The sequence below is a fragment of the Heteronotia binoei genome, chromosome 6, assembly GCF_032191835.1.
Source record: "Heteronotia binoei isolate CCM8104 ecotype False Entrance Well chromosome 6, APGP_CSIRO_Hbin_v1, whole genome shotgun sequence".
In the NCBI taxonomy this organism is placed as follows: Eukaryota; Metazoa; Chordata; class Lepidosauria; order Squamata; family Gekkonidae; genus Heteronotia; species Heteronotia binoei.
The window spans coordinates 895,705-956,652 of record NC_083228.1 but is presented as its reverse complement, the minus strand read 5'-3'; the positions used below and the strand labels follow the sequence as shown (position 1 = coordinate 956,652).

Here is a 60,948-nt window from a genome sequence, read left to right as displayed (position 1 = left end):
ACCAAAACTGTAAAATCTTATGGTAGAACCTAGAAATCTGGCATCCCGGAATGTTCAATCCATGCATCCCAGCACCAGCAAGGGGCTTGGAAGACAACCACATGGCTTCCACAAAGTATACTTTGAGCCCGCATGATCTCATCCCCTAGATCTTTCCTGCTGAGGGGTGCTAAGGATGTAAAGATTGGCTTTGGAATCTCAAATCATGAAGATCTTTTTACGTATTGGGTTTCTCTAAGTACCAATGGCATTCAGCTTTGGTTTGGCTCGTGTTTCTCTGCTCTATTCTAAGACAGAAGAGAAAGAAACACTGCAGAGGAAACCAACCAGGAAGTAGGCAGACTCCAAGGAGGGGGTCCAGATTTAAGAAATGGCAGGGGAGAAGTCCAGCTTTTGCAGTGATGCTCCATCCTCTTTGAACGTGTTGTGTGCCTCCAGGGTCCGAACCACATGAAGTGTCCCCAGTCCTATGAAAATGTGGAGGCAGATTATAGCTCAGCCTCACCCAAATTTGAACTATCACCAAGAACTCTTGCCAGAAGCTGTTGTCTCAGTGAGAAGCAGGTGTTTTATTCATAAATGAATAAGCCAGGCAGTTTTGGGTTGTCAACTAGGGACCTCTACTGGTGTACTGTGAGAAATCTGCAAAAACCTTAACGTGGGATACATAAAGGATGATGTTAGCGTTCAAGGCCCAGAGTGGAGACTATTATAAAGTGCTTCCTTGGGACAGCCCCCCGTTTGATGCACACAGGCATCGTCAAAGCGTCTTGCTTCTTGGCACAAGTGCATGCAGGTTTTCCACACAGTCATGGACCTCTGGTGCCTTCTGGGGGGGGGGGGGATATTATCCTTGCCACATGCGGAATCTCCAGGTGGGGGCTGAGACATTTCAAGCACTCAGTTTGCATCTTTTTAAATCTGCGCATTGGCTTGGCTCTAAGTCAGAAGAGAAACCACCCAGGGCTGTGCGCATGCGGTTCCCTGAAAAAGACTTCACTCCTTTCCAGTAACGTTGTGTCTTAAAGCCAAAACAACAGGACAGGAATCCAAGGCCGAGCAGGAAGCACTAACCAAAGGATGGGATCGCACAAGAAAAGTCACAAAAGAATAGGACAGCCACAATCATTGCACATGACACGGAGCACGGCATACAAAGCAGGTCTAATCTACCCACCAAGCAACTCTGTGATGCCACCTGCTGCGTCCAAGGCATGACTTGAGTGGGGCTGCACTGATCCAAGTCAGAATAAATCTACACTAAATGCACAAAGGCACTTTTTAAATCTCATGATGGTGATGTACCCAGCAGCTCTCCTCCTCTTGTGTAAAGGATTAGACAGGAACTATGGGGGGATCAGAGGCACCCGGGAAATCCCACTGCTGGTAACAGCTATGAATCCAGCCTGGACGGGGCGGGGGGGGGGGGGCATGGCTCCTGCGCATACTGCACTGGGCTATGTTTGGAGACAATTATGAACACAACACAGAACATTCCAGATTACAGACTGCTGCTTCTGTTAGTCTTCTGGGCACTCCAAACCTGAGCCTAGAGAAAAGATGGGGGAAGAAACTCTTTCCACACACTCACGTTCAAGTCCTCCTCCTTCTAATGGCTTGGAACAATCCTCAGGTTGTGAATAACAATTGAGAAGGAGCTCAAAAGTGGAAAGAAAATGGCATTTTGGAGAATGTGCCTAAAAGCACAGAAGAGGTCTAGTCCAGGGAAGTAAATTTGGATTCATACGCAAGCGGAAAAAATGAGGTGCTTTTTCTCCAGAAATTCAGCACATCTTTTGGAAGGAGTCAAACATGTGACATGGAGAGCTCCACGAACACAGCCCCCAGAAACTATTTTTCACTGAAAATCAGGCAAGGTGGGGGGGGGGGGGATTTGGAGAAAGGGGAGAAAGGGTTATGCACCCCGCCCCCCCCCCCCCCGCATCATTTTCTGAATCTGAAATGACCCTGAGGAGCTGGTATTTGATCCCCTGGGCAAACATACACACGCTGATATTTTAAATAGTTGATTTTAGGTACTGATCCATCTTTCTGTATTAAACTTAAGAGGTCAATATGTTCTTGGGGAGGGGGACATTTTTTTTAATGCCACATCTATCTCAAAGGCTGAACAAGAAGGACGTTGTGTGCATAGCAGGCCTGGGTTGTCTCGGAGGCAGGAGATATCTTCCCACTCCATCTTCCTGAACAAAAGCAGCTTCCATTGAGGAAAATAATACTGTGCAGAGGCAATTCCAAATGGCAGATTTCCCAGAGACTTTAGATGTGGCCAGGATTGGGGTCATTTTGAAACATACAACAGCCAGCCATAAACTACAGATCCAGATCTGAGATCCCCCCCCCCCCCCCCCCCGCAATGCCCAGAGATGGTGTTTATTGGCCCTGTCTCTTGATTGCACGGACACAGACACGTAAGCTCAGTTATGGTGCTCGGCGATTTGTCTTCTCTGGCAAGCGGAGCAGAAGAGAAACAGTATCGTGGTGAAGTGATCCAGAAATGCACTAGAAGTTCATGTTGGGTTGTAGCGGGATGTTCTTGGCCATCTGAGAGCCTGGCAGCTCCGTCTTGGGCAGGGCGGGGTAGATGGTGCTGCTGGTATTCAGCAAGTTCAGGTTGGCCTTCTCCACTTTGTGCAGCACCTCCCTTTCTTCTCCTTCATCAAGGACCCACTCAAGGTTCTGACGGATCAGATCATCATGGCTGAGCTCTCCCTGCAAACAAAGAGAAGGGGAAAAGGCCTGCTCATTCGGAGGCTGACTGAAGACAGGACTGGCCTTGTAAGCAGAGTGATCAATTGGGCTCTTTCTTCCAAAAGGATATAGGGGGGGAGGGAGGGGCAGACATTCCAAGCTGAAACCAGGCCCTGGGCACACGTGTGAAAGGGCACCATGGCACAGTGATGGCACGCAGGCCTGGCGCATGGGAGTAGGACATGTTGGCAGATACCTTGGGCACCACATGCCCTACAGGTGCTGCAAGGCGCCCCCTCCCCACACGCCAGCTGGTGCAGCTTGGCCTCTTTCCCCCGCCCGAAACTGGGGCAGAGGAAAAAGGCAGCTTGGCCTTGCTTCCAGGCTGCCTCTCCTGCAGGGAAGACAGCCCGAGAGCGAGGATGAGCCCCTGCACCAGCTCCTTCCCCCACATGAGACTCGGGTGGAGGGAAGAGGTGTGGGAAGGTTGAGGAGGGAGCATTTGCATAGAGGGCTCCTCCCTGAAAACGATGCTGGGGGCCCTCTCTCACTGGAGCCTGCTGCCCTTCCAGACTTTGCTGGGGTCTCCTGAGGCTGGGGAGTCCTCGGCAGAGTGGGGGGGGGGGGTGAGAGTGACGGGTGCAGGATCACAGTTTGGCCTACAGGCGCAGGCCCCCCCAGCACCGGGCCTGGTGGCGCGTCTGCAACCCTGATGGTGTCCTATCAGGAGCAGCGAGCACAACATCTTCCCTTCTAGTGCTAACGGAGGAATTTTGGCATGGAGGAGATGATTCTTGCGACCGAGAGGCCGGCCTTATTTTGCACTCGTTCATGTTACTGTTGGTCGGGGCCAGCTGCCCTAAGCACACCTGCTGCCCCGCACAGCAAAGCAGGGCAGGGAGGGCACCCAGGAAGGGAGGCAAAGGCATGCAAGCCGGCCAGCTGGCGAGTTTCACTTCACCCCCTTCGAAGCCAGGCAGCCCCTGTGCAACCAGGGCATTTGCCTAAGGCACCGGGGGGCGGGGGAGTGCCCAATTCAACGGCCCCCAGCGCGGTGCCCTAGGCAAATGTCTAATTTGCCTAATGGAAGAGCCGGCCCTGCTGGTGGTCACTGTGCTTTCCAGAAGCCACCTCTGTGCCACATGAAAAACATATTTCATATAGAATGGAAGTCTCCGGCCCTTTCCACAAGGCAGAGGGCACAACTTGTGTAAATAAGGTTGCCACCCTCCAAACGGGACCTGGAGATCTCCTGGGATTACAACTGATCCCCAGACTACAAAGATCTGTTTCCCTGGAGGAAATGGCTGCTTGGCAGGGTGGACTCCATGGCAACGTACCCTGCTGAGGCCCCTCCCTCCCTCCCGTCCGCTCCCCTCCCCAGACGTTGCCATCCCTGGGCTCCACTCCCAAACCTCCAGGAATTTCCCCGATCTGGAACTGACAACCCTAAAGGACAGGCCACAGCCCCGGGGCGGGTGGGAGGCAAGGAGACCTGCTTTGTTCCTTGCTGGGGGGGGGGGTCCTTCTCCTTTACCTTGCTTCTTTCCAGGTTCTCCATCTGGAGGCCCATGGCTTCAATCTTGGAGACGAGGCTGCCGATGGAGTGTTCCAGCTGTAGCACCCGCCTCAGGAGTCTGTGGAGGAGAGGAAGGGCTGGCCTGGGGCTGGCAATGGACAAGGAGGGGCAGCTCCCCTGCTGCGGGGCTCCAGTGAAGGTGGCCAGAATGGGGACGGAGGTTCTCACTAGAGAACAGGTGAGCAGTCAGGTGCACCCCTGAGAGCAATTAAGCACTGGAGTGGACATTTAAAGTTTATCTTGATCTGCTTATTATTTATTTGTCCTGTTTTCCTCTTGAATTGGGGCCCAAAGCGGCTGATCACAGCTTTCTGCCCTCCTCCACCTTTCCCTCCCAACAGCAGCCTTGAGGCAGGTTGCCCCAGGTGTCCCCAATGTGTTACTCGTGGGCACCACAGAGGCTGCTGATGCCTTTCCTGAAACTGATGCTCAGCCGGTGGTTTTAGAAAGCAGGCCAGCCCAGGTGGGAGTTTTTCCTAATAGACAACTTCTGACTGGCCACTGGAGAGCTGCTTGGCTGTGCACATTTTTTAAAAAGCTGCTCCAGCAGCCGCATCTGCCACCGCAGCTCAAGGATCAACAGACATTCTGGGAGACCTCCAGGCTCCAGCTGGATCTCCCCCTCCCAGGTTCTGCCCCTCGTGACTCAGGAGACCTGGCAGCCCTCCTGACCCCAAGTGCTCCCCTGCAACTGCCTGCCTGAGGCCCTGCAGGAGGGAAGCCATGTCCCTTTGCCCTCTGCACTGTGAATACCCACGTGTGGAACTCTTCCTCAGATCCTGGGCTGGGCTTGTTTGCTCGATTGTGCTTTGCAAGGGTATCCTCCAAGTTGCTGTCCCTGAAAGATTTCCCCAAGTTCTCAATTTCTGCATTCAGCGCAACCTGGAAAGGAGATGAGAAGAGACATCTCGTCCTGGACAGACTACAGATACTTTTACTGCTGCTACTGATTGAAGAATCTACCACCATCCCCAAAGTCAAAGGGCCTCCTAAAGGGAGTCCCTGGAATCTGCTTCCTTAAATTTATTTATTCCCTTCATTTCTCCCCCCGCTTTTCTCCCCAAGGGGGACCCAAAAGCGGCTGATGTCGTTCTCCTCTCCTCCATTTTATCCTCACAGCAACGACCCTGCGAGGGAGGTCAGTTATGCTGGGATTGTGTGACTGGCCCAAGGTCACCCAGCAAGCTTTCATGGTAGGAGTGGGGATTTGAACCTCAGTCTCCTGGCCTGATCCTAGTCAGGCACTCTGACCACTCCCCACTCTGGCTCTCCTTTCAGCCAGCCTGACCTCATCACCTCTTGGGAGCGAAGCAGGGGCGGCCCCAGTCAGTCCTTGTGGCAGTCCCGGGTTGCTACACAGAGGCAGGCAAGAGCAAACCACCTTTGGGGTGTCTCTTGCCTTGGAAACTCCAAGAGGGGGGCGTCGTAAGTCAGCTGCAACTTAACCTAACTTTCTGCCATGCTCTCTTTGCCCCAGGACACCAGGCAAGAGCTCTCTCCCTCCACTCCTGGCCACCTGGGCTGGCCTCCGCTTTGGCCTCACCCTCTTCTCCTCTAAGTCATGCCTCATTCTCTTCTGCTCCTCTTCATCAAGAATCTGGTTGCCATCTTGATCAAACTTTGCAAAGGCTGCAGTGATCTCGTGCTCGGCGTGGCCAAGCCTGGGGAGACAGGAGGAGAGAGAAGTCAATACCGGCCCACACAATGTAGGGTTGCCAACTCTGGGTTGGGAAATACCTGGAGAACTGGGGGGGGGAGGGATTGAGGAGGCGATGACCTCAGTGGAGTACAATGTCCTGGAGCCCCCCCTCCAAAGCAGCCCTTTCCCCCAGGATAACCGACCTCTGCAGTCTGGAAATCAGCTGTAATCCCAAGAGATCTCCAAGCCCCACCTGGAGGCTTTGCAAATTTATACCCCAAAGGAAGATCTTGGCAAAACAGTTTTGGAATCCTTTTCATAAAGCAGCATACAATAAAATTGACTGCAGTCTTCCAAGCTGGAGTGGAGACTCCTGGCACACTTACTCTCTCAGGCTGTTTTTAAAATCCTCAAATTCGAGTTCTGTGGTCCCTTTCTGCAGGGCTTTCTGCACATCAGAGATCCGGTCCTTTTTCAGCTTCAGCCTCATGAGGGTCTTGTTGTAGCCCTGGAATCAAGGGAGGCAGGCAAACATTAGGCCTTGCTGCCATTTTGTATGTCATGCACAAAAGATTGCAGCAGCTGCAGCAGCAGCACACTGGAATGACACGCTGTGATGACAAAATCTAAGCCAGACATACAGCCCTTCGTTCCCACTGCTGCTGCTTTCACAGGTGAGTCAGGTGATGACTAGAGACAGAGCACTTTCAGGGGTGGCCCCTTGCATATGTACATCAGTTGCTCACTGGCAGTCTTTAAGCAATGGCTGGACAAACACTTGCTGGGGATGCTTTAGGCTGATCCTGCATGGAGCAAGGGTGTGGATTAGATGGCCTGCATGGCCCCTTCCAGCCCTTTGATTCTATGATTCCCCTTCCCTTTGAAGCTGTCTTGGCAGCCACTTGTCTTTTAGACACCAAGACAAAGCAAGTCTTTTTGCCCAAGCTTTCAACTAAGGGGCTGTATCTTTTCAGCCATGTTATGGGCTGCTTCTGTCTGTTTTGTGGATGTCTTTATGCTGCTTTTCTGTCTCTGGCTTAATGTTTTGTTTTCTGTGGAGATAAACTGATAGTGACTTTGTGTTTTTATGGTATTTTTACACGTTACAGGACTCAGGAGAGGCAACATAAGGAAGTTATAAATAAATAAAAGAACTGGCCAGGAAAAGGAGTTCACAAGATTTCCTATGCTGGAGCCCCAGCATGCTCCTAAGCATGTCTTAAAAGCACAGCATGATTGTGGATGCTCTGAGTCAACTGCAAAGAGAGTCCTCGCTTGCTGAAAGCGGTGATCAGGGAGGCAGATTTCATACAATTTTACTTGCTTGCTTGGCCCACCCACTGTTTTGTTTTGCACAGCTCACTCCTCAGATTGTGAGTGAACCATCAACTTGTCCGTTGACCCCCACAAGGAGCTGCAAGCTACAGTGTAATGGCTCTCTCTGCTTTTCTCAGGCACCTTTCATAAGACTTCCACAAAAGTCTCAGCTCCTTGGTAACCATCAGTGTCTGCAAGGGTGAAGGCATGTATGTTCACTCGATAAGCAAGCCCTGCCAAATTTAATTCAAGGTACAGGAAATGTCTCAGATGCCCTGGCTGGATGGCCCAGGCTAGCCCAATTTTGTCAGCTCTCTGGGAGCTAAGCAGGTTCAGACTTAGTACTTGGATGGGAGACCACCAGGGAATTCCAGTGCTGCTACACAGAGGCAGGCAATAGCAAACCACCTCTCTATGTCTTTTGTCCTGACGTGGGTGGCCCGGGCTAGCCCAATCTCGCTAGGTCTTGGGAGCTAAGCAGGGCCGGTCCTGAGGAGTCCTTGGATAGGAGGCCAGCATGGAATTCCAGGGCTGCTCCACAGAGCAGGCAACAGCAAACCACTTCTGCTTGTCTCTTGCCTTGAAAGGCTTTCGCTGCCATTAACAAACCTGCTTCAGTATGTCTGAGAGCTGCAATTCATTCTTCTGGTTTGAAAGCTCCTCCTTGACTTCTGAGTAGGTGTCATTGATTATAGCCAAGAACATGTTCTGTAAAGAGGGAAAGGTGTGATCACACCGACTTCATCCCAGCAGCTTGAGCAAACAAAGATAAAGGAGGGCCATTTGGTGAGCTCACTATACTTTCTTCATCTCAGGTTGGCTCCCCCTGCCCCTGCATCATGCCAAAGCCCCTCTTCTTCAGCAGTCCATCCCCAAGAGTAGCTGCCCAGAGAGCATCAGCACACCCAGCAAGTGGGGTTCAGGACAGACTGTCTCTGGAGACTCCATTTGACCATCATGGCTAACAGCTGCTGACAGACCGTCTTTAATGGATTTGTCTGGTTCTGTTTTAAAGCCATTTGTGGCATCTGAGTCCCCTGCTGATTATGCACTGTTGAAGTAGGTGTTTCTTTTTGTGTGTTCTGCACCTACAATCAAAGTCCAATCTCCTTTCCCTTCCTCTCCCCACAAGGGACACCCTGTGAAGTACCCCAATTTTGAGTACTTATGAGAAAGAGATAAATTATTTCTGTCTACACTATCCAGTGGTTAAAGAGCCTCGCTTGGAAGCAATTTGTAATCCTGTGATCTGTTTACAGCACACTGAAGGACAACAAAGCCCCAGTGAGTAGACTCTATGAGCCCTCTTCAAGAACCAACAAGAAAAAAAGAAAGACTCCTTACCAGCAGTACAAAGAAGACAAAGAAGACATAGGTGACAAAATATATTGGCCCCAAGATCCTGTTGGCATTGTCAATGGCGTTGTAGTCAAAGTCGCCAAGAATGATTCGAAACTGGGTAAAGCTGGACAATGGAAAGGAGGGTGGTCAGAAGGGCAGCTGAGGCTCTGCTCTTGTCAAGCCTCCCCCCCACCCCATTTAAAGTAAAACACCATTCCATAGAGAGAGCTGAAGTTCCAGGGCCCCTCCACAAAATTCTGCTCCTACCAATCTTGCCTATTTTTGTTACGCCCCCCCCACATGGTCCTGGTAAAGATCTGGGGTCCCACACATGGTGCCTGTGAGTGCCATGGCACCCCCCAGCACCTCTCCTGGCACCTTCTAAGTGCTTTCAAAAAGCCAGGTGGAACTCTTGCCCAGCAGGGCTTCTGAGTGCCCATGGGAGATCCGACTGGATGTGCAGCTGCCATCTTGGTGTCACACAAAATCTCACTCCTCTTTCCCAGGGTATTCTTACATTCCTCACCACCACCCTTGCACTTGGACTTCCTCTGGGGGGGTGTGGCTCTCCCTTTCATGGCAACCATTTTGTGGCTGACTCCGCCTTCCACAGCAGTCATTTTGTGGTTCTGTCCACCACCCTCTGTCAGGATTCCAAACTCACCCACAGGCTCAAACAGTTTGGGGACCCTGGTATAGACAAAGTATCAAGAACTCTAATATTTCATGGCTTCACACTCCTATAAGACGTAATATTGTCTAGGCAGTGGAGCATCACTAGCGCCCCTTGGGACAAGATCACAGGCCAGCAAGCCACTGAGGCAGAGCAAAGGACTGAGAACTTGGCTTTTTAAACTGTCATTGCTAATCAAGCTCTCTGCAGAAGGTTCAGCACCAGTTTACATGTTCGAGTTTGAAGAAAGGGAGCCACGGCAAGGCAGACGAAGAAGAAAAAAAATGGTGCAAAGGGAAAAGAATCTTTAATAATTATTCAGCCCCTTCTTAGGGTTGCCAAACTCCAGGTGGTAAAAACTAGGGAAGCCAAAGACTACATGCTAAAGCAGTCTCAAACTCACAATTGCAAAATGGATACAAAATGGGTACAAAATTCAGAACTATACATCTAAGTGCAATAAAGATTCAAACTCAATTTTTCTTCCACAACAGGTATACACAAATATAACGTAACCAGAGAATCCACACACATCCAACAGGTGAACCCAACCACTTCTTGTCTGTGCAGTTGGGAAATCTCAATTCACCTCAATGCAATAATAATTTCAATAATTATCCATTTTCAATTATCTGCTTCAGCTCCAACAAATAGCTAATGAGCAAAACTAGTCTACACAATCTTGTTTCACTGTTTTATCTAAGCTGTATAAAAATTATAATGAACAATTAGTATCATAGAATCATAGAGTTGGAAGGGACCTCTAGGGTCATCTAGTCCAACCCCCTGAACAATGCAGTAAACTCACAAACACCTCCACCTAAATTCACAGGATCTTCATCGCTGGCAGATGGCCATCTAGCCTCTGTTGAAAAACCTCCACGGAAGGAGAGCCCACCACCTCTCGAGGAAGCCTGTTCCACTGAGGAATCGCTCTAACGGTCAGGAAGTTCTTAATGTTGAGCTGGAAACTCTTTTAATTTCGACCCATTGGTTCTGGTCCTACCTTCCGGGACCACAGAAAACAATTCCACACCATCCTCTATAGGACAGCCCTTCAAGTACTTGAAGATGGTGATCATATCACCTCTCAGCTGCCTCCTCTCCAGGCTAAAACCCCCCAGCTCCTTCAAGCTTTCCTCATAGAACTTGGTCTCCAGACCCCTAACCATCTTTGTCGCCCTCCTCTGGACCTGTTCCAGCTTGTCTAGATCCTTCTTAAAATGTGGTGCCCAAAACTGAACACAAGACTCCAGGTGCGGTTTAACCAAAGCAGTTAACCTTTTCGCAAATACTACTGCTAAGACAAGTCTCCCCATCCTATAACCATGCATTGGATTTTTCCTACCTAAATGCAGAACTTTACATTTATCCCCGTTAAAATTCATTTTATTGATTTTAGCCGAGTTTTCCAGCCTGTCAAGGTCATCCTGTTTTTGTCATCTTCTGTGTTTGCAACCTGTCATGGGTGCTGGGGGCCCTGCAGAAGAAGCCGAGCCTGCAGAAGAAACTGTGCCCCTGCCACCTGCACCAGTGCCCCTGCTGGAGAAGATCCAAGGCCCCCTGCCTCGCCCTCTCGGGTGGCACGTGTGCGTGACCGCCTTCGTCAGGACCTCAGGGATCGGAGGAGGGCGGCACACTCACGAGCAAGACGCTCCCTGAGTCCTGAAAGGATTCTGGCCCTTCTAGGAGTGAGGGTGCTTGAGTCTCAGCAGGATCCTGGCTGCCCTCTGAGTCAGCAATTAGCCCAAATGGGCAACAGACAGCAGAGGGCTATATAGCCATGGGCTTTGAGAGAAGGCTTTGTGGAAGCAACTAGTCACTTACCTGACGTTTTAGCATCCACTTTGGCTTTGGACTTCAGCTTCTGGACCCCCTGACTTCGGCTTCTGAACCTCTGACCTACGATACCTGGACTGTGATTCGGTTTTGGCGCTTTGGACCCTCCTTGCTACCCAGCTACAGACCGTGGACTGCCCCTGGACTTCGCCTGGCCTGGCCCCAGCCCGTGACAGATTGCTTCCACCCCCACAAACACCCATTCCACAGGATGGATGCTGAAGCAAGTGGAACTGCAGGACTACTGGCTGCTCTCCAAGCCCAGGTACAGCAGCTGACACAGGCAGTAGTGCACTTGCAGCAACAGCCTGCGGCCAGTGCTCCAGCCAAGTGCCCAGTTCCCCCACCTGACAGATTTGGGGGTGCTGTGGAAGAATGTCCTGCTTTCCTGGCGCAGTGTCGGCTGTACTTCGAGCTAAGAGCACGGGACTTTCCCAATGACAAAACAAAGGTGTGTTTCATCATTAGTCTGTTAAAGGGGCAGGCGGCCAAGTGGGCCACACCCCTACTGGTTGAGTCCTCTCCCCTGCTGACTGATTACCAGGGGTTTGAGGCCCACCTGTCTGCTGCCTTCTCAAACCCAGTCCAAGCAGCTACAGCCAACCGGAAAATTAGGGCCCTGAAACAAGGCAAATCCTCAGTGGCTCAGTACGCCACCGAATTCAAGCTCCTGGCCCAAGACTTGGCGTGGAATGAGGCTGCCCAGATAGACCAGTTTACTGAAGGGTTGGCGGAGGAAGTCCTGGACGAACTGGCCAGGGTGGAGCAGCCACCCACGTTCCAAGGACTTATCACCCTCTGCCTCTGCATCGATGGCCGCCTGGAAAGTTGCCGCCAAGCCAAGACCAGAGGGCGCCAGCTCCATGCGCCGTGCCACTCGGCTCCTCTTCCGTCCCCAGCTAGTACCAGAGACGAGGTTGAGCCTATGCAGCTTGGAGCTGCTCGACCCCGCCTGACTCCAGAAGAAAAGGCCAGACGCTGCATGCAGAATCTGTGCCTCTACTGTGGCACGGCAGGCCACTATGCCTCTGGCTGCCCTGCTAAGCCGGATACCTGGACCTTCGTTGCCACCGCCGCCAAAAGGGCAGCCCCAGGCGTAAGTGGACCCTCCAGCCTGGGGCGACTAGCTGGGTCCTCCGAACAGCAGGCTGATACCCGGGGCCCGTTCCTGCTACCAGTCAAACTCCGTCTGCCCGATGGACGCTGGCTGTTCGTGTATGCCATGCTGGACTCGGGAGCGGCCCACTGTTTTGTAGATGCCGCCTTTGTAAAGCAGCATCAGATCCCAGTGCAGATGAAAGAGATTCCGACGCTGGTGGAGGCTATTGATGGGCGCCTCCTCCGTTCTGGCCCCGTCACCCAGGAGACCTGTCCCATCACGTTCCACGTCCAGCAGCACCAAGAACAGCTGCAGTTTGATGTCGCCCGCATGCCTCGCTTCCCGCTGATTCTAGGCCTTTCCTGGCTGAAGCTGCACAACCCCATCGTGGACTGGGCCCAGCAGGAACTACGCTTCCGAGACCCATGCCCCCATCTGACTCCTCCCACCACTCTAGCAGCTGGCATCCCGAGTGGTGGTCCTCAGCTCCCTCAGAAGTATGCAGATTTCGCCGATGTCTTTGAAGAGACAGGAGCTGATCAGCTTCCCCCTCACCGGCCCTATGACTGTGCCATTGATTTGGTACCTGGGGCACCACTCCCGGTGGGGCGTCTGTACCCAATGTCAGAGCCTGAGCTGGCAGCTCTGCGAGACTTCCTGGACAAGAACCTGAAACGCAGATTCATCCAACCCTCAACCTCTCCCCTGTCTGACCCAGTCCTCTTCGTGAAGAAGAAAAGTGGGGAGCTCCGGCTGTGCAATGACTACCGGGCCCTGAACAAGATCACCATCCGCGACCGGTACCCTCTACCACTGATCCCTGAACTCTTGGATCACTTAAAGGGGGCCCAAATCTACACCAAGCTGGACCTCCGTGGAGCGTACAATTTTGTGCGCATACGGCCCGGAGATGAGTGGAAGACCACGTTTGGGACGCGATACGGGCAGTACGAGCACCTGGTGATGCCCTTCGGACTGACCAACGCCCCTGCTGTCTTCCAGAGGTTCATGAATGATGTATTCCGGGACCTGCTCGACCGCTTCATGATCATATACCTAGATGACAACCTGATTTACTCCTGCAATCCTGCCCAGCACGCCGAGCACGTTCGCCAGGTCCTGCAGCGCCTACGAGCCCACGGCCTCTACGCCAAGCTGGAGAAGTGCGACTTTGACCTGCGTTCCGTTGAGTTCCTTGGTCACATTGTGTCACCGCAGGGAATACTCATGGACCCCAGAAAAGTGGAAGCGGTCCTGACCTGGCAGGCTCCTCAGAATCGCAAGGACCTGCAGCGGTTCCTTGGTTTCGCCAACTACTATCCGCAATTCATTCCGGCCTATGCATCCCTGACCACGCCCCTGACTCAACTACTCCACCCCAAAGAACCCTTCCACTGGTCCCCAGAGGCCGATAACGCCTTCTCCACCCTGAAGACCCGCTTCGCCACCGGGCCACTCCTGAGATACCCCAACCCCCAGCTTCCCTTTACGGTGGAAGCTGATGCCTCCAACGTGGCCCTAGGAGCAGTGCTGTCCCAGCGCGAGGAGCCATCCCAGCCACTCCAGCCCTGCTCCTATTACTCGCGCCAGCTCACTGCTGCAGAGAGGAACTATACCATCTGGGAGAGGGAGTTGCTCCCGATCAAAGCGGCTTTTGAGGTTTGGAGACATTACCTTGAAGGGGCTCGCCACCCTGTCCAAGTGCTCACCGACCACCGGAACTTGGAGCATCTCCAGACCACCCGCCATCTCAACCAGTGCCAGATCCGGTGGTCCCTATTCTTCTCCCGCTTCAACTTCAGGATCACCTACATCCCCCATACCCAGAACCGGAAAGCCGATGCGCTCTCGCGGAAACCGGAATATGCCCCTGCTTCAACTGAGACCGCGCCTGCTGCTCCCATCCTGCCACCCTCAGTGTTTGCAGCCACCTCCACTTCACCAGCACTTGTGGAGGACATTCGTGCTAGCCAGGCCAATGATCCCTGGGTCCAGCAACACCTCCAGGCACTCCAAGATGGCTCAACAGGCGAGTTCACGACTCGAGGCGGCCTCTTGCTACACCGCGAATGCCTCTATGTGCCGCCCGGGCCCTTGCGGGCAGAAGTGCTACGCCTGACCCATGACGCGTTACCCGCTGGGCATTTTGGACAGCATAAGACCACCCACTTGCTGACACGGGAATTCTGGTGGCCACGAGTTCGCTCCGATGTTGCCCGTTATGTCAATTCCTGTGACGTCTGCCGACGGGCCAAAGACATCCCAGCCAAACCCCCAGGATTGTTACAGCCCTTGCCCACACCCTCAGGACCCTGGGATACCATCTCAATGGACTTCATCACAGAACTTCCGCGATCCAAGGGTCAGACTTGTATCTTAGTGGTCGTCGACCTGTTTACAAAGATGACCCACTTCATTCCGTGCCCGAAACTTCCCACAGCTCAGGAGACGGCCCAGCTCTACCTGCAACACATCTTTCGTCTGCACGGACTCCCAGCCCACTTAATCTCAGACCGGGGCCCCCAGTTCTCCTCTCAGTTCTGGCAAGCCCTCCATTCCAGCCTGGGTACTCAAGTGCACCTGTCCTCGGCCTACCACCCACAGACGGATGGTCAGACGGAGCGCACCAATGCCACGCTAGAGCAATATCTCCGCTGTTACACCTGTCATCAGCAGGATGACTGGACCACCCTGTTGCCCCTAGCGGAGTTTGCGTACAACAACGCGGTCCATTCATCCACCCAAATGACCCCGTTTGCTGCAACCTATGGGTACCACCCTCGGTTCTTCCCAGCAATCCTGCCACCCATGAATGTCCCCGCCGTTGATGCCTACCTGCAAGAACTCCGTGCCAGCCAAGACTTGCTCCGAGAGCAGCTACAGCGGGCCAAGGAGGCATATAAACTGGCTGCGGACCGGAAGAGGCAAGAGGGCCCTCCAGTGCAGCCGGGGGATCATGTGTGGCTCTCAACTCGCTACCTGCGCCGGCCTGGTCGGTCTCACAAGCTGGATGCGTGGTTCATTGGACCCTACCCCGTCATGGAACAAGTAAACCCCGTCGCCTTCAGGCTCCAGTTGCCACCCCACCTACGCATTCACCCTGTGTTCCATCGCTCCCTCCTTGTCCCGGCTGCACCCCCTGACCCAGCTCGGCCTCCTTCCCCACCGCCACCACCACCGGTGCTGGTGGATGATGAAGAAGAATATGAGGTGCGCCACATCCTGGACTCCTGGTACCATCGTGGAGGCCTCCAGTACCTTGTGGACTGGGAGGGATACGGCCCGGAAGACCGGTCTTGGGAGCCCGTGGACAACCTTCATGCCCCGGACTTGGTGCAGCAATTCCACACCGACCAGCCCGACCTCCCAGGCCCTTCGACGGAGGGGGGCCCTGGGGGGGGATAGTGTCATGGGTGCTGGGGGCCCTGCAGAAGAAGCCGAGCCTGCAGAAGAAACTGTGCCCCTGCCACCTGCACCAGTGCCCCTGCCTCCTGCTGGAGAAGATCCAAGCCCCCCTGCCTCGCCCTCTCGGGTGGCTCGTGTGCGTGACCGCCTTCGTCAGGACCTCAGGGATTGGAGGAGGGCGGCACGCTCACGAGCAAGACGCTCCCCGAGCCCTGAGTTTTGAAAGGATTCTGGCCCTTCTAGGAGTGAGGGTGCTTGAATCTCAGCAGGATCCTGGCTGCCCTCTGAGTCAGCAATTAGCCCAAATGGGCAACAGACAGCAGAGGGCTATATAGCTGTGGGCGTTGAGAGAAGGCTTTGTGGAAGCAACTAGTCACTTACCTGACGTTCTAGCATCCACTTCGGCTTCTGACTTCGGCTTCTGGACCCCCTGACTCTGGCATTGACTTCTGGACCCCCTGACTTCGGCTTCTGAACCTCTGACCTACGATACGTGGACTGTGATTCGGTTTTGGCGCTTTGGACCCTCCTTGCTACCCAGCTACAGACCTTGGACTGCCCCTGGACTTTGCCTGGCCTGGCCCCAGCCCATGACACAACCCCTCCCAATTTAGTATCATTGGCAAATTTAATAAGCATTCCCTCTATTTCTTCATCCAAATCATTGATAAAGATGTTGAACAAAACAGGTCCCCGGACAGATCCTTGAAGCACTCCACTTGTCACTCCTCTCCAAGAGGATGAGGAACCATTCACAAGCACTCTTTGGGTGTGATCTGTCAATCAGTTACAGATCCACCTAATGGTAGCAGGATCCAAACCACATTTTACCAACTCGTCAACAAGGATAGTATGTGGAACCTTATCAAAAGCCTTACTTAAATCAAGATAAACGATGTCTACAGCATTCCCCTGATCCAGCAAGGTAGTCACTTTCTCAAAAAAAGATCAGGTTAGTCTGACATGACTTGTTCTTAAGAAAACCATGCTGGCTCTTAGTAATCACATCCATTCTTTCTAAATGTTCCAGGACCGACTGTTTGATGATTTGTTCTAAAATTTTCCAGGTATAGACGTCAAGCTGATGGGTCGGTAGTTACCCGTATCCTCTTTTTCCCCCTTCTTGAAGATGGGAACAACATTCGCCCGCCTCCAGTCTTTTGGCACCTCTCCTGTTCTCCAAGAATTCTCAAAAATAATAGCCAGAGGCTCAGAAATTACATCCACAAGCTCTTTTAGAATCCTTGGATGCAATTCATCTGCCCCTGGGGATTTAGTTTCATTTAAAGAAACTAGGTGTTTATGTACTCCCCTATGCTGATTCTAGGTTGGAACTTCATACCCTCCTTATATGTTCCGTTTTTGCCATGTTGAGCACTGTTTCCCTCAGAAGAGAAGACTGAGGAAAAGTAGGAATTGAGCAGTTCCGCCCTCTCTTCATTACCCGTTACAATTTCACTTGCTTGCCCTTGCAATGGGCCTATCATGTCCTTGCTCTTTTTCTTACTCTTACAGTTGTTTTTAGCATCTTTGGCCAGCCTAAGGTCATACTGAACTTTAGCTTTCCTAACTTTTTCTCTACAAGCACTGGTGATTTGTTTATATTCATCCTTGGTTATAAGGCCCTCCTTCCAATTCCTAAAGGAGTCTTTTTTTATTTCTCAAGTCTTTAGAGAGCTGTTCATGGAGCCAATGGCTTCATAGGAATCGTCTGTGATTGCGCTTTCAGTATTTCGCTTTAAGAAACTCCCACCCCTCCTGAACCCTCTTCCTCCTAAGCATTTCTGACCATGGGATTTTACCCAGCATAGTTCTAAGTTTATTGAAGTTTGCCTTTCTGAAGTCCAACCTATAAGTCTGACTACATATAGCTTTTCCTTTCCCTAAGACTGTAAATTCCAAAATCACATGGTCACTACTGCCCAGAGTGCCCACTATTTCCACTTCTTCTTCAATCCATTCTTCCTTGTTGGTGAGAATCAAATCCAAGATAGCAGTTCTTGGATTTTTCATATAAACTCTTATTTTGCAGAAATTAATCCTAATCAGGAATGCAACACATTCAATATTGTTACCATGCATTAGGTTACAATTTTGCAAACTGACCTATTGATGGTTCCCACTGAAACCCTACAATTCTTCAGGGTTTTAACGGGAACCATCAATGTGTCAGTATTGAATGTGTTCCTGTTTAGGAATAATTTCTGCATTTATTATAATGGTGATATCTCCAGGATAAGAGCTGATATAAAAACATAAGAGAAGTCACATTGGATTAGGTCAATGGCCCATCCAGTCCAACACTCTGTCACACAGCCAAAAAACCAGGTGCCATCAGGAGGTCCACCAATGGGACCAGGACACTAGAAGCTCTCCCACCAGCACCAAGAATACGTAGCATTACTGTGCCAGTCAGAGAGTTCCATCTATACCCTGTGGCTAATAGCCACCGATAGATCTCTGCTCCATATGTTTATCCAATCCCCTCTTGAAGCTGTCCATGCTTGTAGCCGCCACCACCTCCTGAGGCAGTGAATTCCCTGTGTTAATCACCCTTTGGATGAAGAAGTACTTCCTTCTATCCGTTCTAACCTGACTGCTCAGCAATTTCATTGAGTGTAAATATGAACATAAGAACATAAGAGAAGCCATGTTAGATCAGGCCAATGGCCCATCCAGTCCAACACTCTGTGTCACACAGCGGCCAAATATATATATATATATATATATATATATATATATATATATATATATATATATATATATATATATATATATATATATATACACACACACACACACACTGTGGCTAATAGCCACTGATGGACCTCTGCTCCATATTTTTATCTAACCCCTTCTTGAAGGTGGCTATGCTTGTGGACGCCACCACCTCCTGTGGCAGTGAATTCCACATGTTAATCACCCTTTGGGTGAAGAAGTACTTCCTTTTATCCGTTTTAACCTGTCTGCTCAGCAATTTCATCGAATGCCCACGAGTTCTTGTATTGTGAGAAAGGGAGAAAAGTACTTCTTTCTCTACTTTCTCCATCCCATGCATTATCTTGTAAACTTGTGTCCCGCCCAGCCCGGGCAGGGACTGCGCGGAGGAGACCCCCCGGCGCCTGCCAGCCGCTCCAAGCCCCCGGCATCGCCCCAAGAGCCCCCCCCACCTCTCCAAGCCCCTGTGGAGGCCCCACCCCTCACCTCGACTGACGGGGCGAAAGCAGCCACCCGAGCGGCGCCTCCCAGACGGCGAGCCCGGCTTCGAGTCCGTGAGGTCTGGCCGGGGCAAGACGCCGGAGAGCAAGAGGGAGAGCCATTCAGCTCGTCGCAGCACGAGACGCTCCCTTGCAGCACGCCGCTGAGGGCTGGGACGCCCGAGGCACGCTCAGTCAGCCCGGCCCCGACGCACCTCTCCTGGGCGTCTGGGGCTTTGAAGGGGGGAGGAGCCAGAGAGGGGCAGGTCCTGGGAGGGGGGAGGATGGGTCGGGAAGCATAAAAGGAGGGAGGGAGGAGGTCGCTGAGGAGAGCTGGCTGATGCGCAAAGAGGCTGCCTCGCGAGAGAGAGGGACAGGAGCCATAGCACAGCCAGGAGGGAACGGGGGCCTGCGGTGAAGTAACCCAGTGCCCACCCCCCTGTTTCTGAGACCTCCGGGGAACGCCCCAGAGTGCCCGGGTGGGGCAACGGCGACGCCGGGGGACCGGGAGGGGCACCAAAGACCTGACAACGTGGTGGAGGAGGCGGGCACTCTCCCGAGCCTAGGACGACCACGCCCCCATATTCCGGCCCCGCCCGGGTGGCACTCAAGCCGAGTGGCGACACCAACCATTGAGCCGGAGTCCAGCGAGTCGTCGACGGACGAGTCAAGTGAGGACTCCGTGATACACGTGGGGCGGACCGCCGTGGATTTGGCCCAGTTTGGGCAGTGGCTCGCAGACCACCAGGCGCAGCTCCTACGGGAGGTCACCCAGCAGCAGACGGCGGCCCAAGCCACCCTCGTGCGGGATCTTCACCAGGCGCTCCTCGCCCGCCCGGAGCCGGCGGGGCCAACACCATTCGGCGCCGGGAGGAGCCCCTGGCCCCCTCTAACGAAGCTGGGGGCGGAGGACGATGTCGAGGCATACCTGGAAGCGTTTGAGCGAGTGGCTGAGGCCGCTCATTGGCCCAGAGAGCAGTGGGCCTTTATTTTGGGACCCTACCTGACCGGGGAGGCCCAAGCTGCCATGAAGGCCCTGGAGCGGGCTCAGGCGGCGGACTATACAGCGCTCAAGGCAGCCATCCTGGACCGCCTGGAGATCACGCCTGAGGCCCACCGCCAGAAGCTGTGTTCCTGGCTGCCTACGGGGGAGACGCGACCACGCTCAGCAATAGCGACCCTCAAGGATGCCGCCACCCGGTGGCTCAACCCCACCACCAGCGACGGGCGGCGCATCGTGGAGCTGGTGGTAGTGGAGCAGCTGCTGCAGGTGCTGCCGCCGCGTACCCGCCATTGGGTGGCCTGCTGGAAGCCAACCCGTCTCAGCGAGGTCCAGGAGCTGTGGGAGAACTTTCAGGCCGCCGACCACCGCGGCCTGCCCTTCCGCGCAGAGGGCGGCAAGCCAGGGAAGGGCTTGCCCCCACCCGGCGGACGGGCCGCCCCAGGAGCGACACCCGGGAGGGCGCCCGGGGCCGGAGACCGGGGGGGGCCGGGCGCGGACGCCGCCGGCCCGTGCCACGCCGGGGTGGTGGAGGCCCGGAGCACGCCCGGCGCTACCCGGACTTGGTCTACGCCCCGGAGGCCGCGAGGGGGAGAAGGAGGGGCACCCGCCGCCGGAGGCCCGCCGTCCAGCAGGAGACATAGGGCCCTGCTTCACCTGTGGCCAGTGGGGCCATCTCAAACGCGAGTGCCCCCTGATGGAGTGCGACGTGAGCTGGGAAGAGTCCTGGCAGACGGCTGAGGTGGGGGCTCGCCCCCCCCCCCCCTGGACGATCCCGGTGTCCTTGGGAGGGCGGCAACTGCAGGCCATGGTCGACAACGGCAGCTCGCTGTCTATGATACGAGCCCACTTGGTGCCCGCCCCGCTGCCTGTCATCCGCACCGCCGCCATCCGGTGCGTCCATGGGCACATCGAAAGAAGCCCGGTGGTGTCCATCCCACTGAAATACTTAGGCCGCTACTGGAGCGTGCCGGTCGCCAAAGTAAGCAGCCTGCCCTACCCAATACTGCTCGGGCGGGACGCTCCGCGTTTTGGCGACGTAGTGGAAGCAGCCAACCCCGGCCGACCAGGCCAGCCTGCCGGGGCCGGTTATGATGACGCCGCCCCCGCTGGGGAGACAGAGGACAGCGACCCCGGGGAGGGCCCGTCCAACGCAGAACGTCCCGTGGCGGGTGGCCGAAAGGCGTGGCCGGCGGACCCGCAGTTCGTGGAGGCTCAGGCCGAAGACGAAGAATTGGAGGCGCTGCGGCGGCACGAAGCAGTCCGAGACGGGGTGGTTGTAGACGAGCGCCGGAGCCGGCGCCTCCCTCGAATCATCCGGGAAGAGGGCGTGTGGTTCAGAGAGGTAAAAGGGCGGCTGGGCCCCGGGAAGCAGCTGTTGGTCCCTCACAGGTACCGGCCCGAGGTCCTGAAGGGCGCCCACGACCACCAATGGGCGGGCCACCAGGGGGTGAAGAGTACTCTGACCCGGGTGCTAGCCAACTTCTTCTGGCCTTCCGTAGCCCGGGAGGTCCAGGCCTACTGTCGCTCCTGCGGTATCTGCCAACGCCTCGCGTCTAGGGCCGAGCCGCAAGCCCCCCTAGCCCCCTTGCCCATAGTGGGGGTCCCGTTCGAACGAGTGGCTATGGACTTTGTCGGGCCCCTACCCCGCACCCCTCGTGGGGCCCGCTACATCCTGGTCCTCATGGACTACGCCACCCGGTACCCGGAGGCTATCCCCCTGCCCACCATGAAGAGCGCGGGCGTGGCCAGGGCCTTGATGCACTATTTCGCACATGTGGGGTTGCCCCGGGAGATACTCACAGACCGAGGCACACCCTTCACGGCGAGCCTCATGCGGCAGGTGTGCCAGGCGCTGCACATCAAGCAGCTCTTCACCTCCGTCCACCACCCCCAGACTGACGGGCTGGTGGAGCAGATGAACCAGACCCTGAAGGCCATGCTGAGGAAGACAGCATATGACCACCCCACTGCCTGGGACCTCTATGTGGACCCGCTGGTCTTTGCCATCCGAGAGACGCCCCAGGCATCCCTGGGGTATTCCCCGTTCGAGCTGCTGTACGGGCGGCAACCCCGGGGCATCCTGGGCCTGCTCGGAGAGCGGTGGGTGCAAGGCAGAGCAGTGCCGGGAGAGGCCCCGGAGGAGTACGTCAGGCAGCTGCAGGGACGCCTAGAAGACGTGCGGCGGGAGGCCCGGGAGAACCTCGCACAGGCCCAGGAGGTCCAGAAGAGGCGTTATGACAAGGGCGCTAGGGCCCGCGGGTTCCAGGCGAGAGACGATGTCCTGGTCCACAGGGGAGCGATGGGCCAGAGCCAGGGGGACCCGTGGCGGGGACCCTTCCAAATCACCCGAGTCCTGGGTCCCCTGACGTACGAGGTCCAGTGCGGGCCTCGTGCTCGCCAAAGGAAGACCCTCCATGTGAACAGCCTAAAGGCCTGGGTGCGGCGGGAGGCGCAGCCGGAGCAGGGGCTCGTGGCCGAAGATCCGGGCGAGCTCCCGGACGGAACCCTGCCCTGGACGACCGCGGGGGGCGCCGGGGGAGGCCCGGTGTTGGACGCCGCTCTCACCCCCAGCCAGCGACAGGAGCTGCAGAAGGTCCTGGCCGAGTGCCCGACGGTATTCTCCGACCAGCCGGGCCTGACCACCCTGGTCAAGCACCGGGTAGTAACCCCTGCAGGCCAGGTGGCACGCGCCCGGTGGAGGCCCGTCCCACAGAAGCGCTGGGACGTGATCGCCTGGGAGGTAAGGGAGATGCTGCGCCTCGACGTCATCGAACCATCACAGAGTGAGTGGCGCAGCCCGGTGGTCCTGGTGCCAAAGCCCGACGGCAGCGTGCGCTTCTGTGTGGACTATCGGGAAGTGAACAAACTGGCCAAATTCGATGCCTACCCGATGCCGCGGGCCGATATCCTAATCGACCAGCTGGGGGAGGCCCGGTACCTCTCCGCCCTGGACCTCACCAAGGGCTATTGGCAGGTGCCCATGCACCCGGCCGACAGAGAAAAGACCGCTTTCGCCACCCCACAAGGCTTGTTCCAATTCAAGCGCATGCCCTTTGGCTTGAATGGGGCTGCGGCCACATTCCAGCGGCTGGTGGACAAGGCCCTAGCCCAATGCGAGGGTTTCGCTCGGGCCTATATCGACGACATCGTGGTGTGCAGTCCCACCTGGGAGGCCCACCTGCTCCACCTCCGCCAGGTACTCCACGCCCTGCAGGCCGCCGGGCTCCACGCTAACCCGCGGAAAAGCCGCCTCGGCTTCCAGGAGCTAAAATATCTAGGGTTCCTGGTAGGGAAAGGCCAACTCCGACCCCTGCCCGAGAAGGTCGTCACCCTGGAGCAGCAGCCCCGCCCGCGCACCAAGAAGCAGCTACGGCGCTTCTTGGGATTCGCGGGCTATTACAGCAAATTTATCCCCAACTTTGCGGCAGTGGCCACCCCGTTGACGGACTGCCTGCGGAAGGCGTGCCCGAACGTCCTCCAGTGGGGGCCAGCCCAAGACGCAGCGTTTGAGGCACTGCGTACGAGCCTCTCCCGAGACCCCGTGCTGAGAAACCCGGACTTCTCCCAGCCCTTTGTGTTGCACACAGATGCTTCGGGGACCGGTATCGGGGCAGCCCTGCTCCAGGGGGGCCCTGGGGACGAACGCCCGGTCCTATTCATCAGCCGCAAGCTCCTGCCCGCCGAGCGGGCGTACTCCACCGTAGAAAAGGAGGCCCTGGCGGTCAAGTGGGCCGTCGGGGCATTGAAATTCTACCTCACCAACAACCCTTTCCGGTTGGTGGTGGACCACGCCCCCCTGCTGTGGATGTCGAGGATGAAGGACTCCAATGACCGAGTCCTTCGCTGGTATATGTCTCTTCTCCCCTTTTCTTTCACAGTGCACCATCAAGCCGGGGCCCACCACCGCGTGGCCGACTACCTCTCCCGGGTCTTCGAGGAGGATGCGGAGAAGCAAGGGACACGGGGGGGGTGTGTGTGTGTCCCGCCCAGCCCGGGCAGGGACTGCGCGGAGGAGACCCCCCGGCGCCTGCCAGCCGCTCCAAGCCCCCGGCATCGCCCCAAGAGCCCCCCCCACCTCTCCAAGCCCCTGTGGAGGCCCCACCCCTCACCTCGACTGACGGGGCGAAAGCAGCCACCCGAGCGGCGCCTCCCAGACGGCGAGCCCGGCTTCGAGTCCGTGAGGTCTGGCCGGGGCAAGACGCCGGAGAGCAAGAGGGAGAGCCATTCAGCTCGTCGCAGCACGAGACGCTCCCTTGCAGCACGCCGCTGAGGGCTGGGACGCCCGAGGCACGCCCAGTCAGCCCGGCCCCGACGCACCTCTCCTGGGCGTCTGGGGCTTTGAAGGGGGGAGGAGCCAGAGAGGGGCAGGTCCTGGGAGGGGGGAGGACGGGTCGGGAAGCATAAAAGGAGGGAGGGAGGAGGTCGCTGAGGAGAGCTGGCTGATGCGCAAAGAGGCTGCCTTGCGAGAGAGAGGGACAGGAGCCATAGCACAGCCAGGAGGGAACGGGGGCCTGCGGTGAAGTAACCCAGTGCCCACCCCCCTGTTTCTGAGACCTCCGGGGAACGCCCCAGAGTGCCCGGGTGGGGCAACGGCGACGCCGGGGGACCGGGAGGGGCACCAAAGACCTGACACTTCTATCATGTCACCCCTCAGTCGACGTTTCTCCAAGCTAAAGAGCCCTAAGCGTTTCAACCTTTCTTCATAGGGAAGGTGTTCCAGCCCTTTAATCATTTTAGTTGCCCTTTTCTGAACTTTCTCCAATGCTATAATATCCTTTTTGAGGTGCGGCGACCAGAACTGCACACAGTACTCCAAATGAGACCGCACCATCGATTTATACAGAGGCATTATGATACTGGCTGATTTGTTTTCAATTCCCTTCCTAATAATTCCCAGCATGGCGTTGGCCTTTTTTATTGCAAACGCACACTGTCTTGACATTTTTAGTGAATTATCTACCATGACCCCAAGATCTCTCTCTTGGTCTGTCTCTGCCAGTTCACACCCCATCAACTTGTATTTGTAGCTGGGATTCTTGGCCCCAATGTGCATTACTTTGCACTTGGCCACATTGAACCGCATCTGCCACGTTGACGCCCACTCACCCAGCCTCAACAGATCCCTTTGGAGTTCCTCACAATCCTCTCTGGTTCTCACCACCCTGAACAATTTAGTGTCATCCGCAAATTTGGCCACTTCACTGCTCACTCCCAACTCTATGTGATATGAAATGTTAATTGTTTGTTATAATTTTATACAACTTAGATAAAGCAGACAGTGACATGAGATTGTATAGACCAGTTTCACTCATTAGCTATTTGTTGGAGCTGAAGTGGATCACTGAAGATGGATAATTATTGAAATTATTATTATACTCACTGCCATGCTTGCATCATTGCAGCTAATGCATGACTGAGACCTCTGAGAGGGAGGGAGGGAGGGAAGGGGAGGGAGCACACTCACATGCATTTCACAAAGGTGCTGAAGTTTTCCACTTGGGTCCCAAAAAGAAGGTATCCCAGCTGTGCGTAGGCAAAGAAGACAATGAAGAACATGATAGCGAAGCCCAGGATGTCCTTGGCACAGCGAGCCAGTGTGGAAGAGAGCTGGGTCATGGTTTTGTTAAAACTGATGTATTTGAATATCTAGGGGAGAAAAGACAGAAGCAAATTAAAGCCCACCTGATCACATATGAAACTGCCTTCTTCTGAGCCAGACCATGGACAGTGTTGTCCACTGTGATGGGCAGTGTCTCTCCAAGGTTTCCACTGGAGATTCTGGGGACTGAACCTTCAGCATGCCAGACAGACACTTTGTCATCGATCCATGGCTCCTGAACATACATGAAGCTGCTCTTATCTGTTATTTATCCTGATACATTTTTGGTCTATCAATGTCAGTACTGTCTACTCTGACTGGCAACAGCTCTTGAAGATCCTAAGCAGAGGTCTTGCATATCACCTGCAACATTCCAAACCCAGACCTTGGTGAAGGAGTTCTTCTCAGTGCCCCTTCAGTTTTCCATCAATATGGGGAATAAAGATCTGAGCCCTCTCACCCCAACAGTGGCCCAAACCACCTACAACAGGCAGAGCATAGTGGTGGTGGGGTTAAGGGATCCAGAAAGCTACCTTGATCCAGGCGAAGAATAAATTGACAGCATTCATGTTGTTGTACTGGGTCTGCCAGAAAGCCAGAAACTCAAAGTCGGCATAAATACTGGGATTCTTCAGTAGCTGCCCCATCAGCCTGTTGACTTCCATGGTGCGGAAGATGTGGAATCCAATGGCTACAATAGAAAGCTGAGGGAAAGGGTTGGGATTCAGTGGCAGTTCAGCAGAGAGGTTTCTGCTAAGGGTTTCCAGAGGCCTTATGGGGACAATGAAGATCCACCCTCTGTCACCCAGGCTCAGGCCTTGTCATCCCAATACAACTCTGCATGGTGATGAGCCCCCTCTCTCTGTTCCTTTACACCCAGCAGAATTGTGAGGGAAAACCCCTTACAGAACATCGTAATCACCAACTTGGTTGCCAGAGCACCTGGAGAAGTAGCTCACCCACATCTGGCCAGAGAGTGTGAGTGAACCTATGCAGGGGCGAAAGGGACTTATGCAGTACTAGCAGCCATAATGCTACGAAGGCACTTGAGACTGGTACAAGAGCGCCCACCAGGAGAACAGAGGGCTTTCCGCCATTCTGTATGACGTCCATCTCGGCCGTGGAGCGGAGGAGACTGCGCCGCCAGGAGCTATCCAGGCAAACGGTTTTGAAGCAGTGACCATGGAATCCATTGTGCAGGGCTAACACCACACGCAGCCATCTTCCTACCAGGCCAGACTCCATTCCAGCTAAGCGAACGGCTCATGTACTCGCTAGATGTCACCTGTGATTGTAGGCAATCGACCCACCCCACGACCATCTTCAGCCAGAGCCAAGTTCCTTTGTGTAAACCGAGTGTTACCTTAGATAACAATTTGGCCCTCTATTGTCACCCTCTTAGATAAGTGTGATAAACTCAAGCACATCTCCACCCAGTGATTTCCCCCATTCTTCTCTATGCTGTCCCCTTGGAGCACCCCCACCCTGGTCCATTTCAACCTGAAAGTTCACTTAGGTATCCAGGACCCAAGCCTATTCATTGGTCAGGAATGGGCACCCAATTAGGTGCCACCAATGAACTTTCTATTGGCTATCGCAGTAGTCCAGCTCTTATGGTCACTGCGAAGCCTCCCCTTTTTGGGAGGTCATCCATCAGCTGACAACCTTCCTCCTCCCTAGTACCTCCCATCCCCTAAGGACTCAAGATAGTCCTTATAACCTGTGGACTAGCTACCCACAGGTGTGCTTCTAGCAGTATCCCAATTCCACTGTCTAGATCCATCCCCGATTCTAAGGCCAAGTTTCGGGTCCCCTCTCCCACTTCCTCGCTCGTCGCCGTTGGAGCCTTCCTTGAAGAAGAAGAAGAAGAAGAAGAAGATATTGGATTTATATCCCGCCCTTCACTCTGAAGAGTCTCAGAGCGGCTCACAAACTCCTTTATCTTCCTCCCCCACAAGAGACACCCTGTGAGGTGGGTGGGGCTGAGAGGGCTCTCACAGCAGCTGCCCTTTCAAGGACAACCTCTGCCAGAGCTATGGCTGACCCAAGGCCATTCCAGCATGTGCAAGTGGAGGAGTGGGGAATCAAACCCGGTTCTCCCAGATAAGAGTCCGCACACTTAACCACTACGCCAAACTGGCTCTCGTTCGGTAAATATCACCCTGTTCATCTACCCATGTGTTTCCCTATCTCTCTCTCTATTTTTCTTAGGACTGTATGTATGATTTTATGAGTATTTTATCTTGTATGGAAGCCTATATTTTTCTGGAATAAATTTTAATTGTTTTACTTAATTAGAGTCCCTAATATTTTTAAGCATTAATTTCTGGACGTGGAATCCTGTATCCACAGGTAAAGGATCCTGATTAAGCCACGTGCCCACCTGACAGCTCCCCAGCCTCGTTTTGAGGGCATTTTGGCTCACAGAGTAAAGAATTTTACTTCGCCAATGGCGTTTTGCTTGCAACTTGTCAGTTCAAATTCTGCTTTTGCAAATGTAAGGAAGAAGAAGACTGCAGATTTATACCCCGCCCTTCTCTCTGAATCAGAGACTCAGAGCGGCTTACAATCTCATATCTTTCCCCCCCACAACAGACACTCTGTGAGGTGGGTGGGGCTGAGAGGGCTCCCACAGCAGCTGCATTTTCAAAGACAACTCCTGCGATGGGTATGGCTCACCCAAGGCCATTCTAGCAGGTGCAGATGGAGTGGGGAATCAAACCCGGTTCTCCCAGACAAGAGTCTGCACACTTAACCACTACACCAAACTGGCTCTCTCATTAGGAACCCAGGACAGCCCAGGCGAACCTGATCTCCTCAGACCTTAGAAGCCAAGGAGGGTCACAAGGGGTGACTGCAAGACTGCTGTGACTTGATGGCACTTTCACCAGTGGTGATCTTGCTGTGCCACTGAATTTCTTCACAGAAGACATGGGGGTCCTGGAGCTGGCAGTAGGGAAGCCCTGTGGAGCTGATATATTGAGCCTGTTGAGTAGCTCTTAAATTGTGGGAATACTCTGGTCCCAGGAACACATCTTGCAAAACATTCATATTAGGATCTGTATGAGGAGGAAGCATCGTGAAAGCATGGTTTCTGAATGGGGGGGGGGGGGCGGAATGGGCCAGTGGAAAAAGATCAACACCCTCTCCAGTTTTTCCTCTCAAACTTGCTGTCTCTTGAGGCTGCTTTTTATTTAAAAAGAAAACTGAGGGAGACTGGCTTGTGTAGTTTCCCTGCTGTAATTCTGGGAATTCTCCAGGTCCCACCTGGAAGATGGCAACGCTGGCACCTGCACTTGCATGAGGCCTCTGGTTTTCCCCACTATCACACTGTTCTGTCATGCAAAGTGAAGCGTAGCAAATGGTGCCTGCTTAGGGGATTAGGGGATTCCCCCCACCCTGACCAGGACCTGTCACTGGAAGAGAATGGGAAAGAAAAATAACACCTCCTCTATTTACAGGAAGTTCTGGCAATTCCTAGAGCTACCTGGAAATGAAAGTGGTCACTCTAGGAATCACCAGAAACTGTGGCAAGAGCTCCCAGTAAGCTAACAAGCTTATTTCTCTAATAATAAAAACAATTCTCCTCTGGGTTGCTGCCCTCCCTCTTACAAGCCTCCCACTGTCTGGCCTTTCCTGGATCCAAGCCCTTCTGCAGCGGGCTAAAGCTAAGAAGGAAGGTTTATTTTTTAAAAAGAGGTTGTTAATAGGTTGCCAGCCTCCAGGTGAGGCTTGGGGATCTCCTGGAATTACAACTGATCTCCAGATTACAGAGATCTGGGGAGAATGGCTGCTTTGAAGGGTGGACTCTGGGGCATTGTAGAGGCCCCTCACCAAACCCTGCCCGCTGCAGGTTCTACCCCCCCCCCCCCCCCCGCAAATATCCTGGAATTTCTCAGCCTACAACTGACAGCAGTCAGAGAGAGAGAGAGACTACAGCCCACTCCAGGCCTGCCTCCTAGCCTGGCACCAGGGCTGCCCCCAATTGGCTTTTCCTTGCATGTTCTTTTTCACACAAATTGGTAAATCTTTTACCTACGGGGCCACAGGACATTCTTACATTACCTTAATCCTTCCACTCCCCCTGTCCAGTTACAAGTACAACTTCCACACTACAGCTTCCTAGAACACTTTCAGAAATCCTGCAAAGGCCGACCAAGGTCATCCCCCCTTGCCCTTGTGGGCTGAATCTGGAGAGGGGGGCTTTTTGAAGACTCCCTAGTGTGCCTGTCTCTCTCACAGGCCTCCTGAGTGCTCCACCCTATGAGTCTGCCCCATAGGGAATAGGTTAACTAACCCACTAACTCACAGGTGTTTGCATGTTTGTTTCTTTGCAATCCACCTCCTTCCTCTCCCTCCCTCTTCTTCCTCTCTCCTACTACAAATGGCCAGAAATCTCATCTCACCAAGATGACCACTATATCCAAGATGTTCCAGATGCTGGTGAAGTACCGAAGCTTGTGAATGTGCAGTTCCAAAATTTCTTCTATGACGTAGTAGAAGATGAAGACGCAGAAGATGATTTCACAGGCCACAATGAAGAAGTCCCAAGTGCTGACATACCGGAGGAGCTTGACTGTTCGGATCTGCCACGAGGGGATGGCTCCACCAGTGGCCGGGAATTCAACCACCAACCTAAGCGGCAGCAGGGAAAAGGAGGTGTTGGGAAATGCTGACACTGCTGCGGGTTCCCTTCAGGCACATCTGAATAGGATGGCAATTGGCAAGGCTCCACTGACACAGAATGTGAGGAAATAGCAAAAAGAAAATGCTGGCTGGTGAGGCAGAAGAAAAAGTTGGAGAGAGGCAGGAGGGAAGAGGACAGGTATGACCACTGGGCAGCCAAATGACAAACAGGGTTACCAACCTCCAGGTGAGGCCTGGAGATATCCCCAGCCCCAAAGTTGGGAATAGGACTGCTCCCAGAATTACAACTGATCTCCAGACTACAGAGCTCAGTTCCCCTGGAGAAAATAGCTCCTCTGGAGGGTGCACTGAATGGCATTATGGTCACTCCACCCTCCCCAGGCTCCATCTCCAAATCTCCAGGGATTTAGAATCATAGAATTGGAAGGGATCTCCAGGGTCATCTCGTCCAACCCCCTGCACAATGCAGGAAACTTACAAATACCTCCCCCTAAATTCACAAGATCTTCATTGCTGTCAGATGGCCATCTAGCCTCTGTTGAAAAACCTTCAAGGAAGGAGAGCCCACCACCTCCCAAAGAGGAAGCCTGTTCCACTGAGGAATCTCTCTGTCAGGAAGTTCTTCCTAATGTTGAGTCGGAAACACTTTTGATTTAATTTCAACCCATTGGTTCTGGTCCTACCTTCTGGGGCCTGGAGTTGGTAACCCTCAAACCATGTGGTTTCATGAGACCAGGCCATTAGTGGTTGGGTGTCCTCCCTGAATAGGCTTCGGGGAGGGACTTCAGTGGGGCACGATGCCATAGAGTCCACTTTCCAAAGTGGCCATTTTCTCCAGAGGAACTGATTGATGTTGCCTGGAGATCAGTTGTAATAGTGGGAAATTTACAACCCCCAAGGGTTGCAACCAAATAAAACAAACCACTCTGTGAAAAATGCTATTACAAAATATAATTCATACAAGGAAAAGAGTGCATTTCAGCAACCTCATAATTTTACATACCACATATGCATATTTATGCACATATATACACCATTGTGCAAATAGTCCAAAACATCATAAATCCATCATGTTTTGGACTATTTGCACAATGGTGTATGTATGTGCATAAGTATGCACATGCGGTATGTAAAATTATGAGCGTTTTCGCACTGACCTTCAAGTGGCGCGACCACCCTCTTCACAGCAGAGGATCTGCGCGGATTTCGCACAAGAAGTGCCGGAGCACCCAAAAGAGCCGGCGACTTCCGTCGCAAAAGCCGCTCAAACGTTTTCCTGCTTCTTGGCGGTTTCCGTTTGAGCGGGTTTCGCGACGGAAGTCGCCGGCTCTTTTGGGTGCTCCAGCGCTTCTTGTGCGAAATCCGCGCAGATCCTCCGCTGTGAAGAGGGTGGTCGCGCCACTTGAAGGTCAGTGCGAAAACGCCCTATGAGTTGCTGAAATGCACTCTTTTCCTCATATGAATTATATTTTGTAATAGCACTTTTCTCAGAGTGGTTTGTTTTATTTGGTTGCAACTTCATTCCTCTGTGTAGCCTATTGTGTATTTTCACCACCTAGGAGTTGGCAACCCTACTGGCAGTCCAAGTAACCCTGGGACTAGGCCACAAAGGCAGGTGGTTTAAGCCTTCCTCACATGTCATTTTCCTGACCCAAAGCAAGCCCGCTTGCCTCACACCCTCTTCAGACAAACTTCCAGCTGCCTTTACTGGCAGCCATCTGTCTGCTCCGTGGGACCATTTGGAGTGAGAACAGAGTGCTGAGGGCAGGAGAGAAGGGTTAACAATGCTCCAAATCAGGGTGCTGCATGCTGCCTATCTAAAAAGTGCTGGGAGCTCATTCCAGCTCTCTCCCAATGCTGTAAATCATAAATTGACATCAGCATAAAACTGATGATGCCATATCTACACTGGCTTAAGGGGCTGGAAATGGGGGAAGGTGGGGTAAGCTGGAGGGAGAGTAGGGGAGTGCTTAGCTTACTCCTGGTCCTCTGGTCCCCCAGCATCTTGAAGCTAGGACAGGGAAAACACACATGGAAGTCAAAGAAGAGACACAAGTCTTTCCCCAGTTCTCATTTTCTTCACTTAGATGGTCCTGTTACTTGGGGGGAGAAGTGGGTTTCCCCCTCTGTTCTGCCAGTGTTTTGCTCCATCTAGTTGTCAGTTCGATATCGGATTGTTTTATGCCTGGCATAAAACACCGTAGTTTAAATCTGCAGGGAGATATATGCTGGGCACAAAGCAATGAGATATCTATTTGATCACTAGAGGGAGCAAAAGGTGTAGAACAGGGAAATACCCTGAATAGGAGAGTCAAGTGAGGAAGATGAGAATGCCGAAAACCTCCTTCTGCCTGGCCTGTGCCACTGTGGCCGAGCATGGGATCCCAGACCAGCCAGAGCAGGCTACCAGCAATGTGGAAATGCCGACTGCTGCCTGGGGCTGCATCAGCCCGGCCCAGGGGCAGTTGGCCACTTAACTTGCAGGGAATGTTTCTGGCGGGCTGCTGGTGGTGGCCATGCCCCAGCTACTCTGGGCCACTTGCCTCCATTGGTCACAGAAGCCTGCTCACTATTTGCCTCCTCCTGAACTGCTGCCATTTGGTTGGAAGGAGCAAACGGGGAGCCAATGTCCACTGTCGTTGCCATGAAGTTTAACAGCCCCTAAAGTGCTGGCTTGCGGGGGCTGCTCAGCTCAGCTTGTCCCAGGGCCACTTTCACTTCTCAGTCTACTCCTGCTCTGGCCCTAAGAACACACACAGGCAGGGATTTGGGCAATAGGAAGACATGATGGAGAAATGGCACCTCAGACAAAAAGGGAGCAGTTTGCATAAAGAGCCAACTGGCTAAGCTGCGGGCTGCAGCACAACAGACGGCTGCTTGTTTGCCCTGAATCCCTCCAGGAGCCCCCCCAGACCCCCCCCCCAGAAGGCACTGCTAAATCCCTTCAGCTGAGGATGGAACAACAGCACCTCACAGTCCCTTTGGCAACACACACCCTAAAACTGGGATGGCAAAACATCTCATACAGGTAGCCAAGGGAGGTGGGACCTCATTCCTTAAAGTTTGACTGCTGCAAATGTCTCCCATGAGCAGGCCCGTAGCCATGGGGGGGCATGCCCCTCCTTGAACCTTTATGGCCCCTCCATTCCCCGGCCCCCACTCTCTCTGCGTCGCTTTGGTGGCCCCCCCACTCCGCGGGCGCCTCCCCCTCCCTCCCACCCAACTCACCAGCCTGGCGAAAGAGTGAAGAGCAGGCTTCAGGGGCTCTTTCAAGGCCCCCCCACCGATCACGCGGTCGGTGGGGAAAGCAGGGGCCAGCAGTTCGTATGTCAGCTTTCCAGCAAGTTCTGTGCTGGCCGCCCTAGTGCTGAACTTGCTGAACGTGTTGGAAAGCCGGTGTAAGAACCTGGCTGGGATTAAAGAGAGGCTTCCCTGCGAGGCTTGAGATGGGGAGTTCAGAGGTTTCCTGCAGCTTCCCCCCACTCCCGCAACCTGGAAGGGTTCCCCCAAACTTACACCCATGCGCCCCTTTCATGAATGAAAGCCAGTTTCTCATCTCCCCCCACCCCTCTAACTAGCAGGGAAAGGGAGTGGCAGAAATGCCCGCTCTTCACTCTTTTGCTGCGTTGGTGAGTTGGAAGGGTGGGTGGGTGGGAGGGAGGGGAAGGTGCTGTGCGGAGGGGGCGGGGCCACCAGAGCGGTGCGGAGATCGGGGCCAGAGCGGGTGCTGCCAGAGGGGGGGCCCTCCATCCAAAAATTTTTTCCTGTGGACCCCCCCATCTGGAATTTTCTGGCTACAGGCCTGCCCATGAGCCCTGCCAGACATGAAGCTACCTTTTACCGAATGGGACCCTTGGTCCATCACAGTTAGTGTTGTCTTCTCTGGCAGCAGCTTTCCAGAGTCTCAGGCAGAGAAAGGTCTTTCCCATCATCTCTGACTTCATCCTTTACTGCTGAGCCACAGCTCTTTCCTCCCCTCAGCAAGATGTGGGTCCTGATGAGTACTGGTGTCAGAATCCTTCCTTCCTCCACAGCTACTAGTGCCATCTCCCCAAAAGGGGCCAAAAGGCTTTCCCCCCATGGCACCCCATATTCCAGAAAGCTCCCTGCTCTGCAGGGGAGGAAACCAAGCACTCTGCTATCTGACATTCACGCCCTCTTGTTGCTTTGAAGGACCAAACATTAAAGCTGGACAGGCCAGCCAGGAAGCCACCTGCCTGAGCACGCAGAAGAGATTGATGTTGGCGTTATAAACTGAGAAGTCAATAAAAATCACACGCGTTCCCCGATCCAGCCACAAGTTCTCTTTCAAGACTTGAAGAGCTGCAATGCTTTCCACCCGGGTCATCCTCAGGTCTTCGTAATACCCTCCTCCACTGTAACTCGTCAATCTGCCCCAGTGAGACGAACCGTCAAGCTCTTCCTCTGTTTGGTACTGCCACCTGCAGAAGCGCAGCAGGGAAAGGGAAAGAGAGAGAGAGAGATGAAGGGCAGGAAGTAAATTCTAGGTCCTGCATGTTATGGGTGCAGAGGGTGAACACCCTTTAAAAGATAGATTCAGCTCCATAGCTGTGTTGGTCTGAAGCAACAGAACAAAGTTTGAGTCCAGTGGCACCTTTGAGGGCAACAGACTTTTATTCTGGGCAGAAACATTTGTGTGCATGCACATTTCTTCACCTAGCTTACAGCCAGACTTCAACTTTGTTGGTCTTAAAGTGCCTCTGGACTAAGACTTTATCCTTTAAAAGGTTTTGGCACCGGACAAGAGAGAGAGAGAGAGAGAGTTTGGGCTGAAGACAGTCAAGTCATTTCCAGAGCTCCCTCCAGTATTCCAGACATGGTCTATTGAGGGCTTTGAGGCTAAATATCAGTTATCTTGAAATGATCCCATAAAGCAATTTGTAGAACTACCCTGTTTCCCTGAAAATAAGACCTACCCAAAAAATAAGCCCTAGCAGGATTTCTATGCATTTGTTAAATATAAGCCCTACCCCGATAATAAGACCTAGTGATGGGCATCGCAAAAAATTCAGGATGGAATTCCGGGCCTGGAGAGTTATGATGACAATGTCCCAGAAGATGACTTAACTGTATTTGAATAAATGTAGAGTGTTGTATCTTACTTAATAAAAAATAAGACATCCCCTGAAAAGAAGCCCTCGTGCGTCTTCTTGAGAAAAAACAAATTTATTTTCGGGGAAACACGATATTAGGAGAGCTTCTGAAATCTGGCTCAGCTGAAGTTTCCAAATAGCCTTCATGGGTTGAGGAAATATGTAATAGTGGCAACTGATTTAATGGGACTTGTTAATGCTGTAAAATACCACTCTGACTTGGATAGCCCAGCAAGCCTGATCTGGTCAGATCTTGGAAGCGAAGCAGGGCTGACCCAGGCAAGTACTTGGAAGGGATGCGGAAGCTGGCCTATTAAGCCCCCTCTCTGAAAAAACATCCAAGCCCCAGCAAGGGTCACCAGAGGTCAACATGACTTCCAGGCATGCAAGTGCATGCACACAGAGAGACAAAGACGAGAATCAATAATGTAAAATACCTCTGAGCATATGCGGAATGAATTCTCTCACAATTAGATAGAAGCGGCAGAAGGCTTCACTTCAGTGCTGTCAAAGTGCAAAGTCCCTGAGCCAGACAAGATGTTATGGTGGCCACAGATCCCGCCCATGGCTATCATGGTCATTTTAGAATTTGGGCATTATAAAAAAAATGCCACAAGGGCCCAATCCTGACTGGACCTATGGCACGAGGGGACCAGGTGATCTTGTCCTCCTGTGTGGCTTTCCCAGTACTGAAGCAGTCACCAGGAAGCTGTTCTGGCCCTTGGAAGGGATGGGGACCCATGTGGCGTTTTTGCAAATGGCCAAATTCTTCTCTGGCCACAGATTTGCTGTGGCTGATGGAATGTCTACTTTGGCCCTCTCTCCATCTCTCACAAGAAATGGATCCTGCTTCTTCATTCGGGATACTTATTAGTACTGAGAATATAAGAATTTGCTTTGGACTTTAAAAATGCCACATGGACAGCCACTGCTTTCGTATTTCTTATGGACGAATCCAGGGATGTCAAATATACCGCCTGAGGGCTAGAACTGGCCTGTCCAAGGCTCTTATCCAGCCTGCAAGTAACCGGTCATTACCTTTATTGCCTGATGACCAGGGCCAGCATGTCCGAGTAGGCTGGGTAGGCAGCTGTCTAGGCCGCCACCTGGCCACAGAGGCACTCGGAGGCTGCTCTCCCTTGCCTCAGAAGGCTACCATGGCAAGGGAGGGCAGGTTCCAAGTGCACATGCTGCCCCCCCCCTCAGTCATCCTGGGCCTGTGCTTCCATTAAAAGCACAGACCTGGGAAGGCTGAGTTGGGGTGAGGTGTTCACTCTCAGAGACTGCCCTTCATAGGGAATCTCGGAGTGCCTCCAAGAGTGCATGTGCCGCTTGCCCACAGCCCACACTCAGCTTTCTCAGGCAGACCCAAGAAGGCTGAGCAGGGGCTGCAAGTAAACTGTGCATGCACAGTGCGCTCTCAGAGGTGCCGCTTGTCCCACAGCCCCTGCTCAGCCTTCTTGGGCAGTGCTGCTCACCCACAGCCTGGAGCCCACCCAGCTGTCTCCTGCTGCACCACTACCACTGCGCCTGCCCTCCCCATGGGTGGAGCGGCAGGGCAGGCGGGGGTGGGGGCCGGCCTGGGGTGCCAGAGACCTTAGCACTGGTCTGCTGCTGACAGAGGCTGGAATCATAGATTTTTTAAAAATTCCAATGCAAAAACGTTTGTAGCTTCTTTCTGTTTCATATCAACAAGCAAGTGTCTTCTAGCATATCAAGTACCATAAGAGAAGAAAGTAAGTTTGCATTCTTCCACCCTAATATCCCACAAACAAACTTATCCCATAGCATTTTTTTTTGCCACAGACTGTCATAAAGGCAACCTGGTGGGTTCCAGACCAAATCAAGCCTGACCTCTCCCTAGAAGCTAAAATGACCCAAATGAAGCTTTTGTACTTTGGCCACATTCTGAGAAGAGGAGTCACTGTAAAGGCAATCCTGCTAGGAAGAGCTGAAGGCGGCAGGAAAAGAGGAAGGCTCAAAAGGAGATGGAGTGACTCGGTCACGGAAGCCACAGTGGTTCTCCATCTGTTCTGGGGGGGAGGGGGTGCCATTATGATTGCAAAAGCCAATCCTAGAATCAGAAATTTCAAAGCAGCGCTAGAGCTGCAGATGAGACTGTTGATCTCCCACAATCCCAACTGATCTCCAGACTCTGGAGGACTGTTCCCCTGGAGAAAATGGCTGCTTTGGGGGCTGGACTCCATGGCATGAGGCCACACTGAGATTCCCCCCACCCGAATCTCCAGCAATTTCTCAGCCCTCAGTTGGCAACCCCAGTGATGTCCCCTCCTTACGCTGTTCCGTTGAGGAGCCCAAAAGGAGACCGGTCCTCCTCCTCCTCACTGTACACATCGTAGCAGCCAAAAATGTCTTCCTTGAAGTCCTCGTGCACAATGCAGGAGTTGTTCTGGACTTTCAGTTGCCGGAGCCGAGGGACACCAAGGAGCAAGTTCTCGTAGTAGATGTAGGACTGAGTGTTCTGGCCCAGCGACTCATTATTGTACCATTTGGTCCAATACAAATTATCCAATAAGGGGCCCTGAGCATACTGTGGAGATGCACAGAAAGGGGAAACATAGGCAGGTAGTTCAAGACAGCCACATCAACACAGAATGGGGACTGGATCCCTTTCCAACCTAAAGAGAAAGAAATCCTGCCAGGACGGTTGGTCTCTCTCATTTGCCTACATGGGACAGGAGGCATTGTGGGATTCCAGGAGAATCACACTCCAGAAATAGGAAGAGTTTGTGGCTCCTGTGTAACAGACTCAGCTAGGAAATGGAAGGCACTGCTGTCTCAGGAGTGGGAAGGGGAGGGGAGGGCATGCAGCATGAGCGTTGAGAGAAGGGCAACAAGCTGTCTCTTATGGGACCTGCACAGTAATGCACCATGGCAAAAGTGAGATGGGTTTTCTCAGGGGTCGTTTTGTAAAAAAAGAGTTGGTGGAGCTCATCCAGGGATTGTTATGCAGCTGCACCTACTATTCAATGGACAAGGTGGGAAGGAGGAGGTGGAACTCTCAGAAAGGTTCAGGAGCTATGCTCCTGTGAGCTCCCGCTGAACCCGAGGCCGGGGTTTTCTTCAGATACCAGCTTGCACAGCCAGCCAACTTGAGCTCACAGCGACTGATTTTTGCCCACAAGTGGTTCCATGGACCATGGGTGTCCAGAAATGTTAAAGTTTCCACAAATTGAAAAGGAAGTCAGATCAGTTTTCACATGCTGGACCTAGAGACCGCTCAAGATGGGAAGCTGTGTTAGTCTCTCTGTTGTGAGTGAGTCACAGATTTTGTTAGTCTTTAAGGATTCTGGCTCTTTTCTACTGGCCTTAGAGCCATGTTGGAGTCTTCAAGACAGATTGGGACTCCTTGCTTGGTTCATTTTATTCAGCGGTGTGACTTAGGAAACGCTGTGCATGCAAACTTCATTGATACTCACGGCCCAAAAATCCGCCATGCTCCCAATAGCCTGGAAGGAGATTCTGTTGTCTGAAGAAGATTGTAAGAAGAGATCAGACATAACTTTGGTGTAATAGTAGGCATTTGAACTTGTCATCCCATAGGTCACTAGGGAGAAACAACAACACCAACAGAAAATGGGTCATAATTCATTTCTGTTATTTACTCCACATTAAGAACTGGCTTCAAATAGCAAGGCTGGTATAGAATAGCCAGGTCTTATCCCAGAGCAAATGCTACCCATGTATGAACATATTAGGTTTGAATCACAGGAAAATCTTCAGCACGCAATATTCTTCCAAGGATACAGAATCAGAAATTCTACAACAAAGTCAAAATCTGGACCGCTCCGCCAAGAAAAATAGGTATTTTCTGTTTTATATTCTTGCAGACCAAGCCAATTACATCTACATGACAGTCAATTACAGTTTTGCGCCCAAAGCAAGGACACTGCAAGAGAAAGAGGAAAGCATCTGGGCCATGAGTGACTTGCCCCAGCCAGACCTGCAGGGTGGTACCCCAGGCCCAGCATCCAGCCTCTGCCACAGTTACAGGGCACACTTCTGCAGAGAATCCCAGGGCCAGTGGGCTCAGGGAGGGTATCTCTGCACCAGACTGCCCTGTTCCAGACACACATCGTCAAAGAGTTTCTCACATACAAGACAAACTGAAGTAACCTTAGGACATTAATGACCACAAAACTGAAGAGAGGAGATATGGTCACTGGAAGAGTAGGACAGAGGTCTCCCCCACTTGTTCCAGTTCTTTCCAGCAAAGTTCCAACTTTTTGATCCTCTGTCAGGCGGTGTAAACCAACTTCCTTTGGCATCACCCACTTTCCTCCCTCTGCACCTTCCAGCAGCCCCGCCCCGGTCTTTCCCAGGGTTGTGTTTGCAATTGACTGCCACTGCTCTGCAGAGCCTGGGGTGAAGGGCAGGGGGAGGGATCAGGGCTTTAAAACACAGTATTTAAAATGTCATTTAAACTCCATGCATGTTCATTTGTCGGTGCATTTGTTTTTTGTTTTGTTTTGTTTTTGGTTCTCAGCATCTCCAGTTAAAGGAATTCAGCTTCTTTACCCTGCAGCAAAGTCAGGCCTCCTTTGCTTTGTAGCCTTCACCCACTTAAAGCCAGCAGTTTAATTACATTACTGCTAATTATATTGGAAATCAACATATTTAGGGATCCAATTATGTCACCCGCTACCCTGCCCCAGTGCCCCTTCTCCTGCCCCCACCATCCCAGAATGTCTGGCTGCAAGGCTGGATCAGAAAAAGGAGGAAGGGGTCCCCCACAGGGGAGCAGCTGCTGCTGTTTTGGCTGGAAAGCCCAGGCCTCAAATGTCCCTGAGCATCCAGATATGCTCTCATCCCCTCTTCCCCCCTGCTCTATCAGGGCAGGCAGCAACCCAAGGAGAAAGAGTGGCAAAGATGGCTGACTTCAGTGGCCCAGACCTTGGTTGGGGAAGGGCACGACAGGCACGAGGCAAAGACAGACAATTGCTAGAAGACTATACATGATGGTGATTTGCCAGAGTGCCCACAGCTATCATCAAACATGGCAGCAGAGTGAACTTCTCTGTGACTGACTGTGGGAGGCAAAGAACTAGAACAAAGATTGGAAGACTAATAGGTGGGATAAGCAAGCTGTCTACATATCAGTTTTGTAGAGGTCCCAGGTGTTCCACACACCACTGATATTTGCGCTTATGGTGTTCCCTCCTTTAGAGCCATTCAGAAGCATGCTGAAGGAGAGATCTACCCCACAAGGTTGTTTTGAGCACTGCTAATCTCCTGCCGTTTGTTTCCCTCCACTGTTTAGTGCAGAGAATAATGGGGGGGGGGGGGGAACCTGTTGGGCCAATGGCACAACATAACTTCTGGGGAAGCCCTGTAAGTGTCATCATTGGAAATCTCTGGTAAAATCATAGTTTCCAGGCCTGGCAACTCTGGTTCTGCACATTTCCCCCACACCACTAGCCCTTGGGTGGTTGTGCCCTTATACTGCATGTTTGCTGGGCATGCACAGCTGCCTTCCTTTCCCTGTTTCACGAAGCCATAGAAGGACTGAGGGTCCCAAAAGGAGCAACAGCTCCTCAGAACTTGTGCTGGTGGGGGGGGGCTGCCTGCCACCCTGACTCTCAGAACAAAAGGCTCTTCCGTTCTGTGAGCGGGCTGGCTGTGCTGACTGACGCAGGCAAGAGATGCAATCTGTGAGAGGGATCTAACTTGCTTATCGCAGGCACACACATCCACATGCAGAGATGCAAGCACTCCCTTTGCTGAAATATCAATTGCTCGGTTTTCAGGGGAACTCTGACAGGCATCAACAAACTTTGAAAGCATCTGTTTTGCACAAGTCAGAACATTACGGCAGAAAGGGAAGAAGGATTGGCATTTTGTCCCCCTGCTTGCAAGCGATAAAGATCATCGGTGTGCCGACTCCATTGCAGAAGGCATGAAATATGACCTGCTGCCCTATGAGATACCCCAGGTGCTCCTTTGAGATAGCATTGAATCTTCCTAAAACAAACAACCTTTGTTCTGCCCATACAAAGTGCTTTAGTATTTTGGCACACAGCTGCATTAAATCTATCCCCAGAGTACAATAGGAATGGCCCTCTGTGTTATCAGCCCAGTCACCCTCCCTGCATTACCCCAGGGGGGCCTCATAGACTTCAGAAAGCTTCAAGGAAATCACTGACGTTCTTGAAAAACAGCAGCAGCATCACATAATTTGTATCCAATACAATTGCCTGCAATTTAGTTGGATGTTTTACAAAGTGCCTATTAACATGTAGTAGTGGAAAGTGACATCAAACTATAGCTGCTGGGGTTTCAAGGCAAGAAATGTCTGTCATTATAGGAACTCAAGCCTGGTTGAGCAAACACAGGAGGGACGGTGGCTCAGTGGTAGAGCATCTGCTTGGTTCAATCCCTGGCATCTCCAGCTAAAAAGGGTCCAGGCAAATAGGTGTGAAAAGCCTCAGCTTGAGACCCTGGAGAGCTGCTGCCAGTCTGGGTAGGCAAGACTGACTTTGATGGACCAAGGGTCTGATTCGGTATAAGGCAGCTTCATATGTTCATATGTTCTAGGGTGTCAGAGTAGACAAGTGGAGACTTGCGATACTACTTGGCGGGGGGCGCCCCATCACTGCTGATTCCACACATGGGTGAGTGGGGGGGGGACTCATGGTGGGGGGTCCAATACCCTGGCTACTAATGAGCGTGAGGTCTCCTGCCATAGTGCTGGTGCCCTCTGCCACCCCCTACCTGCTGCTGGCATCCTCGCTGGGCACTGCTGAGACTGGCACAGCTGCCAGTGTTGCTGGGCCTGGTGCAGCTGCTGTCATCTTCCACTGTGGCCCCTGAGCCTGGCAGTGCCCTCCATGGCTGCTGGCATCCTCCTCTGCAGCCAGGACCAGCTGCTGGCATCCTCCTACTCTGACTCTGAGGCCAGGTGAGGAGCGGCTGCCAGGACTCATCTTGCGAGAACATTGTCTGTGCGTGTGCAGACAATGCCATTTTTTGGAGGGGAGATTTAAACCCCCCTACACATTTTAATTTTGATTTCAGATTTTTCTGCAAACCTGGGGAGTCCCCCAAGTTTGCAGAAAATTGTTAGCCTCCATGTGGCCCCAATCTGCAGATTTAACTCTCCACAGATGGGGCCACCAGTGGCTCATAGAACATAGATTAATATCTATATGCTTGCCCCATTCAGTTTTGGAGAAGAGGGACGCTTATTAATTCTGCATTAATAATAATCATGTTGGGCCGTCAAGTTGCAACTGACCCTTGGTAACCCCTGGAGGTGGTTTGCCGCTGCCTGCCTCTGTGCAGAGATCCTGGTCTTCTGGGGAGTCTCCCATCCAAGTACTGATCATGCTGATGCTGCTTAGCCCCCAAAGTCTAATAAGACCAGGCTAGACTGGGCTAGCTTTGCATTAAACACTCCTGTCATTTCACCTGACCTTTAAATCTATAACCTGCCTTTCAGCCCCATGAGATCTTTTTGGGCCAGTGAGAGCAACCTGTCTGCAGGTAAAACTTTGTAGGCCACAAAGAAAGTTAAGGCTCTGCTTTTCTTCCTACCTTTAAATAAAAGATATATATTTATTCATCACATGTATATTGCTCCTTTCTACCCAGTGGAGATAATTATCCTGTCCTTCATTTTATCCTTAGGGGGAGAGCGTGTGACTAGCTCAAGGTCACCCAGCAAGCTTCCATGGCAGAGTGGACATTCAAACCTGGGACTCCCAGACCCCAGTCCAACACTAACCACTACACAACACTGGCTCGTAACAATTTCTGAGGCATATCTTCTGAACAAGCTGACAGAAACAGTGTTCATTTATGAAATGAGGAAAAGGAAAGGTCCCCTGCGCAAGCACCAGTCATTTCCGACTCTGGGGTGACGTTGCTTTCACAACATTTTCATGGCAAACTTTTTACGGGGTGGTTTGCCATTGCCTTCCCCAGTCATCTACACTTTCCCCTCAGCAAGCTGGGGACTCATTTTACCAACCTAAGAAGGATGGAAGGCTGAGTCAACCTCGAGCTGGCTACCTGAAAACCCAGCTTCTGCTGGGGATCAAACTCAGGTCGTGAGCAGAGCTTAGGACTGCAGTACTGCAGCTTTAACACTCTGTGCCACGGGGCTCTTTTTAGGAAATGAACAAGACCCTTAATGCAAACACAGAAAGGGACAGCAGAAACAGGCATTTAAGATGACTGACACACTCAAAAAATGCTGCCCCTCCAATGACTCCTCAGGAATGCTCACCTGTGTGATGATATTGCTCTGACTTGCTCTCCCTCTCAAATTACTTAACCTGGACTCAGTGAATTATCACAGAGTTAGATCAGTTCTCTTGGATACAAGACCTCTGGACCAGTCCTGACAGATGTGAACAATGGGGTCATCCAGCTGTTATCTTGGGGTCATCTTGGTTCCCACCAGTGTTCCCTCTAAGCTGAGTTAGCGTGAGCTAGCTCACAGTTTTTTTGCCTCTGGCTCACACATTTTGTCAGGCTCCTATGCGCTCCTCAAATTCCACCACAGAATCTCCAGGGATTTTCCATCAACCTGGAACTGGCAGCCTTAGTCAGCACTGGGCCCAATGCGTTCTGCCTCAAAGCCATTTAGTGATACCTTTCAGACCAACAGTCAGCAGCCCTAGTCAGCACTGGGCCCAATGAGTTCTGACTTTCTCTGCTGTCTCCCTCCTCCTTCCTCCCTCAGCCAATCAAAGGAATGTTTTCTTTCTCTCCTCTGTGAATCAGTGTGACAGGTGACTCAGCCAAGGGGAGGGGGGAAACAGGAAGAGCCAGTAACCGCCAGATCTAAGTTTGGTTGCATTTTACTGACAGAATCAGCTTTGCAGGGTAGCAACAGCCACTAAGGTGGGAAAGAAGAGTGGACTCAACCAATGGCACACAAGTACTCTCGATTGATAGTCTGATGGGCCAAAGGTTGATGAAGTGCAATCTCACCCAGTCTCAAAGAATCAGGAAGCTGGGATTTAATCTGGCTGTTCTACTGCAGACCCGCACAGCTACCCACATGGAACTTTTTTGGGGGGGGTGGGGAGGATATGGCATCAAAGGCCAAGCAGCCCCAGGGAAAAAATTACACAGAACTGGAAAAAAGGCAAGTATAGTGATGGGACAAGACACTGTTCTACCAAATGGTTATTTTCTTATCCCCCAAAACTAAAGCTTGAGAAAATCTGCCATAACTCTAATGGAGGAGAATGGACATTTATTCCTTCCCTTTCCCTGCCACTTTCTGATGGAAGTAGCTGTATGACTTGCTCACATAGGCCTCTGTTAGAAAGGTTACGCGGTGGAACAAGAGGGTTTGTGTAGAGGCATGCAACACACGTATCACTGGACCAGGATTGCAATATGACTTTTGTGGGCCCTAGACCCTTTTGCTATCATGAGCCCCTTCCTCCATTAAAAAGTATTTAAAATTATATTTTACGACTGTGTTGGTATGAAGACTGACTTTAGACCAGTGCAGCCAAAGTATGTATTAAGGTTGCTAGAGTCTTTGACCCTAAAAGCTCATTTTTTCCTTCTGATTTTAAAATAAAACATTTTTGTGAGCCCCTAAAAGTATCGTGGGCCCTCGACAGTATGCCCGCTCTGCCTAATGGATAAGTCAGCCCTGCACTGGAGAACACAAAACGCACGACTCACACAAACAGATATCCACCAGGAATACAATGTAGACCAGAAGTTCCCGCAGTGTGGTCTTCACATACAGCTCACGGTTTTCAGCAGTGTTTTCGGTCAGAGTAGTGCCCCACAGTCCTGGAGAAAGAGCAACAAAAGGGGCAAGTGATACTTGTGTATTTGAAGGTTTTCCTTCCTCTTGCTGGTGGAGGAAAGTGCTGTCAAGTCACAGTTGACAACGTTTTCAAGCCATTGCCTGCCTCTACTCCCTTGGTGGTCTCCCATCCAAGTATTAACCAGGGTTGACCCTGCATTGTGCAGGGGGTTGGACGAGATGACCCTGGAGGTCCTTTCTAACTCTGTGACCCTGCTTAGCTCCCAAGAGCTGAAAAGACTGAACTATCTTGGGCATCCAGGTCAGGCCTGATGAAAAACATGTGGTCAAGTCCCAAGAGACCCATGGCATCCCCACCCCTGAGGTGTCCCTTCCAGGCAAGAGATGAGCAGAGGGAGCTGGCCATTGCCTGCCTCCGTGTAGCTGCCCTGGACATCCTCAGTGGTCCCTGAGACAAGCAATGGCTGACCTTGGAGGTTATTGATGGTGGTGATGGGACTGACTCAGGCTGACCCCTCATGGGGTTTTCAAGGCGAGGGACAAACAGAGGTGGTTTGCCATTGCCTGCTAAGTTTTGCACTGCCATGGACCAACCAGGGCTGACCCTGCTGAGATCTGAGGAGAGGGGCCATCCAGGTCAGGGAAGAAGAGACCCTTCAGACTCACCTTCTCCTGCCCACCCCACCATGCAGAGGGCGTAAGGATGCCAGCTGCCTCCAGGTGGGACCTGGAGATCCCCAGAAATTACAGCTCATCTCCAGGCAACCGAGATCAGTTTCCCTTGGGGAAGAGGGATGCTTTGGGGAGTGGGCTCTGTGGCCTTGTCCCCCACCTCAAGTCCCTGTCCTCCCCAGGCTCCACTCCCAAATCGCCAGGAGTTTCCCCACCTGGAGCTGGCAACCTTACCCCACCCCCCATCAGGGGAGCAGGGGGACTGAGCCTGGGGCTTGGGGCACCGCTAATGGGAGGCGCTCCCTCCCCGTCTGTCTCCCGGGTGAGCAGCGGCATGGGCGGTGCAGTCCCTGGATCCGGGCCGGAGGCTTTGGGAGCCTTTCCTGGGGGGGGGGAGAAGCTGGCACCCCCCTGCCTGGCCTCCAATCGAAACCACTCATCAGCAGCACGCCCATCGCCAGCTCTTTGGGGGCTCAGCCGGAGTGCGGCCGGGGAGAGGGGCAGGGGGAGGGGGAGGAGCTCCAGGAGGCGGGGCTCAGTCCTCCCACCCCCTCCCCGGCCTTGGGCCCCTCAGCTGCCAAAGCCCCGCTCTCCTCCCACTGGGAGTTGGCAACCATTGTGGGGAGCAAGGAGGGAGGCCCTGAGCAGGGCTGCTGCTGCCGCCAGCCTCCCCGGGGAGCAGATCTCCGGGCTGCACCAGGGGTCAAAAAGAGCGAATTTAGGAGGCAAACCCTGCTGCAAGAGGGCCCAAAGCCCAGTTGCCCCCAGGCCACCCCCCCAAACTCCGGGAATTCCCCAGCTGGCAACCCAGTCTGGTGCCCTGGGCTCTCTAGGGCGGCGGGGGGGGGGGAACGGTGGCTCTCAAAGCCCCCACCACCCACCCCCAATCAGACATTCTCCCCTTCTTTTCTCTTCAGCAGCAGCAGACCGCTGGCCTGGCCAGCTTCACGCCCCAGCAAGTGGTCAACGGCCTGATCTGGGCTGGGAAACCCATGGAGATTCTCTTTTTTGGGGGGGGGGGTCTGAAGACAGTGGGGTTTGAGGGGAGGAACCTCACAGAGTCCACCCTCCAAACCAGCCATTTTGTCCAGGGGAACTGATCTCAGTCATCTGAAGACCAATTGTAATTCTGGGAGATTTCCAGGTCCTACCTGGAGGCTGGCAACCCTGTGAGCCCATGAACAGCTAATATTTGAAGGCCTCAAACACACAACCCATATGATTGAAAATCTAATATAATGCAATATCTAAAATCTAATAAAAACAAAAGAGATGTTTATACATTTCTGCCTACCTAAGTTACAGAAAGGTCCTGAAGGAGCCGAAGCAACAGTTTATCTGGATTTTCTAATGCCCTGCACTTTAAATCTCACAATTTGGTGGCAGATGCTTTCCCTGGTTTTGTCTAGGGCCAGTGAGGCACTGGCTGCAATCACACACACTAAAATAACACACTTTCAATCCATTTTTAATGCACTTTCTAACTGGATTTTACTGTGTGAACTGGGAACATCCAGTTGAAAAGTGCATTGGAAGTGGATTGACAGTGCATTATTTAATGTGTTTGATCACAGCCGCCGTCTTCCCCTCCTTTTAAAACTGTAAGTAGAATCACTAAGGTTGTTGGATATTCTTCCTCCTCTCCCCCATCAGAAGAAGCAGGAAAAGGAAAGCTGGTTCAGTTCCCCACTCAACTATGAAGGCTGAAGCCCAGGAGGTCACCTCAGGCCACTCACCTGATCTCTCCTGACCTACTTCACAGGGTTGGTGTGAGGATAAAATGGAGGAGGGGAGAATGTCGTAACCTGCTATGGGTCAGGGTTTACATCGGGGGTGGGATGGAGCAGGATATAAATACATGAATCTAAACCCACACAGGAAGCCAGCCTTCACTTCTCTGCTTTAGCATGTATTTTGGATATGGTTTCAGGAGCAAGAAAATATCTTCTTGTACATACGTGAGCATTGTCCTCTGGGGTAATTACTGCTGATGTTTTTTTTTGGGGGGGGGGGAATTGAACTCAAATGAACTTGGATGCTTAGAATTGCCAGATGTCCACATCCTCCTTTTTGGTGTCTGTCCTCTTTGGGGCTGATTTTTTTAAATTAAGAAAATGTCTTCTTTTGGAAGGTTAGGAATGTTCCTACAGTTTAATTACTACAGCTTAAATAGTAGGAGAATTTAAAATGAGATTTGTCATAGTGATCACTTGTGTGAAGTTGTCAGGAAATATGTCCTTTTTTTGCTTTTTAAAATCTGCCCTATTAGCATACCGTGGCATTTAGCCACAGATGGTATAACCTGGGTAAGAGGTGGATACGTGGCCTAAAGACCTGGTTCTGAGCAGACTATTTCTTCAAAATGGGCTGAGAGTACTTGAAATTCCAGGAGATCTCCAGGTTCCACCTGGAGGCTGGCAACCCTACAAGTCCTCCATCCCCAGCAGCCCTGACTCTGGGTCCTGCTGCAGCTTATTAAAGCCTCCAGCCCTTGTCATGCTTTGTATTCCTGATGGGGCAGCTCCTGCCTCCCTGGCTGTTCTGCCACCAGGGAAAGGAGATGAGTTGGGAATATGCCCTATGGTTGCTTAGCAACTACAAAATATGCTTCCAGTTCCACCTGTTTGGCCCCTTGATCTTGCAAACCAATTGGCTCTCTGCTCAGAAATCAGCCAAAATGACATCTGATTGTCTTGCAGGAGAAGGTGGCACCAGAGTGAACTCGGGCAGCTCAAAAAGTGAGCCAAGTCGCAATTCACAAGAGAAGGCAAGTACCATATTTACTCAATATTTACATTTGGCCCTGAATGTAAGCTTAACCCCCATACACAAATGTTATACCCAAAAAAGGTTTGGGTTTCTTTAGTATAGGATAAAACTGTAACTGTTATCAAAGGCCCCACTGGCCCCACTCAATGCACAGCAGCCAAGAAGGTCTGAGCGCCTGCTCTGGCTGCAATGCCACTGAGGATGTTCTCCGCAGCTGAGAACGAAACGTCTGGAAGGAAAACTTTCTCCAGTAGAACACGGCACTTGATCCCGAAAGACTCTACAAACCCTAATAACTGTAACTGGTTTGCAAATGGCAGCCCCAGTAAGAGGCTAGATGAGAAGAGGTGCTTTGCCTTGGCCTACCTCTGCAGAGCCTTCCTTGGTGGTCTCCTGTCCTCTGAGCCTGCTTAGCTTCTGAGATCTGACAAGATCAGGCTATAGAGACCATACTGCCTTTCCCCCTTTATTTGAATAAATACTGAAAAAACCCAAAGCAAAATGAATGTGATCCGCTACCAGATCATGGAGGAAATCCTCCTCTTGGCCCCAAATAAAAGACTTTGAGCATGATGGCAGCAAACTGAACCCCATCTATGAAGCTGACGTATTGTCTACAGTTTATCATCACCCTCTCCTAGCTTCATAACGCTCCCCTTGTACCAGAATTCATGCAACCCCCCCCCTCAGCTTTTCGAAAGGCACTGTCACAAACAGTCACGAAAAGGCACCAGGGTCCGGCAGATGTGTTTGACATCATTGACTCCACTTTGTCTGCCTGTGATGCTCAAGTGAAATCAATATTCATCAGGTGGGCAGCCATGTTGGTCTGAAGCAACAGAACAGAGTTTGTGTCCAGCGGCACCTTTAACACCAACAAAGCTTAATTCTGGGTATATGGCTTCCATGAAAGCTTTCACCCAGAATTAAACTCTGTTGATCTTAAAGATGCCACTGGACTCAAATTTATTCCATTACTCATCAGTAATAGCTATGGCTGGGCCCTGCAGAATCAGGAAGCTCTGCCTGTCTTTCTGCTTTTCTGCCTGTTGATCATACAATACAGTTAACAAGCTACATTCACCAGTAGATACTTGAGACTCTATTGTGGTTCCACCAATTGTACAAAAATTACATTTTTGCTTGGCAGTAGATCTGACATATATGGCAGACAGACCTCCCCCCCCCCTCAGGTACTTTACCAATCCAGCCTCCCCCCCCCCCCCCCGACTCCAGAAGGTTACCTCGAATGCCTTTGAAGATATGCAAACAGCAACCAGGAAGGGACCTCTTCTCCTTGGCCCCCTCTGCTGCCTTCCTCTTGTCCTGGTAGGGCAGAGGGTCGCTCGGTTTCTCAATGTTCTCATAGGGGTTCTCCAGGATGGACTTGGGGTTGTAGATGGCCCGGATCTTCAGGGAGGAAGAAGGTGAGCCATTGTAAACAGGGTTGTCCCAGGCTTTCTTCCCCAGCGTCTCCAGCTCGTGCTCCTCTTGTGCTTGGAAGTGGCTCTCTGCTCGGTTGTTCAGGCAAGAAGAGCTCATGGCTGTATGACCCCAGCAGAAGTTTCCTTTTGGCCTCAGAGTTTTGTTCAGATGAAAGACTGGATGGAGAGAGGCAGGCAGGACAGCCAGGGGTGTGTGTGTGTGCAGGGGGGGGGGGTCACTGTGCTCTGCTCCCTTGCCTCTTTTATATCAGTCTGCTGGGTGGCAGCAGGCACAGAAAGGAAGGCCAGGCCATTGTTGGGAGCAGCTGTAAGATCTATTCTCTGAGGCTGGCAGGGGAGGAGGATCCCTGAATCCTTTCAGGCAACAGTCTGAGGCGGGAGAGCTGCTCCGATGTTGGTGTTGGCTTGGTCCTGAGACCTGGCTTCTCAACGGGGAGGGGAGGGGAGGGGAGGGGAGGGGGAAGATGCTCATTGGACACTTTGGGTTGCAGAGGGTGGTGGTGAGTGGCACCTGGCACATCCCCAAACACTCAGGGCCAGTTTTAAATAGAGCTGCACCAAAGGGAGTGTTTGAGATCTGTAAATCATGTTCTAGGTGTGTTTTCGGACACTAGCACTCAGAAGTGGGGCCCTTGTCGATGCAGTGCGAGAAAAGATGAAGGAAACAGCCTTGGTCCAAAGCAAAGTCCACGCCCAATCTTTTGCTAAGAGACCCCTTAAAAGAACACCAGATGGTGTGGTGTGGCAGCTCATGAATTCTCCAGAACTCTTCGTTCTGGGTTCAGCGCACAGACCTGGTGAAGAGTTCTGGAGAACTCCCACCCTCACTCACTGTGTTGTGTTTGGAGTTGATCTGAATAAAAGGTAGGGTGTGGCTTTTGGTTTTTGGTTCGGCGTAGGATTTTTTTCTCTGTTTTACTTGAACAGATACCATTTGCTAAAGCTGCAGTAAATGTTCAATTATGGCACATGGTGACCAAGATGCAGTAACCAAGTGAAAGGCAAAAAGAGTTTACTTCACAGTGTCACAACCTGGCCAGTATCGAACAGAGAATTCGGCTTAGCCATTCTTCTAAGCTGTTGTCTGTGCTGCAGAGGGCTTCCAGCTCCACTGCCCAGAGACTTGAGCAGTCTTAGTCCCAGGGGTTGCAAAGACATCCCACCTTTTTGAGCTGCAGTGTAGAAAAGTTTGGCCACAAGACTAGTTGGAAAAATGCATGCTTTATGGAAGACACTTGCCTGGCAGTTCCTGTTGGAAGGACTCTTTCCTCCAGTTCTCCTCTGTCGGCCCTCTCCCACTTCTGGGGGGATGGGGTGCCATCTCAGCCTTGGAACTGGCTTTCATGTGTCGGGCTGAAATCACCTTTCTGTTTTAAATTATCTCCAAATGCAAATATAAAGTCCTCCAGGCTAATGAACAGGGATCTTGCCTTGCCCATGTGGAAAACCAGGGCTGCCAGCTCCAGCTCAGAAAGTTCCTGGAGATTTTGGGGGTGGATCCTGGGGAAGGGAGGAAGCTCAGCAAACTACAATGCCAAAGAGTCTACCCTCCCAGGAAGCCACTTCTTCCAGGGTGAGCTCTGCTGCCTGGCAATCAGCTGTAGTTCTGGGAGAGCTCCAGGCCCCAGCTGGAGGCTGGCATCCTTAATATCTTGTAGATGAGTCTGTTAGCATACAGCCTTTTCCTGCTGACTCAGAAATGGCTGTCGTTCCAGCTGGCATTGCCAGCCTCCAGGTGGGGCCTGGAGACCTCCTGCTTTTCCAACTGATCTCCAGCTGGCAGAGATCAGCTCCCCTGGAGAAAAGGGCTGCTTGGAAGGGTGGACCGTAGGGCTTTGTCCCATGTGGAGGCCCCTCCCCTCCCTGAAGCCTGCCCTCTCCCTGCTCCACCCCCAAAGTCTCCAGGCATTTCCCAACGCCGACCTGGCACTCCTAGTTCCAGCACACAGCAGCCAGATTTTCAACATGAAGCAGCTGCAGAGAAAGCTTGGGTATCTATGAGAAACTGGTCTGGGGTGGAAGACGACAGTTGCCAACCTTCAGGTGAGTAACCAAGGAGAAACAGCACTTTGAGTGGGCAGACTGTTTATTTTTTCAACCTTCAGGTGAGGCCTGGAGATCTCCTGGAATTCTGACTCTTCTCCAGATGACAGAGATCAGCTCCCCTGGAGGAGCTGGCAGCTGTGGAGGGGGCTCTTGGGTGTTGTAACTGGCCGGGGGGGGGGTCCCTCCCCAGATTTCACCCTAGGGTTGCCGACCTCCAGGTGGTGGCTGGAAATCTCCTGCTGTTACAACTGACCTCCAGGCAGCAGAGGTCAGTTCACCTGGAGAGAATGGCCACTTTGGAAGTTTGGGTCTCTGACATTATGCCCCAAACTCTGCCCCGCCCCCCCCCCCATCTCCAGGTCTTTCCCAGCCTTGAGCTGGCCACCTTATGCCACTCCCAAATCTCCAGGAATTTCCTAACCTGGGCTGGGCAGCAGCCCTAACATCCTGCTCCTTTGTGGGAGCTGTTTTGCAGGCGGCTGTGATCCCTGTGTGGCTGCCTGGAAGGACCTGCCTGATGGCCTGGGGGTGGGGCAGCTCTTTAGAACAGAGACCCACCACTTGCTGCTGGAGCTAGGGTTGCCAGCCCCACCCCCGGCCACTGCCAGGTCCAGGTTGGGAAACTCCCGGAGATTTGGGAGTGGCGCCTGGGGAGGATAACAGGGACTTCAGTGGGGTACAAAGCCAGAGAGCCCACCCTCCAAGGCAGCCATTTTCTCCAGGAGAACTGGTCAGCTAGCTATGGTGGGTGACCTCTGCCCAAACATCTGCACTCCTGCCCTGTGGAACCCAGGCTGGGGGGCGGGGCCAGAATGGCAGGTGTGCCATGACATCACTTCTGGCTTCAGCCTGGAACTGCTATCACACTGATTTTAAAGCCTCCCCCCACCCCAGTGCTAGGCTTTCCTGCGCCTGAGGCCTAACTGCACTTTACCGCCCTCACCCCCAGTTTGAGATTCGTGTGCACGAGGCATCAGTGATGACGTCACTGACATGCCCCTCCCACTTCACCCAGGCTGGGCGAAGTCTGGAACATCACGCCCCCCCCCCCCCCTTCACCCAGGCTTCCTGAGCCCCGGAAAGCCTGGGCAAAGTCTGGATGGGATGGCAGCGGGTGCTCGCGGCCCCGCCCCCCTTTGCCTAGGCTTCCCGAGCCCCAGGGAGCGTGGGCAAAGTCAGGACTGGCTTAGGCATGCGGAGAGGGGGTGCCTTGTGGCCAGGTGGTGCCCAAGGCCACCGTCTAGTTGAGCTACTCCCATGTGCTGGCCCTGCTCCCCCCTTTCCTGTTGTGCCTGGGGATTTTCATCCCCTGCTGCTGCCTGGCTCCCTCCAATGGATTTCCCCCCTTGCCACCGAGAGAATCCCAAAGAGGAATTGGGAGGCTGAGGGGAGCAGAACCAGAGAGCAGCCGGCTGTACCAGCACCAACACCGAGGGCCAAAAGGTGAGTGAGACAAAAAAAGAGAACAAGCCAGGCAGACAGAAACCGACATGCAAGGTGGTGTGGGGGGGGGGGGCGCAAATGCATGGGTGGTTGGAGTGATATGAGGTGGCAAATATACATTTGAATGTTGGCGGGGGTGGGATGTAACATTACAAGGAAAGGAGCAGTTGGGGAGTTGGATACGATGTCATATCCCTGCTGACCAGCCACCTCCCCAAACTTCACCTTTCCCAGCCACTACCCACAAATTTCCAGGATTTTTCCAGGCCAAAGTTCGCAACACCAGCTAGAGGCCTTGCCCCCTCCTTCCCCACTCGCTGGGTGTGTGCCCTCTGAGCCCCCCCCCCTTGTCTGTGCTCTGTGGAGGAGGGCCCCCCCACTCTGGCAAAGGGGTGGCATGCCCGTGGGCGTCTGCACAGAAGTGTCTGAAAATGCTGCCATCGATTTATTGGGCAAGGCAGGAGAAAGCTCTGATGGGCCATTAGCTTGTGATGTTTGGGGCACAAAGAGAAACACAGCCCAGGCCGGGAAGCCTTCCAGAGTCCATCTAACATCTCGAGGGCTGGGCCAAGGAGACCTGCAGTTGGGTGGCTGAAATCCTTCCCAGCTTCAGGGGAACTGAAAAGAGTGAAAGGCAGGAGACAGAGAGCTCCTTGCCTAGAGGGCACACACCACATAGGCAGCTGCTTCTTTCATCCTGTGCTGATTTTGAACTCTGCATTTTGCTTCCTGCAGCATGTTGAGAAGTCCTGCACTGAGCTCCTACCGACTGCCTGCAATTGCTCGCATCAAGCTCTGCAGTGAAGGGGAGACCCCTGAATAATTAATGAATAACTCTATAAAATAATAAATGAAAATATGCTCTTGTCTTTATAAAGCAAAAAGGGCGTCTGATGTAATGTTGAAGAAGTTGCAATGTGATAAGAAACCAGACAGGCCTTCAGTGGGTGTGAGTCACAAATGTGTATTGATGGCAGACACGTTTCTCTAAGGAAGCTCCATGCTGAATAGATAAGCAGACACAATGGAAAACTACCAGGGAGAAAGGGGAGGGGGGAAATGAATCTGATAACTGTGAGGGCAGCCCGCAGGCCTGCTTTGCTTAAAACGGATGGTTTGAGAAGTGAGCGGGGGTTCGTTATTTTTGGGAGCTTTGCTGCTCAAATGAACCTTGCTATTGGTGCCAAGTAGTAAAATACCTCGTTCTCAATCAGTAAGTGTGCGGCCTCGTTATTCTACTGCTACAGCAGCCTTCCAGGCACCTCACTTGCAATATCTTGTCTTCAGGGGCGGCCCTTCCACTAGGCAAGCTAGGCAATTGCCTAGGGTGCTGCCCGTCCCTGTGGCATCGGTCCCATCCTTGTGGGACCCAGGGGGCCGGCGCAGCGGCCCGCCGAAGCAGCCTGTCACTAATAACACAGGTCGAGATGCAGGACAGGAACCCGGAAGTGACCGACAGGCTGCTTCAGCGGGCCGCTGCGCCGGCCCCCTGGGCCCTACAACGATGGGACCAATGCCACAGGGACGGGCTCGAAACACTCTATAACCCCTCAAAAGAACAGCAGTCTAGCTCGCTTCCCCCGAGCCCTGCCGCCATAAGCCTCAAGGGGGCTCATTTTGCGGCATCTCCCGGCGGGAGGGTGGCACCCGCACGGGACACATATCAAATGAAAGAGGGGGCGCAAAGCTATCAGAAACAGCCAGCGGAGGGAGTCGGGAGACCACCCCACTGGGGGATCCACACCCCGAAAGTGATGAAGGTGGCGCAGATAGAGCCAACAGAGCAAACAGGACAAAATAAATAGGCTGCATTATGCAGCACAGTTGAGAAAGTGCCTTATCCCATATACTGATGAAGTAAATACAGGATCTGAGAACAAAATTGCACCAGAAGACACAAACACAAAGCTCCCTTACACTGAATCAGTGCTTGGGTCCACCAAAGTCAGTATTGTCCACTCCAGTCACAAACACAAAGCTCCCTTACACTGAATCAGTGCTTGGGTCCACCAAAATCAGTATTGTCACATAAGAACATAAGAGAAGCCCTGTTGGATCAGGCCAGTGGCCCATCCAGTCCAACACTCTGCATCACATAAGAACATAAGAGAAGCCCTGTTGGATCAGGCCAGTGGCCCATCCAGTCCAACACTCTGCGTCACATAAGAACATAAGAGAAGCCCTGTTGGATCAGGCCAGTGGCCCATCCAGTCCAACACTCTGCATCACATAAGAACATAAGAGAAGCCCTGTTGGATCAGGCCAGTGGCCCATCCAGTCCAACACTCTGCGTCACATAAGAACATAAGAGAAGCCCTGTTGGATCAGGCCAGTGGCCCATCCAGTCCAACACTCTGCGTCACATAAGAACATAAGAGAAGCCCTGTTGGATCAGGCCAGTGGCCCATCCAGTCCAACACTCTGCGTCACATAAGAACATAAGAGAAGCCCTGTTGGATCAGGCCAGTGGCCCATCCAGTCCAACACTCTGCGTCACATAAGAACATAAGAGAAGCCCTGTTGGATCAGGCCAGTGGCCCATCCAGTCCAACACTCTGTGTCACATAAGAACATAAGAGAAGCCCTGTTGGATCAGGCCAGTGGCCCATTCAGTCCAACACTCTGTGTCACATAAGAACATAAGGAGGGAGGGAGCGAGGGAGGGAGGGAAGGAAGGAAGGAAGGAAGGAAGGAAGGAAGGAAGGAAGGAAGGAGGGAGGGAGGGAGGGAAGAGAGGGAAGGGAAGGAAGGAAGAAAGGAAGGAAGAAAGGAAGGGAGGAGGGAGGGAGGGAGGGAGGGAAGGAAGGGAGGAGGGAGGGAAGGGAAGAAGGAAAGAAGGAAGGAAGGAAGGAAGGAAGGAGGGAAGGGAGGGAGGAGGGAGGGAGGGAAGGAAGGGAGGGAAGGAAGAAAGGAAGGAAGGGAGGAGGGAGGGAAGGAAGGGAGGAGGGAAGGAAGGGAGGGAGGGAGGGAAGGAAGGAAGGAAGGAAGGAAGGAAGGAAGGAAGGAAGGAAGGAAGGAAGGAAGGAAGGAAGGAAGAAAGGAAGGGAGGGGGGAGGGAAGGAAGACCGCCCCCTCCCGCCAGCCCCCCCGCTTTTGGCCCCCACCCTCCCTGCTTACCTTCTTCCAGGGCGGGTGACGGCCTCTCCTCCCGGCGGCTGGTGCTGCTGGCGAGGCTGGCGGCGGCTGCGGAGGCCGGGGAGGGCCTCCGCTGGTCTCTGGAGGACCTCCAGCGACCAGCGCCGGCCTCTCCGCGGCCTCCGCGGATCGGCGCTGGTCGCTGGAGGCCCTCCAGAGGCCCTCCAGAGTCTCTGGAGGGCCTCCAGCGACCAGCGGAGGCCACGGAGAGGCCTTCGCTGGTCGGCGCTGGTCCCGGAAGGCCCTCCAGAGTCTCTGAAAGGCCTTCCGGGACCAGCGCCGGCTGCTCCGCGGCCTCTCTGCGGCCTCCGCTGGTCGCTGGAGACCCTCCAGAGTCTCTGGAGGGCCTCCAGTGACCAGCGGAGGCCGCGGAGAGGCCTTCGCTGGTCGGCGCTGGTCCCGGAAGGCCCTCCAGAGTCTCTGGAAGGCCTTCCGGGACCAGCGCCGGCTGCTCCGCAGCCTCTCCGCGGCCTCCGCTGGTCGCTGGAGACCCTCCAGAGTCTCTGGAGGGCCTCCAGCGACCAGCGGAGGCCGCGGAGAGGCCTTCGCTGGTCGGCGCTGGTCCTGGAAGGCCCTCCAGAGTCTCTGGAAGGCCTTCCGGGACCAGCGCCGGCTGCTCCACGGCCTCTCCGCGGCCTCCGCTGGTCGCTGGAGGCCCTCCAGAGTCTCTGGAGGGCTTCCAGCGACCAGCGGAGGCCGCGGAGAGGCCTCCGCCACCGCCGCCGGGCCCCGCGCGCAGGCGGGGAAGGCGGCAAGTGAGGGAGGGAGCGTCCCTGCGCGTGTGCAGGGGCCCTGCGCATGCACAGGGACGCTCCCTCCCTCACTCGCCGCCTTCCCCGCCAGCGCCCCACGGCCCACCGCCTCCGGGGCTAGCTAAACCGGGACCTCTAAATGGTCCCGGTATAGCCAGCCCGGGAGGCGGGAATAGGGGGCCAGAACCGGGACATTCCCGGGCGCCCGGGACGGTCTGGCCACCCTACCTCTACGTGAGTGCACAGAGGACGTGTCTGCATATAGAGCCCCTCCCCATGAACAACAATGCATGGCAACCAAGATGTATTGCCAAGCAGTAGAATTCCTTTTGCCTTAAAAAAGCACCCCATGGCAGCCATTTTGGAATTGCACCCCACACCCCATTCTCAAAGGTTCAGCAAGATTGGAAACCACCTACTATGCCTCAGGGAAGAGTTAGAGTGAAGCACAAGGCTCTAGTCTAGAAGGCTTGAGTTCAAATCTTCACTCTGCCATGAAACTTTCTAGGTGACCCTGGAGTAGGGTTGCCAAGTCCAATTCAAGAAATACATGGGGACTTTGGGGGTGGAGCCAGGAGACTTTGGGGGTGGAGCCAGGAGACGTTGGGGTGGAGCCAGAAGCAAGGGTGTGACAAGCATAATTGAACGTCAAGGGAGTTCTGGCTATCGCATCTTTTAAATCCCTTCCCTCCATAGGAAACAATGAAGGATAGGGGCACCTTCTTTTGGGGCTCATAGAATTGGACCTCCTGGTCCAATCTTTTTGAAACTTGGGGGGTATTTTGGGGAGAAGCCCTGGATGCTAAGCTGCAAATTTGGTGCCTCTACCTAAAAAAAACAGCCTCCCCAGAGCCCCAGATACCCGTGGATCAATTCTCCATTATTTCCTATGAGAATAAATCTCCATAGGGAATAATAGTTACCTCCCCTCTCCCCCCCGCCCCCGCGCTTTCTTTCTCTCACTCACACACACGCTTAACTGTCTCTGGTGCCTCCACAACGAGGTCTGGAACGTACAGGGGCTATGCTGCTCTCTTTTACACACATACTCACTTGTCTGGAAGAAAGCCAAACACGGTGAAGCCTACAGCCCTGTGAGGCAAGTTAAGCTGAGTGACAGGCCCAAGGTCCCCAGGGAGCTTCCATGGCAGAGTGGGGATTTCAGCCTGGGTCTCCAAGCTCCTAGTTAACTAGTAACACTGTAAGATGAGGAAGAAGAGGAAGAAGATATTGGATTTATAGCCAGCCTTTCACTCTAAATCTCAGAGCGGCTCACAGTCTCCTTTATCTTCCTCCTCCACAACAAACACCCTGTGAGGTGGGTGGGGTTGAGAGAGCTCTTGCAGCAGCTGCCCTTTCAAGGACAACTCTGTGAGGGATATGGCTGACCCAAGGCCATTCCAGCAGCTGCAGGTGGAGGTGGGGAATGGAACCCGGTTCTCCCCCAAAGACCAGGACACCAGCAGCGTGGGGACGAAGGCCACTCCCTGCGTAAAGGCGCAGGGCATCCTTCCGCGCCACCCAGGGCGGGTCCCCTTGGGGATCAGCGGCTGCCTTTCGCCGGCAATGGGCATGGAGGTGGAGGCTGCGCAGCTTGGAGGGCTTGTTAGCTGCCTTGCGGGTGAAGTCACAAAGCGCTTGAAGTCACACCAGTTTCCCCTGCAGGGGCCTCAGCCTGACGAACACACAAACACCCACTCTCTCTTCACTTATCTCCACAGGGGGACTGGCCTCACTTTCCTGCGCTATTCTTCCCTCACGGGGTCACTTCTTTTTCGGAAAGAGCGCGCAACCATTTGTCTGTTCTGCCTTCCTCACACCCGCTCGTCTGCCCTGGGGGTAAGGTGTTCCTCCCACGCCCCCCAAGCAATCTTCCTGTTTTTTCAAGCACGCGGCTCTCACCCCTGAGGAGACTGTAGCGCGAGATTACTCTCAGCAGCTGCGATACGGTCCTCCTCGTTGCTCCAAGGACAGACCCAGAGTGTCAGCGAAGGTTCATTGAAGCTCCCAAAATAAGCAAGCTTGATTATTTGAAACAAAGTTGCATTTATTGTATACTCCAAAGTTACTTCAGCATGATAGGCATTGGAAGCAGTTCGGGTCATTGGTATTTAACATTCTACATCAAAGCAATTACAACTAACCCCCCCCCCCCAATTCCCAAAATAAAGGCTGCTTTTGCATGTGAGACTTTTCACACGGTTCCCCCTTATCTTCTACAGTTGGTGGTTACATTTCCCGGCGGCAATGTCCTTGCTGCCTCTAGGGAGGAGGTGAGAATCTGCTGGGCAGTCTCCACTTCAAAGAATGCCTAACAACCTTTGATGTCCCTGGGAAGCTACTCTGGCTATTTCCTACTTGGCCCCCCTCTCCTATTCTACTAGCACAGGTTAGTGAGCATATATGTGAGTTAATCAATCTGGTTAGTAGTCAGCATTCAGCAATAGTATCAATGAACAAAGCCTGACACAGAGAGATGTGGGGCTCGCTTCCCGGCGCCACAAAGTCCCATCTGTGCCAACCGAGCAGGATCCGCCCTCTCCACCACCCCCACAGGGAAATTTCTCAAGTGCAAATGGACGCTTCCTCAGATGGACCCTGGCAAGCTTGTGCAGGGCTTCTTTTGCCCTTTGCAAAATCTGGAAGTGTTCTCTTCACTGACAGAGAGGAGAGCGCTTCTCCTCCCTCGGGAAGGGAAGGGGCAAGGAGATGCTGCTGCGATCGGGGCTGGGTGGGAAGGGCCGCCATTTCCCCCCACCCACCCCCGCTTTTCGAATTTTTGGCGAGCGGGGGGAGGAGGCTCCAAATCTGGGCCCCCCCGATTAGGCGGGGGATTTGGGAAGCCTACCTTGGAGGCAGGTCACCCTCCTTCAGCTTATCCAGCCCTGCCACAAGGTTGCTGTGAAGAGAAACAGCGGAGCAGAGAACTGTGGACGCTGTCTTGAACTCCTTGGACAAAAGACAGGATAGAAACAGATTCACAAGAGCTGGATTTGTATAGCATGATGGTCTTAAAGGAAATACTGAGTTACATGCATATGCCAAGCACAGGGTTGCCAGCTCTGGGTTGGGAAATACCTAGAAATTTTGGGGGGTGGGACCTTAGCAGGGATGTGATTCCATAGAGCCCGCCCTCCAAAGCTGCCATTTTCTCCAGAGGAATTTATCTCTGTTGTGTGGAAATCAGTTGTAATAGTGGGATATCTCTTGACCAGTGCCCCCCAATCTTTTTGGCACCAGGGACTGGTTTTGTGGAAGACAATTTTTCCATGGACCAGTGGGGTGGGGGGGGGTATGCTGGGGGTTTTGCTGCCCCAGGCTGCCTCCCTGTCCCGTCCCTGCCCTCCATGGGGGGTCTTTAAATGAGGGATAGGCGAAGGTTGCTGCCTCGATGTCCCGTCTGCCCACCAAGGACCCAGACAGATGAAATTGGTGGTGCTTTGGAGCTAGGCTGCGCTACCTCTTTCGTCCACCCAGGTCCCAGGTGGGCGAAAGGGGTGGCGAGGCTGCTCTGCCTCTTTCGTCGAAAGGGGTGGCAGCGCTGTTCTGCCTCACTCCACAGCCCGGTTGCTAACAGGCCACAGACCAGTACTGGTCCATGGTCTGGAGGTTGGGGACCCCTGCTCTAGACCACCATGCAACAAGCAAGCTGACTGTTATAATCTGATTACTGCTCAGGAACTATAACCTCTCAGGGTCACTGAAGAAAAGGAGAAGGAAATAGAGGAGCTGGAAGAGCCTTGACTATTTGTTGTCCAGTCA

At 53.0% G+C, this 60,948-nt stretch overlaps 1 protein-coding gene across 1 annotated transcript; it reads right to left on the bottom strand.

Annotated features, from left to right (window-relative positions):
- Positions 1 to 2,523: 2,523 nt before the first annotated feature.
- PKD2L1 (polycystin 2 like 1, transient receptor potential cation channel) lies at positions 2,524 to 49,983 on the bottom strand. Its single transcript, XM_060240954.1, has 15 exons — positions 49,610 to 49,983; positions 44,834 to 44,947; positions 38,605 to 38,732; positions 37,462 to 37,715; positions 34,268 to 34,492; positions 29,810 to 30,038; positions 25,937 to 26,107; positions 25,269 to 25,450; positions 8,592 to 8,712; positions 7,857 to 7,955; positions 6,317 to 6,438; positions 5,835 to 5,952; positions 5,049 to 5,173; positions 4,250 to 4,349; positions 2,524 to 2,733 (listed from the first exon to the last, which is right to left on the bottom strand). Exons 1-15 carry the CDS (start codon positions 49,905 to 49,907, stop codon positions 2,524 to 2,526), a joined length of 2,496 nt encoding a protein of 831 aa, XP_060096937.1. The 5' UTR covers positions 49,908 to 49,983.
- Positions 49,984 to 60,948: the final 10,965 nt, after the last annotated feature.

Coding starts and splice junctions, on each gene's coding strand:
- PKD2L1 (XM_060240954.1), bottom strand. CDS start 49,907: ATGAGCTCTTCTTGCCTGAACAACCGAGCAGAGAGCCACTTCCAAGCA. Junction 37,716..38,604: donor GCATGGCGGATTTTTGGGCC/GTGAGTATCAAT, acceptor GCATCTCCACAG/TATGCTCAGGGCCCCTTATT. Junction 8,713..25,268: donor AGCACCTTTGTGAAATGCAT/GTGAGTGTGCTC, acceptor TCCATTGTCCAG/CTTTACCCAGTTTCGAATCA.